Source organism: Mytilus edulis, chromosome 1 (genome assembly GCF_963676685.1).
Source record: "Mytilus edulis chromosome 1, xbMytEdul2.2, whole genome shotgun sequence".
Taxonomy (NCBI): Eukaryota; Metazoa; Mollusca; class Bivalvia; order Mytilida; family Mytilidae; genus Mytilus; species Mytilus edulis.
The window spans coordinates 65,532,055-65,604,143 of record NC_092344.1 but is presented as its reverse complement, the minus strand read 5'-3'; the positions used below and the strand labels follow the sequence as shown (position 1 = coordinate 65,604,143).

The 72,089-nt window shown below is 32.3% G+C and overlaps 3 protein-coding genes across 4 annotated transcripts in view; all 3 read left to right on the top strand.

Moving 5' to 3' along the window:
- Positions 1–38,005: 38,005 nt before the first annotated feature.
- On the top strand, positions 38,006–43,163 carry LOC139487238 (tubulin alpha-8 chain-like). The gene is made up of 6 exons (XM_071272153.1): positions 38,006–38,167; positions 39,649–39,801; positions 40,213–40,516; positions 41,123–41,383; positions 41,847–41,987; positions 42,702–43,163. Exons 2-6 carry the CDS (start codon positions 39,733–39,735, stop codon positions 42,812–42,814), a joined length of 888 nt encoding a protein of 295 aa, XP_071128254.1. The 5' UTR covers positions 38,006–38,167; positions 39,649–39,732; the 3' UTR covers positions 42,815–43,163.
- Positions 43,164–46,090: 2,927 nt separating this feature from the next.
- Positions 46,091–62,539, top strand: LOC139487211 (tubulin alpha-3 chain-like). 2 transcript variants are annotated; one of them, XM_071272152.1, is made up of 8 exons: positions 46,091–46,275; positions 53,138–53,363; positions 53,821–53,969; positions 55,401–55,553; positions 56,134–56,437; positions 57,045–57,305; positions 57,628–57,768; positions 60,564–62,539. In XM_071272152.1, exons 1-8 carry the CDS (start codon positions 46,273–46,275, stop codon positions 60,686–60,688), a joined length of 1,362 nt encoding a protein of 453 aa, XP_071128253.1. In that variant the 5' UTR covers positions 46,091–46,272; the 3' UTR covers positions 60,689–62,539. The 2 variants fall into 2 exon arrangements, with proteins under 2 accessions (XP_071128253.1, XP_071128252.1); XM_071272151.1 differs by lacking the exon at positions 46,091–46,275 and adding an exon at positions 52,915–52,993.
- Positions 62,540–71,269: 8,730 nt separating this feature from the next.
- LOC139487144 (uncharacterized) overlaps positions 71,270–72,089 on the top strand; it is a gene marked incomplete at its 3' end in the record, with an annotated part of 1,003 nt that continues 183 nt past the window's right edge. Inside the window, 1 exon segment of the mRNA XM_071272127.1 lies at positions 71,270–72,089. This exon segment is cut by the window's right edge and continues 183 nt beyond it. Coding sequence (XP_071128228.1) covers positions 71,448–72,089 — 642 coding nt within the window.

Sequence of the window (72,089 nt, the reverse complement as noted above, 5' to 3'; positions counted from 1 at the left end):
ATTTTTCTCAGGAACTACATTGCAAGGATTTCTGAAATTTGGTTTCAGTGTTAATATAAGTCAGCTTTACCGTGTGATGTGTTTTCAGATTCATCACTCAACAACTCTCTATTTATGGAACACCTGTATCATTTTGCACATGATAGCTAAGTTGAACACTTTCATTACATTTTTCTCAGGAATTACAATACAAGGATTTCTGAAATTTGGTTTCATGGTTTATATATAAAGTCAGTTATACCATGTGATGCGTTTTAAGATTCATCACTCAACAACTTCCTATTTATCGAAATATTTTGGGAGTTATCATCAGTGAGCAGTTGCTCCCAATTTCACTTGGTTTCTCTTCTGAAAATGGGGTAAAGTAATTCGTAAATGAGTGAGTCATACAATTTCGCTCATCTATAAAGTCCGGAAAATTTGTTTAAAATCTTATGATTTTGGACAATTAAGGTTTTTCACATACCAAACGCAACTCCTTCAAGGCTCTAGAACAGAAATTCGATTACTACAGGTCTTCTTCCTACAGGCAGTATAACCATTTTTGGAGTCTGTTTTGATTGTGTGGGATGTAGAATGAAATTCAAAACAGTGTGGCTGTGGCCATTGGTTGACACATTAATTCATCCATTGACTGGGACAATTTAGGTGAACGTTTGGATGTAACGACCACTGCTCACTATGTACTTTTTAAAGACACTTAAACTATGGGGTAACCAACGGTTCTCAACACCTTAATAAAGTAATTCGAAAAATTAATCAGAAATAACACGATGTTTTGATTTATATCAATTATATAAATCAAAACATAAAGGTTATTCCTGATTAATTTTTCGAATTATTTTATAATTAAAGGCGTTAAGAAACCTTTGGTGACCCCACAGTTTAAATGTCTATCGTAGGTACGTCGTAAACAGTGGTCGTTACAGACAAACGTTCACCTAAATTGTCCGAGTCAATGGATGAATTTAATGTGTCAATCAATGGCCACAGCCACACTGTTTTGAATTTCATTCTAAAAGTATACAGCCCACGGCTGGGTAGAATGGGGACGTTAAAGAGATTACCAAGCTCTTTGCACACTAAGAACCTTTGCAACACCCTTTTAGTGGTCAGAAGATGGCATTTTGCAATGCAAATATTTCCGTCCCTATCCAATATACCCTCATTTATAAGAGGCAGTCCAAATTTCCCAAACCTTCATCACTGACGGCCTCTATTACAGTATCTACCAATGGTAAGTATTGTTAATTTGTTCTCATCCTGAACATGCATGCACTATTTGTCATTAGATATTAAACAACCAACAATCTATCGATTCAATTGCAAAAGTAACCTGCTGTTAATGTTAACATCATTTGTTAAACTGCACCATATGCACATTTAAGCAATATATGTCCCTTTAGTACTGATCAAGGCCAAATTGTTGGAGTCACTTGACTTAAAACAAGCATGCAACACGCAATCAATCGAACTGTTGGTTTGATAAACTCTAACGAAGGTTGGTGGCTTAAATGAAATTTAAGACAACAGTACCTTATCGATGTTAAACAGGCGTTTTGTGACTGAGTAACCTTTGTTGCTTTACTACTGTATCACTAGCCTGTTAGACACTGAACATGCCAGTTTCGTTTGACCCGTCATTATTGACTAAGATTGCCAGTTATCTCCTTGAAGGTCGATGGTTCTCTTGCTACCTTTGCAAACAAGGCAGTGTCTGCGCGTACCCGCATGTGGGTACGAATAGTCAAATTGCCGTTCTAGGCTGCGCGTACCCACATCTGGTTTTATAATAAAATGCCGTCGGATCGGGAATGAAACGTGAAATATATACGGAATTTGTTGCAATTAGTGAATAAATTGATTAAAACTACTCAGAATTTTCATAAATATACACATATATATTTCATACAATTGTATATAAGAATTTATAGAAGCCGCAGAGAAAAGAAAGAAGAACCGGGAGCACAAAAATTAAAGAAGATTTAAAGTACAACAGAATAAATTTTTCCTGCATTCATGGTGGGAAGCAATTCCAAACAAATTCGACAAGAAAAAGGCCTAATAATACAAGGTATTTGTTTTAAATTGTAGTTTTTAATCGAATTTGCCACGCTTTTCATTTAAGTTTTTTTATAATGTCGATTACTTATAGTTTTTGTATTGTAAATCGTTTGTGATATTAAGGATATGTCTAATTTCAGTACTTTCCAAATGGAATGTCCTTTCCACATTAAACTTGGCGTAACTAAAGATGGACAAAACCTTAATTAGTTACATGAATCTTTTATAATTGGTTTACATTGATATCATTACTTGCTTCTTTAATTTTTATAAACTCAAGCTTAAATTTTAGAATTTTTATATATTTTAAAATTTCAGTTTCTGTTTTACATTTTACTAAAAGATTATTTTAAAATATCATATGGGTATTTTTTTAAATTATTAAAATTTTATTCTTAAAATTTTCATTTAAATTTTATAATAGTATTAATTTCTATCATGTTTTCTTTTACAGGGAATGTACAGTTTCATTTTCCATCATTGTGCATTTAATTTTTGCAATGTTTATTATGTATCATTATTTAATAAATACAATTTGAAAATATTATTTTTCATACTCTTCACTCGTTCTACACGAAATCCCTATATTATCGATAATTTCCGTATATATTTCACGTTTCATTCCCGATCCGAAGGCATTTTAATAGAAAATCGGATGTGGGTACGCGCAGCCAAGACTGGCAATATGACTATTCGTACCCGCATGCGGGTACGCGCAGACACTGCCTGCAAACAATGACTGGCCGACGCAAAAAAGCCAAGTGTGCATGAAATCCAGCAATCAGCCAATCAACGTTTAATTACTTTAACCTATTAAGTATTAACACTAGTAAATACCAATTGAACTGAAGCTGTCATTTTGATCTGAACAGATCTTAAAAGACTGAACAATACATTCTCAAGTTATACATGTATTGCATTTTTCAGTTACAGTTCAGACTTTTCCATTGTGATAAATTCAGTGCTGTTCAGACAATACACATGCACTCAATTGAGCTATGTTAAGTTATGTTCAATCTATTCATTGACTGTCATTTACCTGTACCCAAACACTAAATTTTCTGAAAATGTTATAATCAGTGAAGGGTTCAACGCAACCAAAATGTTAGACTTTTCAAAACTTTTTAAGATCAAAATGGCCGTTTAAGACAAAAGTAACCGAGACAGCGTAACCATCTTTTGCTATTCATAAATCAACTACCATGCGATTCCGTATTAAGTGAAATGTATTAATTGGGAATAGGACTCTATTGATATTTACAGATTGGTATCTAAAGATTTATGACCATGAAGGCATGTCTCTAGTAAGATAAGATACAAAATCATCGTTATAGTCAACTCCTGTTATTGCAGTTCATATATAATATCTGAATTTAACAAAATTCTTGTCTTTGAAAAGGAACTGTGCATTTCGTTTCAAATGAACACACACACACAAGTCGTTCAATAGGATTGTAAAATTAGTTCTCTTTGGTATATCGTCTTTAAATATTTTGTCTATCGAAATGTCCTGCATTTTAATATCATTTGCGTTTGGGTTTTTTTAATCACTGTTTTTTTTTTCACTAAGTAAGATCTGTCATGTCCTATTACGGGAATATGTATTGTCGAGTCCATTTTTTTTAAATAGAAATAACAGTGTTTATGAGAAGTTTTACTCGATCGTTCTAGTGAGCTGGGAGACAAACAAATATATTCTTAAAACACAACATAAAAAAATGAAGACCGATCAACTCACCAAAACAGGTAATGACTTCAGTTGTGTCAGAAGGTTAAGCACATCCTGCTCCACATATGGTACCCGATGTATTGATCATGTCAGTTTCACTCTAGATTAATATCTAATTTTGTGAACAGCAACCCTCTATCAAGGAAATGCAAACCGTGGAATGTCAGATCATCTAGGAGATATACTCCGTACGACGATGCTGCTGGAATGTTGGTACATAGAAATAGAATGTGCACAATTTGGAAACAGACATCAACTCAAAATTCGATAATAATGTTGTGATATTATTGTATCTTCCGCGACATTATATACATGCGTAGTCATCGACAATAACAAATTCGCGAAAGTAAGTACAAACGAAAAAAGTACATATACTGAAAGCAAGAATTTGTTAAGTGGCGTACAATGTATCTAATTCATTTTGTCGCTGGTTGATTGTCAGTAACCACATTACATATTCTATCTTCTATAAATTAGAATGATTGAATCAACCAACCAATAAATTCTACTGTATCATATGCTTTGCCGTTTATTAATTCCTTGTTTTACAAACGGCAGTTATTGAAAGGCATATTTAAATAGCATACTTACAGCTAAAATGCATTTAAATGATTCAAATTCAGAAAGCGTTTCGGAACAAAGACTCGATTGTATCGAACTATTAAAATTGAAATACTAAGACATGTGACAGCTCTTCTATAAAAGTATTCAAAGCAAACCTTTGATCAACCTGCTTGCTATGTTTGTTTGGATGTTTTTAAACAAAAAGTAGGTAATATATTTCAGTCTGTTTACTATATTTTGGAATTTGATTGGACATTAAACATTAACTTTATTGCAGTTATTTTTATTGTCCAATCAAATTCCAGTATATATAAAACAGATTGAAACTCCGCCTAACTATTGTTTGCAAACATTAAGCAAGTTGATCAAAGGTTTGCTTTGCATGCTTTAATAGAAGAGCTGTAGACAGAATCGTACTTTTGTTTCAATTAAAAAATAAACGATTAACTTTTATCTTTTTAAAATTGATAGTCTGGAGCTAATTGTGAACTTCGTACTATTTTGTAATTAATACGCAAGTTACAATTTTGAAACTTCCAATATGAATTTTACTTTTGGTGATGGCTTAAATTAGTTCTAATATATCTTGTCCACACAATTTCCAATGATAACAGCTAGGTTGATGCATTTGTTTACAGTTTTTTCTAACGAGATTCATGACTGAGTAACATGGATATGTCTCTGGCTTTTTTTATTATATTGCATGGTGATCCTGACATACACAAACCTTTTTAACTTTGTATCTTGTTCTTTTTATAATGAAATTAGTTATACAAATTTTGATAATATAAGAAAAGCAGCTAATCTTCATGTTTCTTATGAAGTCCAGATCAACAAACCCAAGCTACTCATACCAACGGGTTTTTTTTTTAACGAAAATTACACATAAGTGAATGAAAAAGAAATATAAAACAAGTAATGTTTCCATGATGTAAACATTATTATACGTGGTTTCAATGTGATAACATTTTACCATAAATAAAAGCAACAGCAGTATATACCGCTGTTAAAAGGTCATAAATCGATAGAGAAAAAACTAATCCGGATTACAAACTAAAGCTGAGAGAAACACATGAACTATATAAGAAGAAAACAACGTGATAAGCCCGTATTTGCACTTATTTTACATGTTTTAAATATATTCTATTTTTAAATCATTCAAAATGGCGGAACCTTTAATTAACTGTGGACAACACACAAATGAAATCCTAAATCTCTTTTGCTGTAAATGTGAAGAAGTTATATGTGTACATTGTATGATCGATAGTCATCAAAAGCATGAAATGAAACATTTATTAGACGCCAGGAGAGTGATTCAAGGACAACTAAATAGAATTCTTACTACGGAACATGAACATATCATAGGTAAAATCAAAGAAGTTAAAGACTTTGTTTCAAAAGAATTGTTCGATTCTGACACCGATGAAAAGCAAATATGTAACCGGATTGAACAATTGGCCGAAAGAGAAAAAAACAAAATTGAAAGTCATACTAAAGATTTAATAGACAATCTGCAGACAAAATATGCGACGTATATACAAACAGTTCAAGCTATCGTTGAAACTGTTACCGAAACTGAAACTAGAATTTCAAATTTAAGAAAATCAGGGAATGACATAGATAATATTGAATGGACAGAGCAAGTTGAACTGTATTCAAATATTAAAAAATCTATCAGTAGTTTAAGTACAACGTTGAAAATTAAAAATGGTATGAAACCTAGGTTTGTTCCTACAAACGACATTAATGATGGAGAAATTATTATTGGATTTATAGAAATTGGGGAAAAGATTGAAACTTCGAACGAAGTGTCCAAATTTATCCCACAAGCAATATACAGCGATCTGAATAACCCTATTAAACAAACGAAAACCAATGACACTCGTGAAGAATCGTCCTCAGATGAGTATCGGAATGATTATCCAGTAACCATTGAACTGAACTCCTCTGTAAAGAAACCTATCAGTAAAATTATTCCAATTTCTGATGAAGATGCATGGATAATTTGTGAAAACAAACTATGTAAACTAAAAAACTGCAAAGTAGAAGATACTTTATATACAGAGAGGGTTGACGATATGACCATTTTGGGAGATGGAAGCATATTGCTATTGCAAAGAAAGACAATCTATATTAAAAGACTAGTTGGTAAAAGAATATTAAATTTTGCACACCCAGGCTCCATCATTCCACAATGTATTCATGTTACACCTGATGATAATGTGATTGTGTTGCTAGATTATAATGGAAACGTCGGTGTAAATGAACTATTTCGAAAAAGAGAAGTTATACAGCTAGATAATCATGGCGTTGTACAAAATAGGTTTTCATTTCAATACGATAAACATGCCATAGCTATTGCAATAATTGTAAAAAATAACACTGAATTATATATTCTTTTCCGTGATACTTATTATACTCCACAGAGAGGAATTATTGCTAGAATAGACTTAAAAACAAAGACTTTTTATCCAGATAAAGTATTTACTGGGGCCATCGGCATGACTGCCTCTATACAATTTATTTGCCATGGGCTATGTTTTGAACCCAGTGGTAAGATTCTTGTTTCTGATCAAAATCATCATTCGGTTTTACTAATTGACAATATGAAATATGTAAAAAGTGTTTACTTTGCTGACCACGGATTGGATTCACCAGGTGCGCTCGCGTTTTTTAAAGGTGTCCTGTGGATTGTGGATGGAACCAAAATACATAAGTTTAGGTACAAATGACGAATAAATATTTATGTATGATCATGTATACAATATCATATTATATTATACTTATATGACTTTACGTATATATATTTTAATATCAATCCCAAAAAGGCTTTTATTAAAAACATTCAGATTTCATATGTATAGGGAACTGTAGTTTCTATTGTAATTCATGTTACTCCTTTTGCTTTTTCTGTAAATACAATAATATATAGCTATTAGATTTGTGGTTCAAATGCCGGTGAAAAATACCATTTAATCCTTGGAAATATTATAAAGTACTAGTCCATACTGACAAATACCGGTCATATTAACTTCTGATAGAGCATTACTATAATGAACATTCCCTGTCTAGTAAATTACTGGGTAAATCTATAAATGTGATGAAGGGACATTTATGAAAATACAATAATCAAATAAAGGATGTATTTTTTGGAACTATGGTCATTGACGATCGACTATGTTTTGCATAACATCAATATTTATTTACGGTTGATTTTTATATTTGATTTAGTTTTGAAAAGATAAAAAAAAAATGGACTTTTCGATAAAAATCAATGCTAAATATAGTATATAATTTAATACGCCAGATGCGCGTTTCGTCTACATAAGACTCGTCAGTGACGCTCAGATCAAAAAAGATATAAAGCCAAACAAGTACAGAATTTAAGAGCATTGAGGATCCAAAAATTCCAAAAAGTTGTGCCAAATACGGCTAAGGTAATCTATTCCTGGGATAAGAAAATCCTTAGTTTTTCGAAAAATTCAAAGTTTTGTAACAGGAAATTTATTAAAATGACCATATAGATGATATTCATGTCAATACCGAAGTGCCAACTACTGGGCTGGTGATACCCTCGGGGACGAAACGTACACCAGCAGTGGCATCGATCCAGTGGTGTAAATAGTTATCAAAGGTACCAGGATTATAATTTATTACGCCAGACGCGCGTTTCGTCTACATAAGACTCATCAGTGACGCGCTCAGATCAAAAAAAGTTATAAAGCCAAACAAATACAAAGTTGAAGAGCATTGAGGACCCAAAATTCCAAAAAGGTGTGCCAAATACGACTAAGGTAAACTATTCCTGGGATAAAGAAAATAATATGAAAGTGACCAAACCAATATAAGACCTTTTAAATCTTCTCTTCTCCTAAATAAATTGAAAAGATTTATTAAAAAAAACCGAGCTATTTAATGTATTGGTCATTCAGACTTTCGAGTTCCTACATTAAGTTGATTTTAATGATGCTGTTGTATATTACTGAATTTAATCAATGTAATTTTCCCTGTAATGTCAACATTTATTACGGGGCAGTTATTAACATGAAGTTTTTGACATCTCTTAGCATATACTAGGCAATGCTCTGATAGTCTAGTTACCTGTGCTGTTCTATTTACTTGTAAAATTCACAGCTTTACAGAAAACTTGATTTATACATGTTGAAATAATTTATTACGGATATTGCACTAAACAAATTTTTGGATTGATATAGCAATTTTACATATACCTACAGTATGCAATATCTTTACCACTAAGAACTAAATTATAAGTCATTATTGATGTAACTATTTACAAAACAAACTACCAATATCATTCAATTTTTATAAACGGAATCATGCAAAAAGAAATCAAATAAAGAAAATTTGCTGCATTACCATTGTTCGACTTCTGAATCAGTAGTTAAGCCTGTAAAACAAATCATGAAAATTTCAATAGACCAGTATTTGCCAGCATTTACCACTTATGGTGTATTGATCAGTCAATAAACATGGTAAATACCACTGGCAAATACCGAAGGTGGTATATACCGTCCGACCTTGGTTGTGTTGCATAATAACAATCAACTGAAATTGTCAGCTTAATTTTATTAAAACGACCATGCGAGAAAGCTGTTGTCATCACTCAATCACAGAAGACAGAATCATTACTAACAGTACAATAATCATCAAGACAATATTTTAACACATATAGATTCAATTCAACAGAAATTTCTCAGTCAAGATTAAAGTTCGTCAAAATTATATACTCATTACGCCACATATATTTGAAGCGAGACGAATGAAGCCATTATAGGGATAAATCACTCTCAGATTGATCTCTTGAAAACCGATGAATTAATCCACATAGCATCATTACGATTCTTACATGACAGTTGCATTTTTAAAGACAAATGTATCTACTACCTATTAGAAATATTTTAATGTACGTTTAGGGCTTTTGTCAAATTAAAAGTATTGTTTGATTAGTTAGAAATGTGTTTCACTTGAATACACATAATGAAGTTATTTTTTTTTCTCCTCAAATGTATATGAAAAAGACAAAACATTGGTATCAACATTGACAACCGTACCTTACCAGATTTCAATTATCTTCAAATTCAAACAAAAAACAAGGTTGACCTCAGATTCTCTATATATGTAATACACAAATAAGGATTAACAAAAATAGCAATACCATTAAGCCTGACAAAATCAAAAGCTCTAATATCTGAACCAGTGGAAGGGAACACAACTACCATATTCATAACTTTATATATGCATTTGCTAGAACAATAATGAAACCTGATTTTAAAACAAGCTTACTCTCCCTGTTGTTTGACAGTTGTTTATAGTTTTGTTATGTTGACATAATGGGTAAACGAGACAATTGCAATCCAGCTGCTTTAACTGTGTAAACATCAAAATTGATATTTTAGTCTTAGTTTATGATTTGTATATCAGTATTCTTAGACCTTAAACTAGATGTCCGTAACTTCACGGATATTCGATATCTGTACTCAGTGTACTCATTCTGTGGAGTAAAGCACCTTTAAACTATTTTTTTTAATTTGCCTTGTACTGTTTAACCACTGTACAAGGTAAGAGGAGAATTTGCTCCTTCGAACATATTTAAACATGCCCCATTCTACCTGTGCCTGTCCCTAGTCATTAGCCTATAGTTAAATGGTCGTTTTTTCTTGTCTCTCATACGTTTTTTTCGTAAATGGTTCTGTTATAAATTAGGCCGCTAGTATTCTTTTTTCCTGTGGGGGCTTTTTGATGCCGACTGTACGGTTTGGGGGTTTATAATAGTTCATGACCGTACGGTTACAAATTATTGATTACATCCACTACTAGTATATTTGAAATTTTTAGGGATAGTTGTCTCATTTGCAATCATATCACATTATATAATAGAAACAGCAGATTCAAAGATGAAAACAACATACAAATTATTTGAAAAAGACAACAACAAAAAAAAGTTTTATTGTAGTGGATAGAACATACAGCTTCATATAACCTTTATCAACAATATGAATCCATCAGCCGAACCAGTGTGGAAAGGTTTTTCATAATTACAACAATAACATTTACACAAGACTGGATACTTACGTATGGCAATTCACTTGTACCGATAAGCCATTCAAGGTGACATGTAACATAAAACGCTATTTTCTCTGTATCCCGCATGTATGTTAATTAGTTGTCTTGAGGTGCAAATGCCCTTAAAAAGTATTTCAGATCAAAGTGACATTTTGAAATCAAATCACAAAGGTATCCATATATGTAAAAGCTTTAATTTTATAAGTTTTGAGAAATTACAAACATTCGGATCAAATATGTCTGATAATGTCAAGCATTAGAGTGGTCTCCGGGAAATGTATTTGATCAACATTAAAAATTGATCTAAAGCAAATATTCTTCATTAAGCTTGGGAGGTTTTGTAAACAAAATCTGTTAGAGCGTAAAAAACAAATCGTGTGCACATAAACATTAAACGTTGATAAATAACTAAATAAAAATGGGTACTTGTGAACTTATATTTTTTATTCAAGACACATTTAGCAAACATACGACATTTTAATTGTTTCTTATTGATCTTTCTATCTTCTTGATAACATGTGAAAGTATTTTTATTTGCCTTAATTAATATTACTTTTACTGTTTAGTCTGGGTTTTTGTTTTTGGTGATATTCATTCTACGTGACTCAGTACTTAATATACATTCCGTCCTTGTGTAATTGTGCTATGGTAAAAAATATGTATTATTGTCTTTCATTTTTCCTAATGTGCTTTGTCTATGTGCCTAATTGTGTTTCTTTGTTACATATGACGTGGCTCTGTACTTATACATCCCGTTATTGTGGTATTATGCTATGGTCAATCTATTTTTCGACATTTTTACTTATTCTGTCTGTTTTTTATGTTCACAAATTGTTGTCAATATAATGGAATTTTATGCAACTGTCATACAAGTGAGAGGTTTTGCGAGCTATAAAACCAGGTCTAAATGCATGTACCATGTCAGGAATATAACAGTTGTTATCCATTCTTGTGATGTGTATGAGCTTTTGATTTTGCCATTTGATTAGGGACTATGTGTTTTGAGAGTTCCTTGGAGCTAAGTATGTTTGAGATTTTACTTAGAAAGAAATAACATGAAATGCAAAGGAGCAGGTCCGGTAAGGGCCGATTTTGGCCTCAAATTTCAAGTTCATCTAACGAAAGGTTTTAGACACTTTTTAAACACTTAAGTGTCTATTACAATTGATTCGATTAGTTTATGTGAAAGATTTTAACTGATTTAGTCATTAAAAACGCTCCGATTCAAACTTTTATATGAAAAATCTATCAAATATGCCAAAAAAAGTCACTTTTCAGATGTTTTTTTGTCAAAAATGAAAATGGCCGCATCCGTGTTCATCCTCAACCTTTATATATATTATGTATCATCATTAAATACATGTACATTTCAATATCATGAATGAACACGAATGCGGTCACTTTCATTTAAGACGGACACCGTCTAAAATTTAACTAAAATGCTAAAATTGTGAAGATTTCAGTAATTTAGCATGACTAAATGATGCAAGTACCCGATATGTGTGCATTGTATTGTCAAAAACCGCCCATATTTATGTAGCAGAAGCATTCTTCTTTCCAATTAATAGATTAAAGATGACATTTTCACAATTTTGTAAAACTGCTATATTTTGGGGTCAAAAAGGGGTCTTACTGAACCTACTCCTTTCTTTACCATGTTGACGACCAGACCACAGAAGAATTCAGCAGTAAGGATAAATTCAAGTAGTGATGTATAATAAATAAATGGGATTCACAGATAAACTGTTTATGTAACAATGTTCGCAACACTCACTTGTGTAACAAGCTTTATTAAGCTGTGTGGTTTGAATTTAGATCAGTCGCAAAAATATGCTTTATCTGTACAATAAACAGTTCATGTAAAGATAAACAAGTTTGAACAGTATCTCCTGTTCTATATACACACTTTAACATATTCAGTGAATTTGCTATTTTCCTTGCAAATGTAACTGTATCAATTGGCAACTTCAACTTGCTTTTGAAAATGATGTTCAAGAGACCTGTATTCTGTACACCAAAATCAGATGTCAGATGCTTTTTTTTTATCATAGTGTATTATCAAAGAGACCAAACATCGCTCGAAACTTAATATTATAGTTCGAGGTGTACTACTGTAGAGTCCAATTTTCGTGGATTTCGTAGGTACAGTTGAACAACGAATTAAATGTTCAACGAATGTCAAATTTTTTGGAAGCTTGTATGCAGACTTCGGCAAACCCACGAAATTTGATATCCATGAACATGTAAGTTTATCTTAATGCAAGAACATTGATACCCACGAAAATAAGAAAATAAATGAATCCACAGTATCAGCATTCAAGAGCTGAGAACAAGAAAATTTCTCTGTGGTCTAGTATCATGATTATTCTTCTAATTGCTAAAGTTAACAAATATCATGTGATTCTTTATTAAACATATCTTTTCTGAGATTCATCAAGGTCAAAGTCAGAAAAAAACAATTCCATGTATATTTTTTTTTAATTGTAAATTAGTACTTCATCATTTAAAAATGAACATTGAAAAGTGTAAAAAAAGTATATGTCACCGAATTCCTGTTTGAGAAATAATCATATGAATGTAAACTAAATGCATCAAAATAGACGACAGTATAATTCGTGGACTTTGCCATTTATTTTACGTTGTCATAAAGCTCATTTTATAACGCAACAGTAAGAACCGATTGTTTCATGGCTCTATTCAAATGAAGATGCATTGCAGCATCGTGAAGTTCTTCTGTATTGTTATTTTTGAAATGCGTACCTGAATGTCTGTCTCTATAAATATTGGCGAATGAGACATTTAGTTTCCGGTAAGTTGTCAATTTTTACAAATTGGATAAGACTGGACTTTATAAAATGAGGCTTTTGTCATTAAAATACATTCATGATCTAAAACTAGAATAAATGCTTTATTATAAGTTTTAAGTTTTAGGTTTAAGGGAAATAATTATAATTTCTATTATTCCGGTTTTGACAACAATATTAAAGGAACCACATAGTTTGATCTATTATAAATAAATAAAGAGAAAACAAAATGCCCATTAGAACAAAATCTCTTAATATTTGGAACAATGTTCATTCAGATATTCATGGAATAAAATAAAAATAATGATTGTGTTATCATCTGAAAAAATGTATTCCTTATTTTCCATTGCTGACCATTAGACATACATGCATCCTTAATGCCCAATATTTCGATATGGAAAGTGAATAAGGTTTAACCGAGTCCTCTATAACTAATGTATTTCTTAGTATACTAGAAAATAGGTTTAAAAAAATCTTTATGTGCTTTTAATTTTCGTTTTTTTTTTCTTTTCTTTATAGAGTCTGATCTCAATGAAATATATCAAATAGATTTTTTTTTTATTATTCACTGCTTTTTAAGAGATTGATCACTTAGTCATTTTGGAAAACCACACGGTTATTTCTATACCTCCTTGGGTTAATATCGTACATAAATTGTTTGCATTATCAATGTTTTCTCAATTGTTTACAATTGAAAACCGTGAACCATCTAATTCGTTTAACCACGTTGTATTGATATAACATTGATAGTCGATATTTCTTATGTTTATTTCTTTAAATAAGTCACGGACAGGAAACATGATTTTATGAAACTTTGGAATTCATAAATTTCATTTTTGAAAATAAACAACTCTAACATTACAACTTGTTATGAAACTAAAATAATAGCTCCCCTAAAGTTTACATTCAATTGATGTGACGCTTTTAAAGTTCTTACTGGCAATCAATTCAGAAGAGCGCGTCGGTCACATTTAATTTATGAAGTGTTATTTTCATTATACAGTAGAGAATAAGCATCTAATAATATATTGTTAACTGCAAGAAAAGTCACATATGGATTTTAAGGACTGCAATTGGGTTGAATACAGGCAAACCAAAAGGGACGTTCTAACAACTAACAGTTAGAATCGAACTCGGGTCATCTAGACCATATAAAAAAGAAGATGTGGTATGATTGCCAATGAGACAACTATCCACAAAAGACCAAAATGACACAGACATTAACAACTATAGGTCACCGTACGGCCTTCAACTATGAGCAAAGCCCATAATGCATAGTCAGCTATAATTATTATATTTATTGCAAAAATGTCTACTTCATAAAGATATGTTCTCTAGGCTGAAAGCAAATGTCAAATCTATTTTCGACTTATGAGCTTGAATGTCCCTTTGGTATGTTTCGCCTTTTTTCTTTCTTAATAAAAGCCAAATGATCAAGAGATCGTTAGCCATCTATTGATATGGACAGTTTGCAAAACGTTTATTCATTTTGCTTTGTGATACCCTCTTATCCGAAATATGAAAATACCATGTCTTATCCCATTGATATTGGGGTATATGATGCAGGGGTGATAAAGAAAAATTGAATTAACTATTAAACATAAATAAAAAAAAGGTCAATATTCATTGTAAAAAGTAATTCTTGTTACTAACTTAATATGCTAATGTCATAATTGCGAGGAAATTGGTCAGTGTGTTCAATAATGCTATACCAAATAGTAAAATAACGAAAAAACCAAACTCCTAAGAAATTCCAAACGAATTGTCCCTAATAAAATTTCAAACTCAACTGCCCAAACACATCATATAAATAGAAAAACAACTTTCATATTCCTGACTTGGTACAGGCAATTCCTTAAAAAGACAATGGTGAACTAAACCTCGTTCAAGAGCAATCTAAACCTCTCACTTGTATGACAGTCGCATAAGATTTCAGTATATTGACAGCAATGTGTGAACAAAACAAACATACGTTATAGGTGAAATGTTAAAAATAGGGGTACAGCAGTCAATTTTGTGTATTACTCTTAATCAATATAAAACAGATAAGTATGTCAACAAACAAAGGGGGAAATCGTCAGACACTGTTTCGTCACCTATTGGCAAAATTGGACTTAAACACAATCAGCAGTATCAGATCATCCCAATTTTTGGTGTGTTTCGTGATAAATGTATTAATTTTCTACTTTCACTTCTTACCCTGTTACATAAAAAAAGAATACACAATGTAATGCAGCTCCTCGCGTGTTCGTGTACCCTAATATCATTGAATATAAAAGTTTTTTGGTGAAATCTAACATGCAGGGTTTCCCCTGGGTCAATTATTTTTTTCGCCACCTCTTTCGCCAAAACAATATATTTTTCGCCACTCAATTATTTTTTTCGCCAAGTAACATAAATATATTTTTCCTGTTGTACTAAGAAGTAATTTTTACAACAAAACAAAAGCTTTTATCACATGAAATTGATCCCTCATTTCATGTGTAGTCTTTACATTGAAGGGTAACTCTCATTCGAGGGGTTGTTCCCAGCCTTTTGGATAGATTTTTTCATAACGACAGTTTTCTTTTCTTGACCATCGTAAATGAAAAAGTTGAGACGTACAACTATGCTTGAAACACGTGCATGTGTCACTCTTCAAACGACTTTATTAAAGTCAAAGGATAAAAGAATTAAAGTTTTAAATCGGAGATTTTTCTTGCTTTTGAACAATTTTCGTCACAACAACAGCTTTCTTTTCAAAACTATCTTTAAAGGGAGAGATGTCAAAAGTTTGCTTCAAACACGTGCGTCGCAAAGATTTAAATAAATTCTGTATGTGACATTTATAGTGGAAGCCATTTAACCATATCATTTTGTGAAACAATTCAATCAACACCTTTATTAATTAGTCCTTTGTTGTCGATAGCTATAAAATGCAATCAGCTGATTATTGATTTTCTGTCTAAGGTCAAGGTGAATTCCGAGTATTGTCTGATCGGGTCAAGTCCGAGAAACTCGAAAAAAAGTAAATAAACAAGATGGAGGAAAATAAATCGGTTTATATATTTCTTTCGCCAAATTCTTTCGCAAATGACGAATTTTTATCGCCACAATTATTATTTTTTCGCAAATTGCGAAAATGGCGACCGCCAGCGGAAACCCTGCTAACATGTTATTCCACATTCAAAGGTACAATTTATTATTATCATCATTTTAAACGTTTCATACAATTCTATGGTTGCTGATCTCTCTTGTAATTACGGACGAAATTTAATTTGACATTCGTAGACCATATCTCTATGACTTTTATGTTCTGTGTTAATGATTGGGGTCATGGATGAACGCCGATCGAATATTCTGAACGTCTTATTTTTGTAATTTACGATCTCTGACATCAAAATGAATTTCATGTGACGTCATAGAAACCCCTTTTGAGCTTTTTTCATAAAACATGAATAGTCGGATTTTTTTTAACAATTCGTACATCCAAACATGATTTTTTTTATTTGAAGATATGTCCCTTAGTTAGATTGTATTGTGAACTTTTTGATTCCGTTGAGTTCCTCTAAATCATCTCAAAATGTTTTCTTGGAAATGAAAAAATGCATTTTTAAATTGCTACACCAGAAGCGATTTGTGTTTATTTTTATCTGGAACCACCCGAATACTCGAGGGCAAATATATTTAGAAATGGCAATCTTCTTTTTCTCAATACACAACTATTGAAAATATTCCAAATTTGGAAATCGTCAGTTTTATCTTGCAGAATATATATTTTAAGGGTTGTGCTCTGTGTTCCTTAAAACGCTCAGTCACTATTTTGTTCTTGAGTCATACACCATAGATATTATTGATAAAATGTAATTATACCAAAACCCCATACACAGCAACTTCTTAACGCAGTTCAAAAGATTCTAATATATAATTATATTCAAATATTTTATTAATTCAAATCAAATATTTAATTAAAAACAGAAAAGAAATATGTTGATTTTATTCATGTCATATTGTTTACATTGTAGCTTGGATATTGAAATAGTTAAACGATTAAAACAATGTCAAGCAACATCGAATCTACGTCTAGTAGTATAAAGCTTGATTGGCTAAAACAAACACCCACAGATGAGTCTGAGACTGATGGATATACTGTACACAGATGAGTCTGAGACTGATGGATATACTATCCAAGTACAGAAGGAAAGAAACTAAGCCATTTACTATCAAGCAAATTGATGATCCATCAGAACATTCTGTTTTCCTTGATTGCCTAAAATCAGATACTGATTACGAAATAAAGGTGTTTTTGTCTGAAGATGGCAATCACACACTGTTCTTTGAAGAGAAAGTAAGGACAGACATATCCGTTCACTAATGTTATTATCCAAAAAGAAGGCAAAACATGGCGAATTTCTAGACATTTACCAAATGGAACCAGAGAGTATACAAAATCTAGCCCAGCATGTAAGACGCTGTGATAATGAGTAATTTTTTTTTTAAATATCCAAATTTGCTTAATGTTACAGTGTCTAAAAGATTTTTTAACAGGTGTTACTGTTATAATAGTATACATAGTACACTAACTTCTATAATGCGTGTCATGTTCCTCTTATAACTTAAATAAAATCATACACCATGGGTTTTTAGGTATGATCACACCTTTTTTGTTCCCGAAAAAAAATCTTTAAAAATTTAATGTTCAAACTGCAATATGGTTATCTTTCTTTAGAAATGTCTCCTTTTGATTCAACGAAAATAGGGATCGGGTTCTTGTGACCTTAATTTTATAATAGAGTGACTTTGATTAAGTTGACATTGGGATGACTTCTAATTTCGCTACAACAAGTTTCGAGACTCGGCTGCCGTTAAATTGTTACTATTGTAAGATACATTTAATCGACATGTAAACGTAAATTACATCCCAGCTCCTTTGTTCTAACTGGGGTGATCTGAGCCGGATCACCCCTACCAGATCACCCCAGTTTAAGTTTCTTTGTTATGCATGCTTTCCTTTGTTCTGTAACATTTTGGCGGGAATGACAAATTCAGTATAAAACTTATAATTAATTATACGGAGAAGACTATCTATCAAAATTCACGTAGAAAAAATACAGTGTATATGGTGGGGTTCGAACTCAAGACCTTTAGCATATCAAGCCACGACACATACCACTACACCAGGACAACTGGATACGAACTATTAGAAATTTAACATACTTAAAGGAAGCAAGATATTTTTATAACTGGGGCGAGTTGGCAGACCTTTACTCAGTGGGGTTTTTAACCTTTTTCGTTCAATAAATGAGTTGTCAGACTGATTGTTCAATCTGATTTTACACTTTTTTAAAGTTGGGCGAGTCGGTTACAAGAGTGGGGCGATTTTTTCATAAAGTGGCGATATAGTGTGGGCCGATTGGCCAGTGGGGCGAGTTGACATTATTTGATATCTACTCATCGTGTTTGGGGGTCATAAAGGGTATACATCATATAGTAATATATAAAGTATATTATAATGGTTGTGTGGCGTTCTAAACTAGATTTTATGAATTGTAAATGGTTTTTCGTCTATTCTTAATCAGCTGGGATGTAAAATAGTTATCCCATTCGGACTTGGTGTGTCAGTGTAAGATCACCCTCTGGCCTCCGGCCATCGGGATGATCTTACACTGACACACCGCGTCCTTATGGGATAACTATTAAAGATTATCACTTATTTCCTGATGTAAAGTAGTTTAAATTTGATGCAAACCCCAATAAACAAGTTATCAATTTAAAAATATTTCACAATTTAAATCATGATAATCAATTTTAAAAATTTTTAAAAAATCAGCTTGACCTGCTCAGTAAGCTAACATTAATGTAAATGTTCCGGACCATATGAGTTTTTGGACCATACGCGTATGGTCATGGCCATATGGGTATATACTCATATGGTCTGACCATACGCGTATGGTCAGGGTAATTAACATTCTGTTACAGCTTACTTTTAATATTCCTAAACTCTTCATATGGTTTGACTGTTCATTAAAAAGAAGGTAATTTTATTATTATATTATGATAAAAAGATGAGCTAAATAAAAATTAGAAGTTTCACAAAGTTTATTTTAATTACTTGTCAAAACTATAATAAACACATTTTATACCGATGGTCATTACCGATGACCATTGCCGATTTGTTATTACGGATGAATGGCAATATATCAAAATATCAAATAAATAATTAAATTCCAAAAATTTCTTAATGAACTGTTACACAAGAAAGTCACATAGTTTATTTCAAATGTCTTGTGAATATAGTGTATTGCAGTAATTTTGCGATATTTAAGATCTAGTAAAAGCTTCTTAAAAACACCGTAGAGATCAGAATGGCCTAAGACCTCGGTATCACTGTACGCAGCTGCTGAAAGGAGAGCTTTTGACTCGCAAACAAAAGGTGTAACTGAAAAGGATCGTGCACAACCAAGACTCGAAAATGCAAAAAAGCCATGATACCGTGTGGTAGTAAATGTCACCCCAAGCCTACATTGTTGCAAGAATGTAACTAGCGATGAAAACTAACTATGACATCAATATTTGATTTTTACGTCATTTTTTAATTATAAAATTAACAAACTGTCATGTAACCATCATTGTTTATTTAGATAAAGTTTTTGTGTTATTGAAACGTTTATGTAATTTGAAAAAAATACTTAAATGGTCTAAATACTCATATGGTTCGGTCCGTTAATAACCAAACGAGTATTATACTCATATGGTCCGACCATACGCGTACGGCGGACCATACGCGTATGGTTGGACCATATGAGTATACGCATATGGTCATGACCGTACGCGTATGGTCCAAATACTCATATGGTCCGGAATATAAATACATAATTCTCCAAGGTATTGCTTATATGTTTTGCACTAGGATAATGAATTGTAGTGTGCATTTCGAAATGTCATAGGTTGTCTCTGTAGTATTAGGTCTTACAACTAGGATGACCGCCAGGACTAAAGATAAAACAAAGAGTAATAAAATTAACGGTATCAAATTTTCTTGCACCAGATGCGCATTTCGAGTAAAATGCAAGTAGTTGTCTGTTGCATCTTATAGATATAGATTAAATGAGATTTTTACAAATGCAAGCCATTTTTTGCCTTTCTCTTTGAAATATTTTTAGACATCTGTTAAGTCTCATATGACTGAAACCAAAACTAGTCTTCTTATAGAATGATGATTAAGCGTTTTTGTCTTTTAATTTGAAAAGAACTACAGACAAAAAAGTATAGTTGACCATGAAAACAATATTAGCAAAATTACTGAAATAATTGAACCCATCAATATCTTTTTCTGAAATAAAGATAATTTAACAAACTTAACGTCGTTATGTATGCCAATTTCTACACTTAAAGGGCACTAGCTACGAGATATGTAAAATCTAAAATACGATTGTCTTTGTTCAATCATTAATGAAAGTGAAATAGTACATAATAAGTCGCTTTTAGCAGCCAGTATGATTCAATTATGTCAAAATAAGTTAAGAAACACCAGGGATAAATTATTCACTTATTCCCTAATTTCGGGTATGTTCAATATACAAAAGAAGATGTGGTATGATTGCCAATGAGACAATTCTTCACAAGAGACCAAAATGACACAGAAATTCACAACTATAGGTCACCGTACAGCCTTCAACAATGAGAAAAGCCCATACCGCATAGACAGCTATAAAAGGCTACGAAATGACAATGTAAAACAATGCAAACGAGAAAACTAATGGCCTTAATTATATAAAAAAAAAATAACGAAAAACAAATATGTAACACATAAACAAACGACAACCATTGAATTACAGTCTCCTGACTTTGGACAGGCACATACATACATATTGTGGCGGGGTTAAACATGTTAGCGAGAAATTTGTCAAGTTTACTTTATAACGTCCATTTTACATGTTGTGAACACTAAAGTAAAAAAGATTTTGTTTACAAATATAGATAGCGAATGAGGAATGCATTTGATACCATCTACTTATAGGTGTTATATCAAGCAAATGTTAAAAGAAAATTAACCAAATACAATTTTTAAATTATCTAAATTCTTTTACAAAAAGCCCAACCTAAAACAATATTATATAATAAGAATTGATCTATAAGTCAAAGACAAACTTACTATTTTGTTTATGTATGTGAAAAGTGTTTTTTTTTATTTAGCATCATATCATAGTAATAATATGCATATGAATAAAACGGGAAACACATGTTTTTCAACGGTTGGCCGTTTAATTTTGAGTTACCTGGATAAGTTTTGATTCCAAAAAATAAACGGTAGTAATGACAATACCCATGAAAAAAAATGATATTGTTTTTGATAACTAAAAATATCCAAATAGTCAAATTGAAGTCAAGTATATATCGTGCAATCTCAATTTCGTTCTAAGCACCTGTTTTTTAGATGGGAGTTGGCAATATGATATATATAACTTTGAAAACAGATATCTTAAAAAAGCATTAATATTTTGGTTGCTTTATTCTATTTTTATAAAAACATCTTATATTGTCTATCCTTGAAATAAATTATGTCGAACGTCGTTTTGGTACCATTAATTTTGGATTACTTAGTTTCAGGTTATGATGACTATGAACATAAAGAGAAAACCATAATGCTTTTAGGAGCTACAGGTTCTGGGAAGAGCACCCGTATAGATGTAATGTTTAATTACATTGCAGGAGTTTCATCAGTTGATGATTATCGCTTCCAGCTTGTCAACTTAACAGAAAAAGAGGAAGACAAATCAGGAAGACAGGTTAAATATTTTATGCATAGCAAACGCAATACACATTTTATTTGTAGTATGGGATAAATGTTAGGTAATGAACAATAGCAATGTTATTTCTCAACTGATTAAGGAAACAAAATTAATCTGTGTTATTTCTTTTAATACCTATACCTATGAACATTAATTCAAAATCACAATTGATATATTTTTTTCACATATCTGATATCAATTGGTTATACAGAATATGAATGCAAATGTATTTTCTCTGCCATTAATTATCGATAAATTTTGTAAGGCTGACATTTTGATAATCTTTTCTGCGTGGTGATCAAATAAATTCGGAAATAAAGCATACTCAATTTAAATTTATTTCAGAGCAATGCTAAAATCAGTTATGTTCGTTGTCCTACTGAATTCACAGTTTCTTAAAATCCTTAAAATGTTCCAGTATATCGGAATTCTCATTGACACAAGAATGTTTAACATTTATTTAACATTCCTATTGATAAATATAACGAATTTTAAGACCATTTTTTATTCAGGTTTAAAACTCTCATGGAAAATATTTGAACGACAGCTTATGTACAGTTCTGTTCATTTAACACATATGAAAATAGTATCATTAAATGATAAACCTGTTGTCAGTTTTCCATTTCAAGCATTCATTCTGAAACAAATTTTATTCTAAAATAATTTTATGTATTTTAAAAGAGTCGTCACTGTCAAGTTGGAATGTTTCAAATATTTTCTATTGACAGTGCTATGCGAAAGTAAAAGTAATACGTTTGAAGATCTTCGAATGATTTACTTTCCCCAGGAACGTTCAAACTCAAAAATTTCCAAACCAAGGATTGTTTAATGAATTAGCAGACGTATTACATAGTTATCAAAGGTAGCAGGATTATAATTTAATACGCCAGACGCGCATTTTGTCTACATAAAACTCATTAGTGACGCTCAGATCAAAATAGTTGTAAAGCCAAACAAGTACAAAGTTGAAGAGCATTGAGGACCCAAAATTCCAAAAAGTTGTGCCAAATACGGCTAAATTAATCTATTCCTGGGATAAGAAAATCCTTAGTTTTTCGAAAAATTCAAAGTTTTATAACAGGAAATTTAAAAAAAAATTACCACATAATTGATATTCATGTCAACACCGAAGTGCTGACTACTGGGCTGGTGATACCCTCGGGGACGAAACTAGATGTAAAAAAACAGTCTACAGTATTCTAAATTTAACAACGAATACTGTAAAAAATTATAAATCGTGAAAGTATCAAAGCACTCACAAATGAGCCATTGAAACCTATACTGTCCACCAGCATTTGTATATTCCGAGTGCTAAAAAAACATAACTTTATAAATTGTTTGCGTCCTGTGTTATCACGAACTTCGGAACTATTACTCTTTCAATTTAATTCGCTATTCTATTGAAATTATCATTACATGTGATTCGGTTCTGACTCTAAAGCGAAGTTCAATTTTTCAAAATATTCGTATTTTGAAGAAAATATATGATAATTGTATTAACTGAATATTATACGTAACGAACGTGGCAAAGATTAATTTAAAGGTAAAAATAGTAATAGTTAAGATTTTAATGTTCAACATTGATGGTCATCATCACAATTTCGAATCCAAGTTATCAACATTCAATGTCATAACCCTCGAATTTGTAACTCTATATTCGGTTTGAAATTTTTAAAGTTGAAATTGAATTTTAAATCGAAGGTCAAACATCGAAATGAAATCATTGTAAACTTTGTTTCTTATTTTAAATCACAACTTATAAAAGTGTAATCCATCTTCATATTTTTGTTTCTCTTTTTACATCTTTGAGGTTCTGTAACATAATATTTGACTTGCTAATACGAATGAGTTAGGTTTTTGTGTGGCATAGTTGCCACCGAAGTTTTTTTATACTGACATCCAAAATTGTGACATAACTTGTAAAACATGCATGGGAAATGTATTATGTTGAAGAGTTGAAATAATATATTCTTCATTTATTCTTACATAAAGTCAGGTCATAAAAATGTTATCTCATTGAACAACTTTATTCTGGTGGTTATGCTTGAAATGTAAATAAAAGAAAATGTCTATTATTTTATTTTCCTTGTTTTAGGATGAAAGTCAGACAAATGGTATAACATGTTACCGAATTCCATGGAAGGATGGTTCTTCTATAAAGTGTAAGCTATGTGTTGTTGATTCTCCGGGTTTCGGAGATAGTCGAGGAATCGCATTCGACAAAACTATACCCGAAAAGGTTAAAAGTATTTTTCAAATGGCAATTCAAAGTGTTGATGCTGTTTGTTTGGTTGTACCTGTATTATGCACTCGATTGAACGACCAACAGAAATACGTGTTTTCGAGTACTGTCATCCAAGAAAACCACGAAAATTGGTACCCCACGAATAAAAGTAGTTTCACAGTATTTTGGAACTGTTTGCAAAAGATATTCTGGCAACATTTTTTTTCTTCTGACCTATGATGACTGAGCAGCTGGTGAACCTGTTGCACTTGGGGCACTTCGAAAAGCAGATATTCCTTTCAAGGAAGATATGTGCTTCAGATTTAATAACGCAAATGTTTTCAAAAAAGATTCTGGTGATGTATGGAGAGCAAGAAATAATAGTTTCAGCAGATTTATTTACAAACTTTTGGTTATACCCAGCAATTCTATGTCTAGCACAAAAGAAGTCTTAGATTCAAGAGAATTCCTTGAAATTCAGCTAGCAAACATTCAGAAAACAAAAGGTAACCAAGTCACAGATGTTATGAATATCGAAGACGTCAAAAAATTCATTGAACAAAATTAAAAAGGACATTGAAAACAATAAATAGTTCACAAAATCAGTAGGTGTTAAAGTACCAACTACTGTCTCACGCAGCTTTACGTCTCTCAATTGTACGAACTGCAAAGAAACATGCCATGAAAATTGTTCGGCATTAAATGGTTGGTTCATATGGACATGTGCAGTTATATTTAAAAGAGAATGTTGTTCATGTCGGAGAAGATGCGGGGTTAACTCACATGCACTTCAGAACTTTACACACGAAACCAAAACAGTAACTAAAACCGAGACACTAGAAGATCTAAAGAGAAGGTACGGTGTAGCCAAGGAAGGCGCAGAAGGCCAAAAAGATATAATGGATAAAAACAGAGCCAGTTTAAAGAAATCTTTGGAGGAGTTGAATGGCGTCATTAAACTTGTTGATCGAAAGATTATGAAACTACAAACTGTAGCCCTTAAACCAATTTCAAAAGCATGGAGGAGTACTTAGATAATGTAGTCGCCAAAGTAAAAAATGCCCCTGTGGACGAAACCACCAACACACGCGTTAAAATACTACATGAAGTCAAACAATCTGTGTTTTCAAAGGCAAAATTAACTGACCTGATAAAAGATATTTCATAAATACCTTTTAACATAAACATTTTAAAAGATGTCAGATAACGCACAGAGTTTAGCTTCTAACTAGGGGAAAACACATTTTAAGGACAATGACTTGCTTTGAGTTTTGTTTTTATTTACTTAACCCGGTGTGCTGAGTGTCTTTTTTCTTCTTTTTTTTCCCTGAATGTACTTTCAAGTAATTACTTTTGAACAAAAATTATTATAAAGATCAAGATGGAAAATCAGTCATTTTTACTGGATGTATTTGGTTTTTTCTAGTGTAATAATATTTGCATTGTAAGCATACAAATTCTGAATTTCTTCACTTTTTCAGTCACGTCTTAAACCTCTTCATGGTTCTTGGATATAAATAAAGATATCAAAAATAACGAATTTCAAATCTTCAAAATGGAAAGTCCCGTAATAAATGCCACAGTCAAAGCTCAAACACATCAAACGAATGGAAAACAATTGTCTTATACCTGACGCTTGGTACATGCATTTCCTTATGTAGAAAATTGTGGATTAATTCTGGTTTTATAGCTATCTAAAGTTCTTAACCTATAGTTTTCAAAACAAATATTGTAACACAATAAACAAATGCAAAACAAAGCGATACTGAGGTCTTGTTTGTACTTTTCGTTAACCTTAATCTCAAGCTTCATTACCCTTTAAAGCATCGTTTGATGATTTGAAACTATTGCGTAAAAAGGAAATGCATGATTATTATTAAAAAGAAAAGATATTATGGATTAGATACATTGAAAAATAGCAGAGATGCCATAGTAAAATTTAGAAAATATGATGTCAAAGAAAAACCAAAAATGTTTAATAGTAAAAAAGAACAACGAGGAAAAGACAACCAGTATTCTACATCCCACATAATTGAAAACTAAAGTATGAGTTAAACGAACACCGTAACAAATGGGGGTTATCGCAGGTCCTTTAAACGGGAAAGTGGCTGATGTTCTACTATTTGCACTAGTCGTGTTGCATGTTTACATGGTAAGTATAAATTGGATGATAAATCTCACCTGGTGATGTAACAATCGATGATAAAGAACTATATAGTGTCTACGACATTTGTAACAGTTGCGATAATTGTCAACTGATTGTGAATGGCGTCTCTCAAGTTTATAAATAAAATTTTTTATTCCTATAATTTCTTTTAAAAAACATTATTTTATACCGTTAATACAAATCATGGTGGTGGTGGATTCAATTTAAAACGACAAAAAACCGACATGTGACTTTAAAATAAAATTGTTGTTGCATTTATGTCATTGAAAAAAAATCATAATGTCATGCATATTTGTATAGCATTGTGTTCATAGTTTACTTATTTTTTCTTCAACCAGTTCCAAGTCCATTAAAGTGTTACATACATCTATTACAAACAATTAAAGATCTGCCAACAATGTCAACTTTTCTCCATTAAGGAAAATAGATATACACTCAGAATACAACGAAACAATACAAAACGACCAAAACAAGTCAAGTTATCAAACGAAGAATCAAACAAATCATTAAGATATTACATTTGAAAACCTCTGACGTGGTTCGTGACTTTGGTCAGGCACATACACATGAGGTTTAATTAACGTTTACATCCCAGCTCCTTTGTTCTAACAGGGATGATCTGAGCCGGATCACCCCTACCAGATCACCCTAGTTTGAGTTTCTTTGTTATGCATGCTTACCTTTGTTCTGTAACATTTTGGCGGGAATGTCAAATCCACTATAAAACTTATAATTAAATATACAATTGTACAGAAAAGATGTATCTATCAAAATTCACGTAGAAAAAATCCAGTGTTTATGCTGGGATTCGAACTCAAGACCTTTAGCATATCAAACCAAGACACAACCACTACACCAGGACGACTTGATACGAACATTCAGTAATTTAACATACTTAAAGGAAGCAAGATGTTTTTTTATAAGTGGGACGAGTTGGCAGACCTTTATTCAGTGGGGTTTAAACCCTTTTCGATGATAAGTGAGTTGTCAGTGATTGTTCAGTTTGATTTTACACTTTTTCAAAAGTGGGGTGAGACGGTAAACAAGAGTGGGACGATTTTTTTTCATAAAGTGGCGATATAGGTTGGGCCGATTGGTCAGTGGGGCGAGTTGACATTGTTTGATATCTACTCATCGTGTTCGGGGGTCAAAAAGGGTATAAATCATATAGTAATGTATAAAGTATATTATAATGGTTGTGTGGCGTTTTAAACTAGATCTTATCAATTGTAAAAAATGGTTTTTCGTCTAATCTAAAACAGCTGGGATGTAAAATAGTTATCCCAATCAGACTTGGTGTGTCAGTGTTAGATAACCCTCTGGCCTCCGGCCATCGGGGTGATCTTACACTGACACACCACGTCATCGTTGGATAACTATTAATGAGCCATTAAAAAACAATCTCCCTGGTCTTAATCTCGAGTAGTGTACTAGGAAAACATGAATGTAACGAATAAAAAAACTGTACAAGAAAAAACTTTTAGAAACAAAACAAAAACACTTTAAACGCGTCTCTGGCGTATTAAATTATAATCCTGGTACCTTTGATAACTATTTACACCACTGGGTCGATGGAACTGCTGGTGGAAGTTTATGGTATCACCAGCCCAGTAGTCAGCACTTATGTGTTGACATGAATATCAATTATATGGTCATTTTTATAAATTTCCTGTTTACTAAACTTTGAATTTTACAAAATACTAAGGATTTTCTTATCCCAGGAATAGATTACCTTAGCAATGTTTGGCACAACTTTTTTGAAATATTGGTCCTCAATGCTTTTCAACTTTGTACTTTTTTGGCTTTATAACTTTTTTGATCTGAGCGTCACTGATGAGTCTTCTGTAGACGAAACACGCGTCTCTGGCGTAGTAAATTATAATCCTGGTACCTTTGATAACTATTTACAGCACTTGTTCGATGCCACTGCTGGTGGACGTTTCGTCCCCGAGGCTATCACCAGCCCAGTAGTCAGCACTTCGGTGTTCCCATGAATATCAATTATATGGTCATTTTTATAAATTTACTGTTTTTTAAACTTTGAATTTTACAAAAAAAACTAAGGATTTTCTTATCCCAGGAATAGATTACATTAGCCGTATTTGGCACAACATTTTGGAATTTTGGGTCCTCAATGCTCTTCAACTTTGTACTTGTTTGGCTTTACAACTTTTTTTTATCTGAGCGTCACTGATGTGTCTTATGTAAACGAAACGCGCGTCTCTGACGTATTAAATTATAATCCTGGTAATTTTGATAACTATTAACTACGCAATAGTAAATCGTAAATAAGATTTTTCGTAGTACCTAAAACCAGCGCAAAGGATTTCAATCTACTAATATATTTGCCTAATTTGTATTATTTGACCCCTTCACATTCTGAAACTAAACTAAATATTCTGTATGTATGTGCCTGTCCCAAGTCAGCAGCCTGTGATTCAGTTGTTGTCGTTTGTTTATGTGTTATATAATTGTTTTTCGTTCATTTTTTGTACATAAATTAGGCCGTTAGTTTTCACGTTTGAATTATTTTACATTGTCATTTCGGGGTCTTTTCTCAGCTAACTATGTGGTATGGGCTTTGTTCATTGTTGAAGGCCTTACTAACATCTGTGTCTTTTGGTCTCTTGTGGAGAGTTGTCTTATTGGCAATCATATCACTTCTTCAGTTTTTATATTTACCTAGAAAATGATCTACTAGGATTTTGAAAAAGAGTAAGCAAAAATTGCTTTACTGTGTATGTAAAATTAACACATCATAATACCAGGATTTAAATTTTGTTTTTGCGCCAGACGCGCGTTTCGTCTACAAAAGACTCATTAGTGACACTAGAATCTAAAAAGATTAAAAAGACCAAATTAAGTACGAAATTGAAGAGCATTGAGGACTAAACATTCCTAAAAGTTTTGCCAAATACAGCTAAGGTAATATATTTCTGAGGTAGAAAAGCATCTAAACAACTTGTTTTCCTGAGGAGGTGGTACATATTTCATTGATAATAGATGTATATATGTACTCAAGTTTAACGCTACAGAGTTTAAGGCATTCTGTCGTCAACAATTTCTCTATGATAGATAAGGCAAAGACGTGTATTAAACATTATTGACTCGAACTAACGAACCGTTTCCCATTTTGTCATACATGTGCCTTTTAAAGCTGATCAAACGGTAAGGGTGTAGCACATTGTTGCAGGTCTCACATTATTTTGACTTTGTTAGATAGTTGTCTCATTGACAATCATTTCTTATCTACTTATTTTATATCAAAAGTGCCACTGGATTTAATAAAAGATGAGAAAGTAACAAAGGTTTATCCACTTTACTTTAACGAAACCAACTAAAGCATCACTGAATACCTTCTTGATCTTGTTATCTACGCTTTAGGCCATCTGTCCAAAATAGGGAGAGACTATCTGTAACAACATATATTTTTATTAACTCTTAGATGAGAAATCAAGATGAAAATTATTATATAAATAATGAGATGTCTTATGAATGCTAATGAGACAACTATTAATTGACGACCAAAGCAGTGCTCAGAACTATAGGTATATGGCCTTAAATGATTATCCAACACTCACAATGTATAATAAGCTATAAAAGGTTTAACAAAATGTAAAACAAATCGAAAGGGAAAACCAACGACCTAACTTATACTATAACAACAAATGAAAACAAAACTGACATGGTAGACAGCACCAAACGAGAAACGTGAATTAAAGGCTCAAAACTTGGGCCAGGCACATATAGAATGAAGTGGAGTTATACAAATTTGTGGGTGCCCAACCCTAAAAAAAAACTATGATAGAGATTGAACATCACACAACTAGAACACAACCGGAAAGAGCTTGACTCAATAAATCTGCATGATGAAATAAAAAAGATATGATAAAACATAAACATAAAACGTAGAACCGAACCCGTGAATACAAGTACATCAAACACTAAAAATCAATCAGTACAGATTCATCGGATTAAGAGTGAAACGTCTTGCATGTAAATCAAGAAGATTTTCCAAAAGTAATTGCATATTCAAATTTTTAATTATTTTTTTTGACTGATTATGATATGTAATGAAATGGTTAAATTCCCTAGGAAAAAGATTGAAATTAAATCAAGAGTTCTGGTTATAGATAACTGATATTATGTATTTTGTTACTTTGCAACCGTTCTCGAGTTTGTAATAAAATTGAGAATGGAAATGGGGTATGTGTCAAAGAGACAACAACCCGACCAAGAGCAGACAACAGCCGAATGCCACTAACAGGTCTTCAATGCAGCGAGAAACTCCCGCACCCGGAGGGGCCCTTCAGCAGGCCCCTAAACAAATAGGTATACCAGTTCAGTGATCAAGGACGTCATACTAAACTCCGAATTATACACAAGAAACTAAATTTAAATCATACAAGACTAACAAAGGCCCAAGGCGATGACTTGGGACAGGCGCAAAACACATTTCATTAATCAGGGTAAGAAAATACATACGGTGCTGCAGTATGGGGAGATGGGAAATGGGGAATGTGTCAAAGAGACCATAGAGCAGACAACAGCAGAAGGTCACCAACAGTATCAACAGGTCAGATAAGTCATTATCGTGTATAAATGAAGTTTAAAACAAAGCAATCCGTTTATCATGGGAGTTGGTCGTTATACCCCAAACGTTGCAGTTAATGGAGATTCAGGATGGACACAACCGTTTATGAAACAATGGCGGGTAATCATAAACTACAGGAATCGGTCACGATATATGGATGAGAACAGACTAAATAAGAACATAAACAATTGGGCAGAGCAGAATTTCAGACGTCATCGAGTGTGCAAAAACTCAAACTTTAGAATTTATAGTCAATTCGAATCATGTGGAAAAGCGAACTTGTTTAATGACACTGATATCGATAAGCAGCAAGTTAACAATGTTATACATGTAAAACTTATGTCCGACTTTAAACAAAAATGGAATGAAGATATGCATAAGCACAATACTAGACGAAATGGACCAGGAGGTAACAAACTATCAACATATAGAACATTTAAACAAGATGTATATACAGAACTTTACCTAAATAAACTTATACCATCGCACAGAAGAGCTTACTCTCAGCTTCGCTGTGGTGTTGCCCCAATACGTGTGGATACAGGACGCTACGAGAGTCTTCCAATAGACCAAAGAACTTGTTTAGTTTGTGACGATAAAATTGAAACGGAGGAGCATGTATTGACTGAATGTAATGTCCGTTGTATGACGATCTTAGAGACGAACTGTATAAGATTTTTAACTTTGAAAACGAAAATTTTAGTCTATTGAAGAATTCATTGAAACTTATTTTAGCGAGTGATAATATTAATGTTATACAAAAATGTGCCAAAACCTGCAAGCTTATTTTAGACCGTAGAAGACGTTTTTTACCGAGAATTGATGTAAATATGTTTTATGATTTAACTTTTGCCTTATAATAGCTTTTTGAAAATTTGTAAATATTAGTTCCTTTTAATCCGTCTCTCATCATTTTTTTTAAGAATGGCATTAATAATTTTTAAAAGGTTTACTTTTATAATGTGAAATGTGTTTACTGTATTATTGATGGTGAGACGCTAATAAATTATTTTATTCATATCGGTTGAGAATAAAATTATCTTATTGGATAAAAAGGGGTCACATGACATTCATTATTCTTCAGTAATAAATTCCATCGGTCATTAACAAAACGAAACGAACCAGAAAACCGGTAGTTAACGGATTTTTACATGATAATGACCGGTGGGGCGTGGTTACCGTCTGTTAATGACCGTTGGATCGTGGTTTTTCTGTTTCGAGAGATGTCCCTTTATTAAAACATTTTCCTGTTTTCAATATTATATTTAAGTTCTTGAATTGTAAACCATATGTTTTGGTAAATTATAAAATTATATAGAACTTGACCGAGTATTCATATACTGAAAAAATGCATTAAAATGAATGGAAAAAAGTAAAATCACAACAATACTGAACTCAGAGGAAAATCAATTCGAAAAGTCCATAATCACATGGCAAAATCAAATAACAAAACGCATCAAAAACGAATGGACAAGAACTGTCATATTCCGGACTTGGTACAGGCATTTTCAAATGTAGAAAATGGTGGATTGAACCTGGTTTTATAGCTAGCTAAACCTCTCACTTGTATGACAGTCGTATCACATTCCATTATATTGTCACCGATGCTTGAACAAAACAAACAGACACAATAGTCAAAAATGTCAAAAATAGGGGTACAGCAGTCAACATTGTGTTATCATATTAATAAGTATAAAAACAACAAATGTAACGAAGAAGAACACATCAAATTAACATCCTCATTTTGATTATATTATACGATTTTATTTGTCTATGTAAAATGCACCCATCAAGGAAGGAGGGTTTTGAGTACTAGTGTGAAATTGCGCGTTTGAAATTCGCACAGGTAGACATGGAATAATTTTGTCGTTCAAAGTATGACGGGATGCATAAATATATAGTCACGCAAAATAGATATAACAAAAACTGACTAAACAGTATAAAGTAATAATAAATAAAATAATAGTGTGGTTCAAAGTATGACGGGATACACGAGTACAGAGTCACGTCTAATGTATATCACAAAAAAGTGGGTTAACAGTAAAAGTACTATTAATAAATAAAATAATTTTGTCATTCAAAGTATAACAAGATACATAGGTACAGAGTCACATCATAAAATAATTTTGTCGTTCAAAGTATGATGGGATACAAAAGCACAGAGTTAAGTCAAAAAGGATATCTAAAAAAACAGACTTAACAGTAAAAGTAATATTAATAAAAACAAATAAAAGAATAATATAACACGTTGTTAAGATGATAAACAACGTCAGTACGCACAATCTATACTTCAAGACTGGAAGTATTACTAAAACTGGTCTTCACCCTTTGTTTATGAAAACGTACAATTACTCGAGTTTGCTTTGGACATTTTGAATTTATGAGAATTTTTAAAAACAGGGTTCTTCAATGAAATAAACATAATAGTTCTTGAATAACTGGTCATTATCGTGATATATGGACTGCCCCGTATGACAGTTGTATTGACTGTGGCAGAGATAATGACCTCGCCTTCGGCTCAGTCATTATCACTATCTTAGTCAATACCACTGTCCTGTGGGCAGTCCATATATCACGACAATGACCAGTTATTCAGGTATAAAAAGCAAACAATATCAACACAATATACGTGTGACCGATAGTATCCTGAAACAAGATAAGACGGTCTTATATGCATGTATGAAAAATCCGTTTCCGTCAAAATATAATGATTCAATGGCGAGTTGATAGTTAAAAATAATCATGGTAACAGGATGACAAAATTAAAACTATATAATATATGAAAAATATAACTTGTTTGTGAAGTTGTATACACCATACTTTGAGAGAGATAACTCAAATCATCAAAGAAAATGGTAAGTAAATTCAAATATAATTTTAAAAATGAACATAATTATTAATTAGCTGTCTTTCTCTTTCTGAATTCCACATTCCAAACTAGTCTCCCTATCCAAATTTAAAAAAAAACAAATCAGAGCGTAATATGCAATACATGTACAAGGTATAAGATTAAATTCCGATTTTGTACAGTTTAAATCATATGTATTCCAATTTACCATCGAATTTGATGACTGTCAATAGCCTTTTTTTTTTTAAATTACAGTGAGTTGCTTATAGGTGTTACTGTAAAAGTTTACCTATAGCTCAACCTATTTTTAAAATTGACAATACAATAGGGACATTTAAATTGACCAGTTGGTATTGTTAGATTTAAATCTACCTTGATGCTACCTGTAAAAAAATTTATTCACCTAACCCAAAGTTTCAGCATGCTTTTTTCCTGAACTTTTTCTTACCTAGGATTATTCTATTGAGAGATTTTTATTTTACTGTCATTCAAAATATTAGGAGTTATCAAGCCAAACAAGAATGACTATATCATATATGTTATTTTCTTGCAGTTTCTTTAAAATTGCATGACCTAAAATGCACTACATTTCATCTTAATGTTTGAATAGCCACTACTAGCAGTGTTTAATACCCTAAATAATCCAGTCGTAATATTTCACTCACTTTATGAAACATCAAAATCATATTTGAATAAACAATTTCATTTATTTTTTTACACTGATATTTGACATCTCATCCAGAATTCCAAAGTTTTTAAATAATTCCCAATTTTATTCATTTTTCACTACTTCACTAGATTTTTTTCTAAATCCATAGTATAAATTCTGATTAACTTCCCATGATATACATCCTAATTTAACAGGTGCAGAATCTATACATAATTCAGAATCTTATAATTTTTTTTTATCATTTCCATTACTATATATTCCAAATAGTTATCCTCACTTTACAAATATTTTGTAATATTTTATTTATATTTTTACTATATATCACTTGATTTTTCTATATCCACAGTAAACATTTTATTTCATTTCCTATTATAAATTTCCAAATCAAACAATATTTGATCCAGAATTTTATAATGACTATTTCCAATTTCACATTCACTTACAGTAAAACATTTCTCCACGTTAGGAATATTTTAGAATATTTTACTTTCATTTTTCACTTTATCACTAGATTAGACTATATCCACTGCATTAATTCAACATTTTATTTCATTTCCAAGATCCCATTTAAATGGTAAATCATCTTAAGTTTGTAATAGATCCCAAATTAATAATGAATGTTTTTAAAATCACATTTAAAGCCACAGAAACATGTTGGATGAACTCACACTATATCTCCTACTTGAATTCCAATTTTGAAATTTTTTAATCTTTAACATAACTAAATCCCATCGTATGAAAATTTGAATTTCCTTGAGCAAACACAGCATTTTATGCACAAAAGTCCCACTAATATTATAATAGATTTCAAAGAAAAACACAGCAAGGTATACTCCAAACTTATTTTCGAATTTTACATGTACAACATCATATGTAAGCCCCACAAAACAGTTTGAATGAATTATTTCCTCCTTGATGTCCTTCATGACAATAAAATCTTGAAAAAAACACATCACATTTTAAGAAGCAAAATTGCTATAAAAAATCTAAGAAGTGAATTCAAATAAAATAAATCCAATATTGTATGCACAATGACACCAAAAGATTTCAAACATTGCAAATAATAATCCAAAATGAGAATCTTGAAGGGACATGTGAAGAAATGAACAACATATCCATCTGAAAATTTAAACTGTAAACACCTGAACAGCCATTTCTTGTTTCACTGGCAGCTGGACAATACTATATATAAGGGTTAGAATTTTCATGAAGCATTTAGTGTGTAAAAACAGTTCAATTTTCAAACATAGTAATACATATTTAATTTAATCTTTTACTGATTTAGAATTTTAGGTAAAAAATAGATAAATTATATATATCAGGGATTAAAACAATGAAAACCAAAACTATTTTCTTCCCTATCAATTTTTTAATAGAATAATCCTAGGTAAGAAAAAGTTCAGGAAAAAAGCATGCTGAAACTTTGGGTTAGGTGAATAAAAATCTTTACAGGTAGCATCAAGGTAGATTTAAATCTAACAATACCAACTGGTCAATTTAAATGTCCCTATTGTGTTGTCAATTTTAAAAACAGGTTGAGCTATAGGTAAACTTTTACAGTAACACCTATAAGCAACTCACTGTAAATACAATATTTTACTTGGAAAAAAGATAACAGATGAAAACTTTTAGTTGTTTTATAAAGTAATTATACTACCGAAAATATATATTAAAGACTACAACACATTTCTGAAGGTATCAAAGGAAATGGTAAGGATATATGCAAATATAATATATTTTGGCCCTCTTATGGGTGTAATTTGTGCTCTAATAAATAAAATAAATATATTATATTAATTTAATATTTTTTTCATGATTGATCTCGTTTTTATTTACGTATTTCATGGTAATCATTTACTATAGTTTTAAAATGTTGTATGATTGCAATCAGACCACAAGTTTAAATGAAACGGGTATATGCAATTATTAACAGTTTGAACTTCAGCAATGAAAAAAACCCATACCATATAGTCAAATATAGAAGGACCCGACATTAAAAAAGAATTAACTCAATTGAGGAAACTAAGGCCATAAAAAGATTATGTTTGTTTTTCCTAACCCTACCTACCCCAGGAATGGCTTCCTACTCAAAATATTTTATTGTCCTGATGAATTTTTTTTTTTCAACCAGTTAAGCATGCATGATAACCATGAATACTTAACAACATTTGACTTTTAAATTTCTTTTTGTTAAAAAAAAAAAGAAAATGCCTACCTACTTTCCCACAATTTCGCGCGTCTGGCGTACTAAATTATAATCCTGGTACTTTTGATAACTATTTCAACCTTTAGGAAGGGTTTGGACAAAGCAAAATATTTTTAAGTACGGCCTGACTGCATAATTTATAAACAAAACTTGGATAAGAAATACTAATATCATAATTATCAATATAATTTTATTTTTATCAGAATAATGATATTTAATTATTTAAATGACAGAGTTTGCCGGACTTGTCACGTGATACGAAAGAAACATTTTACGCTATTCATTGGCTCAGCAGGAGACAACTTTATCACCACTTGTACAGTATACATTTAATAATTGAAGGTCATCTTTTTCCAGAGAGAATGCATATCAATCCAGGTTGGCCAAGCAGGCGTCCAGATTGGCAATGCATGCTGGGAACTATATTGTTTAGAACACAACATCAAACCTGACGGAACTCTGCAGGACGGAAATACAAACTCAGACGATTCACTCAACACATTTTTCAACGAAACCAGACATGGCAAACATGTACCAAGAGCTATATATGTTGACCTTGAACCTAGTGTTGTAGGCATGTATATTTGTCAAAGTCTGTGATGTATTTGCCCAAAGGAATTTGTTAAATAAGTACAAAAATATGTGAAAAAGTAACGAAATCCAATAGTATCTCATTTAGGTAAAACGCCACTTGCATTTTGTGCAAAAACATTAACTTTTTAAAGTGTTAATTACTTGAAACATTTCATTTACAATCATACCACATCTTCTTTTTTTATAAGTTGGAAATTGTTTATTGGAAAAACAGTACCCCAAATTAATTTCCTATAGTTGTTTACAGTGATGATTAAGATGAATTAAAAGAGATATATTGCACCCCAATTAGATAGCAACACAAAAACGACCAAAAGATATCAAGAGGAAAATTAAAATTAACAGTTTTCTTTTCTATACATCAAGCTCCGAGTCAAAACAGTTTGAAAGGCTATTCAATCCGTACCAAAATCTCCAAATAACCATAACATCAACAACAAACCATCAAGACAGTGCAAATTGCTACACAAGAAACCCACTTCAATACTAGAACACTGTTATGTTTAAAAGTACATGATGAACAAAGCCCTATTTTCCCTTATTCTTCGTTAGATGTCCAACTAAATACCAACTAAATACTTTAAATGTAATTCATTAACAAGGCGGAAACACTCTTGTATAGGATGAAATTGGTGCGCATTGTGCTCAATTTTAGAGTTTCAAAATTTAAGAAAAATGTGTTCCTTGATTCTATTATAGATGAAGTACGAACGGGAAAATACAAGAATCTTTTCCATCCGGAACAACTAATCACTGGCAATGAAGACGCTGCTAACAATTTTGCAAGGGGTCACTATACCGTCGGAAGAGCCATTTCTGATGATGTATTAGATCAAATACGACGTGTGGTAAGTAATCAAGGAACATTACTGTGACAAAGAAATATATGTTAGATATCCGGAAGAATTCATAGAAGAGATTTCTTAATAAAGAAGAAGTTTACATGAATATACACGTGCTGATTTAATATAAGGCATCAATACTTATATTCCAAGAGAGAAAAAGACTTTTATTTAATATATTTTACGAACGGATTGGTAGATAAAATAACATTTCGACGGGTTTGAACAAAATATGTTCTACTATAATTCGTTACAAGTGTTCCGGAAGTCATTTTTAGAAGCGGGTTATTTTATATATAATTTTTAATATATATCCAAATAAATTGTTTACTCTTAAGAATTCGGAAGATTAAATATTGCATTTAAAATACGAACGAAAAGAGACATCTAAATAAAACAGAGAACTGAAATCGCAACCAAAGCAGGTTGCATTCATGCATCATTATTGACTGTAAAGAGGCGTCGTACGACTGTTTCCCTGACCTTCTTTCTTATATATATATTGTCTTTGTCATATAAAGATGAGAAGATCTTGTATTATTGGGGGAAAATACGTTGAATTTGATGACTATAAGTCCCTCTACGGCCATTTATGTTGTAGACCTGGAGATATAAATGTAGTCTAATTAGTTGAGTTAGGGAAGATCTTCTTTGACTCAATTGGTTAGAGCGCTGCCTTTGGATCTCGAGATTGAGGGTTCGAATCCCGCTGGTACCATCCATGGATTTTCACATCATTGACCCTGGTTGCAGCGCCGCCCAGTGATGTGATTTCCGAGTATTATCACTTAATACTAATATCAGTAATACATTGCAATGCTCCTAATTGTACTAACTCACCAAATATACTCTGATACTCTCTGGTTAAGTCTTAGTACTTGCGTTCTTAATCCCGCCAATACGCCAACTCTCGTTACCTGGTAACTATCCGAGATCTTATCCTGAGTTAGGTAGTTATCAATGGATCATCCCGGGACCCGGACTACGCGGTATATCTAACTACCGTTCTGTCTAAAGAGTGAGTTTACTTCCTATTTGAATATTCACTATAGATGACCATGACATATCTAGGTGGAACTGGCCAGAGGATTTCCGAGTAGATGTCTCGGTGTTGTACAGGTAGTGGACCTGTGAGTTGCTCGGATGGATGGTACGCAGCCCGAAAAAAAAAAGAAAAAGGGGAAGAGTGTTGTAGACCTGGAGATATAAAGGTAGTCTAACTAATTGAGTTAGGGAAGATCTTCTTTGGCTCAATTGGTTAGAGCGCTGCCTTTGGATCCCGAGATTGAGGGTTCGAATCCCGCTGGTACCATCCATGGATTTTCACATCATTAACAACGTATAAACACATACAGCATAGTAAGGTACAAAGGATCCGACATGCAAAACACATGTTAAATAATTCTAAGGAGGAAACTAACGAATATATTTATGTAGAAACGTATATTTATTCATATAAACAGCTAACTTGCATTATTCTGTATTAGGCTGACACGTGTAACGGATTGCAAGGTTTCTTGGTCTTTCACAGTTTGGGAGGAGGAACCGGAAGTGGTTTCACATCCCGGTTAATGGAACACTTGTATCTTGAGTATGGAAGGAAATCAAAACTGCAGTTTGCTGTATATCCATCTCCTAAGGTAATGTGTTTTGCTATTGTGAATGTATTATACGAATTACTTTACACCCTAGCGTTCAAACGAAGGAGATTAAAAGAAAGAAACTAAAAGAAATAGTGCTTAAGGTCTTTAATACCAAACACATATCAAGTCATTTAGTCTAGTAGCTCAAATTCGCTAGTCCGGGAATTTGTAAGGAAATTCAATAACTGGGGTATTTTTTTTTTGGCATTTCTGATTTACTTGTCTAAACGAACACTTTGGACCTCAAAGTTGGGTTCAATTTAGCGAAGAAAAAATATTATATATCATATAAGTTTATTAAGATTCTCAATTAATGTTTTGATGTCTTGTCTTAACATTTTGACTTTGCAATAGTTCGCAATTTTTAGATGAATATCACGTTTGTTAAATAAAAGTTTTGTTTTACAGACTTCAACAGCTGTTGTAGAACCATACAATGCCATTTTAGCCACTCATGCAACAATGGATCATGCCGATTGCACTTTCTTGGTTGATAACGAGGCCTTATTTGACATATGCAAAAGAAATCTTGATATAGCTAGACCGTCCTACATTAACCTAAATAGACTGATTGGTCAAGTTGTCTCATCTATAACTTCTTCGTTGCGTTTTGATGGCGTTCTCAATGTTGACATGAATGAATTTCAGACCAATTTAGTGCCTTATCCACGTATTCACTTTCCATTAGTTAACTATGCACCAATCAAATCAGGTAACTAGATTTACAGTACTTTCTACATATTTTTTGTCAGGTTAGCAATTAAGTTGCTAACAGTCAACATTATCCTGATGTCTGCAAACTGTACATGAATACAAGCATCACTTGGCAATTGTCGGAGAACCTTTTTGCCCTTATATTGTCTTTTTTATTTTGATCACAATATTTGCTCAGGAACATTTATAATAATGTTAGATACACTGTTCTCAGTTTGGATTGAGGTTTTTTACTAAGTTATACCACACCGGATTTCCGACCGTGTGGTGATCCGAAACTCAAGGAGCAATTACACGACATCGCAAACGGTGGGTAAGCAATGCCAAACTCTGGATACGTACATTAGACTCCGTCGGAATCGGGTCCAGATTTTACTTACCCAACGTGTGTGGTCTCTAAGTTTTTAATAGCTGTTCGGAATTCGGATCTTATTGTGTTTTTTTATTGCAAAAACTTGAGAAGCATATTCAAAAAAAGTTCTCGGAAAGATGTACTACATGCCAAACCGATGAACCTGTTTTCTTTCCGATAGGACTTGTTTTGGATTTTTCACTGTAATCCATAATGTCTAAGGTTAATAACTTTTGTTTAATTTTGTTACAGCCGAAAAGGCATATCACGAAGCTATGTCCGTAGCAGAGATAACAAACGCCTGCTTTGAGCCAACCAATCAAATGGTTAAATGTGATCCACGTAATGGAAAATATATGGCATGCTGTATGATGTATCGTGGTGACGTTGTTCCCAAAGATGTCAACGACGCCATTGCTAAAATAAAGACAAAACGAAAAATTCAGTTTGTAGACTGGTGCCCGACTGGTTTCAAAGTAGGAATCAACTTTCAGAAACCTACCACTGTGCCAGGTATAAATAAAGTTGGTTTGTTATGTTTGTTTCTTTGTTTTGTTTGGGGTTGGGAGGGAGCGCAACATCTCAATATTCATCTTTAAATCTGCCTGATTTGATTTTGATAATTAAATATATATATAAGCCGTAGACAAAGGTATTAAAATTTCACTAAAAATAAAAAGATAAGTTCATAAGACCTTGTTTATTTTTACTCTTTCTGTAGTTTGCTACCAGTATGTTAAATAAATCAGTTTGATAGAACTGTAGGAACTCATTCATTATATACAATTTACAATGATTAATTTCAATAAAAATGTATACATTCATAAACAAACAATCATGTTGAATATCTAATCTTCAAAGTTATGATAAATTAATGTAAACGATACGAAAAGTATATAGTTCCTGCCGAGAAACTTAACATTTCTTAGTTTCCTAATGTTTACGAACGAATTCCATTTTTGCACTTATTTTGTAGGCGGGGATTTAGGTCAGACACAAAGAGCTGTCTGTATGTTGAGCAACACAACAGCTATAGCGGATGCATGGTCGCGATTGGGCCACAAGTTTGACCTGATGTATGCCAAGAGAGCTTTTGTACATTGGTATGTTGGGGAAGGTAAGATTGTTTCTCAATGTAACACTGAATACAGTTGTCTAGTAATGTCATTTACCGTTTACCTAGATTTAAGGGGTAGGGTCACTATGTTTTTGCCAATGAATTAACCATTTGACATTTGGTTCTTGGCTAATAAGATTAGTGTCCTTTTTTTCTACTATAATAATGTGATTGAAAAGTTTCAAATGATGAACCTTGTATATACTGACAATCCCCATTTCCATTCTCAATTTTATTTTAAGACATACCATGCATGAGGTTTGACATTATGGAAACTGGATTTGCAAAACATGTTATTTTGTTATATTTCCTATCCGTACATTCTGGTTGGTTTTTCCTTTTGATCACTCACTGAAAAAATCGATTGCATTTATATAAAGTGGCATCGTGGATCTGTAGATTTTATATTGTCCTCCAAAAATCAGTAGTTTTATCAGTTTCATTATTTTGCATTCATTTTAAAGACAACATTTATTTTTGCCCGTACTTTTTAATCTCTTCCATGAAGTAAAGTTGTAAAGAGTTATTGTTTTGATAACTTAATGATTTGTTCAGTCGAAAGAACTGACCATAACGAACTGAGTTCGATTGCGGGATTTATGAATACTCATTCGAAAATACGCATTTGTCAGGTTAAGGGTAACATTAATCTAATCATATCATACAATATCCTATTAAACTATAATATTAAAATTTACTAAATGGCTTTTAAAGGAATGGAAGAAGGTGAATTTTCTGAAGCAAGAGAAAACGTGGCTGCTTTGGAGAAAGACTATAAAGAAGTCGGGATGGAGTATAATGAAGAAGAGGAACAGGACGAATACTAGAAAAAAAATATCTCGCAAAAAAATTATACCATGCATTCCCTAGCTATTATCAGGACATACGATATCAATATTAGTGACAAATCTGTCTATCCTCAACAATGAAGTAATTAATCATTGGCACAATTTTCGCGGGAGTTATTATACTTATAAGTATATATATATTTGATTGATTGATTGATTGGATGGTTGATTGGTGTTTAACGCCATTTTTAACACTATTCTGCTATTTCATGGCGGTCAGATTTTATTGGTGGAGGAAGTGGAAGTGCCCAGAGAGAACCACCGACAGTCTTAGTGAATTAAGATTGGAACCGATCGCACCTGCCACGTGCCGGATTTAACTCCCAAACTCATACAGGAATGTACTCACTTAAACAGTAACATTTTTATTAAACTTTTTTGTATCTATAAACGACCTATCTATACTATTAAAATACAGGTTGACAGATATGAAACGAGAAACGTTTAGTTTTTAGATAGACTTCTGTTTTGAGCTTCTAGTTATATCTTAATACTGTTTGCCTCACAGTTCTATTTGGGGTCATCATCGTTGTCTGCATTTAAGTCATGTTGATATCATTAACAAAATGGTACATAGTTGGAAAATATGAAATGTATGAAGTCGCTACGAAATCGGAGAAACGCTCTGCGAGCTAGACTGAACTTGTTACTATGTTAACCGATATTGAACTTATGGTTAGTAAAATTTTTAATCAGTTCATGATCGTTATAGCTAGAGTTAAATGAGTGCCAATAACAGACCTCAGTTAACTATAGTGAACTACTTCTGGGAACATTACCTGAATGGACAAGAACCTGCCTCTTTGTTTATTTTTCTTGTGGTTTCCCTTGTTGTTACTACAACTGCAATCTTACAATATATGGTTCAGGCCTGAAGTTTTGACGATTAAAGCTGATTATTTGTGTTTGATGCCACTTTTAGAATTCTTGGCTTTATCGCGGCGACAAGTGTTTATTGTTTGATAAAACTTGGTTGTTTGGAGACGAACACCGTCCTTCGACAGTAAAACATGCAATCCTAGTCGATCAAGATCTGAGTCGAACGCACCTGTCATGTTTAAAACGTTAGTGTTTACGCACTACCGATTGCTGTACACGAGACCAAAGACCACTCGGTTCTTGATCTGCAAGGCGTTTCCTAACCATGATAGAACATTTTCCGAAAAGGAAAGATCAGTTATATTGTTTTTTTTATATTTTGCATCGCTTTCAGAATATTTCTTATATTTTTGATCATTTTTATAAATAAATTACTGTGTTTCCCTCTGAAGGAGCTTACGAGAGGCTTTACCCAGAAATCTTCCTTTTCCTTGGATACATATGACAAATGTTTCGATATCCGTATGCATATGTATTTCTCGTGCCAACGATTTCAATAAAAAGTACGAATATCTTATGATAAGGGAGACTACTGTAAATTTATATTTTGAAGATTTGATTATTTGAATTTTTGCTGGCGATACCTTTGAATCTTGTCTTAATAGTCGATTAGTTGTGGTTTTTAGTTCTTTTATAGCCGTAGCATATGGTGCCAATTTGACGTAATAAAATTAATTCAACAATGTTTATATTTTTAAGAACGTTCAATATCTCAAATCAAATTATAATACTTTCAGTCAACATTCCCTAAATTTTTACCATTTATCCAGTATTAAAGTTAAAAATAATCACGTGTACCCCTTCCACATACAAGAGCTTTTGAAAATACAAAACAAAAAGAGTTATAATACTGATATCTAAAAATATCCAGTCAAAAATAACATGTTCGCATTGCAATTATAGAGCTTCATCATTTTGGAAACGACTCATTGGTCTAATGATAGCAAACTCGCCTCAAGTGTTGTTGGTTGGTTCGATCCCCGGCTGAGTCAACCCGTTGGCTTGGAACATGTATATGCAGCTTCCCCGATTAGCACACGATACAATGTCGGACTTTATGTCGGAATAATGTGCCCGGGTATAGAGTAACAAGTATTCATGCCGACTGTTACCTTGCAAACTAGCCCGTTCAAATTACGGATTATAATTTTAGTTTTGTACAAAAGTAGAGTTCATATTACTATCACAGTTAGAAACATGTTTTCGTCCTGATTTACATGTAATATTTGCCACTGGACGTTATCATCATAATCATCTTTTTGGATATATGAGTCCTAGCTAAATAGGTATTTCAGATTTTTTTTACAAATATATGCATGCATCCTTCATTCTGATACAAAAATGATCGATTTCTTAGTTTGCTAAGAATACTGGGTTAAGAAAGAGAAAAGCATTTGAATTATTGCCATAATGCAAGTCAAATGGGATAGAAGTAGATCAGCTAAAAACTTTTATGTTTCACTGCAATACAGAGATGGGCATATATACCAGTTTTTTTCAGTTGTTATAGAATAATAAAACAAGGAACATTTCAATAAACAAATATGCATTTTATATTAAACTAAGGTAGCCTTGATTGCCATCTGCACCAATATTATCATATTAATGTAAATTTAAAAGAAATGGTTCGGAACATGAAACGATTTTAAGAAACTTTATAGAAGTGTTATTTCAACATAAGAAATATATGTGGCATGTTAAGTTCTGTTCTTTCTTCCATCCTATCATCTGATTTTAAGAATTGTCTTAAAAGCATTCTGTGTACAATTCTCTTCATGTCGCAACCAAATCACGGACACACGGGTATTTTTTGTATGTTTTGTTTGCTGTCATATAAATGTGAACCTAACATTTCCTTTTACCGATGACCCACTTACTATATATCATATAAAAATCAAATGACAGGTGCAATATATAAGGGCACTAGTAGTCTTGTGTCTTAAACCGCCCACCCTACCACAAACAGATCCAAATGACCCCAAAACTTTTGTTTGTTTTTCAAAAGAAGATAATAGAGTTGATTTTTTTTTAAATATTTGTCAGTATTTCAGTTTTTGCTGAAAACATTTGTTTTAAAGATACCTGACTGTATATAGTGGTTGATTCGGGAACAAATCGAATGCCACTCTCCCCATTTGATTGAAACATATATATATTTTTTCAACAATAAACCTTCCATTTTTTTCCTTCGGTTTTATATAATCACGCACCCCCTTTCAAAAATACAGGATCCACCCTGATATAATATATTGCCGTGGACCGTGGAAGTATTATTACAGAAAAGATTATTTCCTATCATATCAATTGCACATCCTGATCAGAGTATTGCATATTGATTATGCATCGTGACTAACGTTCAGAAAATATCAGTTTTACACTCAAACTTTTACTCGTCTGCAAATCATCATGATTCAGCTTTGATGACATCATCACTAGTATTGTAAAAACGGAGATCCTAGACAAAGGTGCGTTAGTTGTATGTGGTTCTTCACTCGCCTCGGCTACAACGTACTGCTAATCTAAAAGAGGAGAAACAGAAAAATATCAGACAAAGAAAAATGGTAAGGGAACATATTTTCTCGTAATTAACATGATTTTCAAATAATTTTAATCAATTACTTGATATTCGAGTTACACGTTTATTTTTTATATTATGAACATAAAACACGGTCCGGTACTATAAACTTGATAAGCATGAATTTTGTTTATTCCATCACCATTTTATAATTAGATAACCTTGATCCATTTAGAATAGTTCCCCCTCTTTTCTAGTTCTGCTACTTTTCTTACAACTCTTTAGCCCAAAACAAACAATCCTGATAAAGTTTACATATAGCTGTATATATATATATAAAGAATGAAAAAGAAAATTAAAAAGTAATCGTTTCCCAAATCTAGATCTCTAATTAAAAGATAAATAACAATTATTATTACATGAAAACGGATCTATATAGGACCCCCCCCCCCTTTTTTTTCTATCCATCCAACTGCATTTTTTCAGTAATTGTTCGATTACGAATTTTCTTTCGTTTCTTATATTTCGTCAACGTGTTTTCTGTCCATAAGAAAACCCAACTCTGTCAATGTATACAAATAGCTATATATCAAGAATGTAAAAAAAAAAATGAATATTAATCCTAAATACTCAAGCGATATCTCTTAGTTCAGATTCAATTAATACAGCACAAGATAAATAACTATCATTGCATGGTATTGGACAACTGATCCCCCCTTTTTACTGTCCTTTCCCGTTAATAACAACTCTTCAACGTGTTTCTGGTCAGTCAGAAATTAACAACCCTACTTATGTAAGCAAAAATATCTTTAAAAGAAAATTGAACCGTCATCCTTTACTTACTAAAAATCGACATCTCTAAATTCAAACTCGGTTAGGGACAACATCAAAAGATCAATGTAAGATAAAAAAAACTTAATTCAAATAGTTTGGGGGTGGGGGGGTTGAACTGCTGCAAGATTTGGTTATCCGACATTGATTTTTACATTTATCCATATGGGTCAATCAATTTTTTCCAAATTAAGTTAAGAAGGGGGTGGGGGGGGGGGGGGCTAGTGAAACAACTATGTGAATTAAGTTTTTTATCCTTCATTGAACTTTTGATGTCATCCCTTAGTTTTGCAAACGATTTCTACTAGAATTCCTTGAAATAACAAACTAATCTTAATTACGAATTACAGAAACAAATTTTATATGTATTAGATGAAACACCTGAAAATTGCCTACATCTAAACTTGCAAGAATTTTCTTTGTGGTGATATATCTTCAGAGTAACATCTGATTGCAATAATTATGTTAAGATGTAGTGAACAAACATCTGTTCTGCTGAAAAGATAATATAGTAAGTTTTACTTTCTACAGATAAGAGGTGTCAATTTTAATTTGTACTTAGTATGTCTCTTTAAGTGTATGCTAGAGAAAGGATCAGTAGAATGTTTTAACAGTTAGACAATTTTGAACCTAGCATGAGTCTATGATAAGACAATATATATGAACTACATGAGTTCATAATGAGACATTTTACAAACTACATGGCCGAGTTCACTTAAACCTCTCGAGTTAACTTTACCTACTCGGGTTTCAATAATCCGAGTTTACTTGAACCACTCGAGTTGACCCCTCGTATTCTGGTTCCAACACTCACCGAGCCAGGGAAATCCTTGAATGACGTCAAACCAATGAGATTATTTCCTTTTTTTATGCGTGGTCAGGGCCTCACCCTAGAGTTACTTAGAGTTGTTCCGAAAAGCAACTCTAGTGCGTTCAGGTGATACCCTTGAAACTCTGAAGTCGATTCTAGAGTTTCAAGTGAACTCGGCCTATGAGTTCATAAACAGACAATCTACCAACTTCATGAGCTCATAGTGACACAATTTCTGAACTACAATGTACATGAGCCCATAATAAAGCAGTTTTGTGATACCATAATGTCAATGTATGTCACAATCTAGGAACTTCATGAGCCCAATAATGACACAATCTTGGAACTTCGTGAGCCCAATAATGACACAATCTTGGAACTTCGTTAGCCCAATAATGACACAATCTAGGAACTTCATAAGCCGAATAATGACAAAATCTAGGAACTTCTAGAGCTCATTATGACACAATAAAGGAAAGCCATGAGACCATTTTAAAACAATCTTGTTCCTTCATGAGTTCATTATGACACAAACAAGGAAATTCTTTAGACCATTATGACACAATCTAGGTACTTCAGGAATCCATGATTACTCAATCTAGGAACTTCATGGGCTCATACTGACACAATCTTGGAACTTTCTGGGACCATACATGCACAATCTATGAACTTAATCATTATGAGACCATAATGAGTCTTTTGACACAATAAAAGAACTTTATAGACCTCATCATGACACAACCTAGAAACTTCACGAGCCCATAATGACACAATATAGGAATGCCATGAGACTATACTAACACAATCTTGGAACTTTCTGAGACCATAATGACACAATCTAGGAACGTCATGAGACTATACTTACACAACCTAGAAACTTCATGGGCCAATCATGACATAATATAGGAACGGCATGAGACTATACTAACACAATCTTGTAACTTTCTGAGACCATAATGACACAATCTAGGAATCACAGGATCCAAAAATGAGACAATACAGGATTTACATGAGTCCAATGACAATGACACAATCTAGGAACCTCATGAGCCCATAATGACACAATCTGGGATCCTCGTGAGCCAATTATGACACTATACAGGAACTATACCGTACGAAATATCAATTACATCAAAAGTTCAGAAAAATAATTCCGATTTTTCACTGGTAACACGTGCCTGCCCTTTACGAAGCTTTTCTGATTGATCCTGATTAATTGCTTTTTGCTTAACGTTCAATGGCAAATATTTCATGCATATTTAGGACGCGAACAAATAATTATAAATATAATGAAAACAGCGGTTTATTGATTTCACGCATCTTCTCCCAAAGGTACGTTGAAAGTCTAACTGTGTTTTTCGTACAATAACTGGTAATTTGTTATAATTACAAGCCAGACTTAAAGCTTTTTAGAAAGCTAAATATTGTAAAACGTCTGCAATAATAGTACATTAATCAATTTTGGTATCTTGTAATTGTGTATTCGGTAACAACACATCAATTGATTTAGCAGTGAGAGTGTAATACACAAGGACAAAAAGAAGGTGGAAGAAAAATAATGTGTTATCAAACAATGTCTGTAAAAATGATTAATTTTTGCAGCGTAAAATGGGTTTATAAATATTTCCTGAAATCTTGTAAACTTTTATAAATCGCTTAACTTCTGCTGAAAGATCTGTAACAGATTGAAATTGCATGATTTCCCACTTATATGATATAATTTGACAGTATTTTTTAAATTTTATGTACTATGTTACAGAAAAATAAAGGTATGCAAATTCTAATTTTAAAATCTTGTTGAGGTCAAATCGAGATCAAAATTATTGTTTTGAAGTACACTTCAAGCAAACAAAAATAAGGTTTTGCTCTTTTTCGCGCTAATAATTCGTGATTAGCAGTCATTTTCGCTGACATCAATGCCATTCGGGACAATACAAATTATTAAACACTTCTACAAAACTGAAACACTTTAGCCTTATTTCAACTGAACTGTGCCCTCGAGCTTAAGCCTCAGTAAATTTAACCGAATAAAGCGTGAGAAAGTGGGAATCGCATCATCTTAATGTTCTTTACAATAGATCGAAATCTCATTAGCTGTACTTTATCTTCGTTTAAAAGCACTTGCAGAATATATATCATACATTAACTACATAGGCAAGAAACACTCGGGGGAGAAATGCACATCTACTGCACCGCTAATTCCTCGCAGATTCGCTCGCAGAAACACTTATACTAAAACAAATATATATCAAACATTTTTACACATTTGGGTTTACTGTAGTTTTCTTCAACTTTCATCACTAATTTCGACTAATATCCGAGTAATTACATTGATGTCAAGAATTCTATAATATATTTAGCACATTGTATCATTCGCGTTAATCGTTTAATCTACTTGCCAGTTTCAAATCATTTTCTGAATTGTGTAATAGGTAAAAGCAGACAGCCTTGATGGTGGTATTGCATAATTTTTGTAATATTCAATATAGTGAGGTAAAATTGACTTGATATTGTGTTGTAAACTGAAAGGTACTAGTATACGTGTTATATATACCCACAAGGCCGTTAGCCCGATGTGATATAACTTATTTTCATCTTCATATTATGATAATTGCAAAATGATTACAGCAGTTTGAAATCTTATTTTAGGATAAAGTGATAAATCATTTTCAGACTTCTTTAGGGAATTAAGTTTGTTATATATCTGTTGCGGAAAGCACGCGTCTGTTGTCTTTTTTTAAATTGCGTGGGATCAAACTTCCGAAACTACCAGCCGATCAGCAAGACAAGAAGCATAACAAAGAAGACTGTCAAAATTCATATATGTACAAAATAGCAAGACAAAAAGCACACTGCAAAAAGAAAATCACAGGCTAATCATACATATATATATACCAAAAATTTTGACGGCATTTTAAGCCTCACAATTTTTGTTTGATTGTAAACCACACATCCGTGAGGAGTGTTTTTATTTAAACTAAAACAAGGATTTAGGACATTTCAGCAACTTTAATAGGTATATGTGTTTAATTAAAAGCCATATAGTCTTCTCTTCTTTTTTTTTAGACTTTTCACAATCTAAAAATACTTAAAATTTGATAACGATACCTTATTTTTTAAATTTTATTCAAATTAACAAGTAAACTGTATGAATCATCCAATCAATAAAGAAAATTTCAGAAATGTCAGAATCAGTTTCTCTTATTCTCTGCAAACTATCAGTTTTGATTTATTTGTTTGGAGCAGCAACCATGTTTCTGATCTGACGTGTATAAAATTTATGTATTTTATAAAACCTGGCAAGACATTCACTTTCGTTGTTATAAAATATCAATTAAAGGAAGACGAGACTGGCACATCTTTGTTTTACAAGTTTCTCTTATTATATATAACCGTTACGTTGATAAGCAAAAATTAGTATGTATAAGTGACTTTAGAACAAACACTTGAGGCATGGATCCACTTTGTTTAATTTTCATATAACGTGTAATTAAAATTTCCTTGGTATATTGCAACTTTGTCACTTATTAAATGTGTTCTTGTTTTACCATGAAAAAAAGAATAGATAAGCAGCACGTATACATTGATTGTCATTTTGGTCAGGAGTTACTTTGACCAACGTCAATATATATAAGGTAGCAACCATTTAACTTTTTTAAAAAAAAGGGGAGGGTAGGTGTATTGGTTCTCTTTTTTTCACAGTCGGAAATTTTTATTTAGTTTCTCAACGCTATCAAACAATTTTCTTATCTCAATATTTAACACTATAAGGTGTGGGGGAATTATTTTGATGACATGTACACTGTGCAACTGTACCAACAGAAAACATACAAATGAAAAAGATCAAACAAAATTCATATGAAATATAATATTTATAGTGTAAGTAAAAGTCATTGAAAGATAATATTTGTCTGTTTCTTCCAAGATCATGATAGACAACAGCAATAGGTATATATTAAATAGAAAAGATAAGAATTCACAATGGATCTATTCCTGTCCCAGATGATGTCTGAGAAACAACTGTACCTGTATTATAATATTCACATTTTACGGCATGTGCATGTGCGAAATAATTGCATTTATTATAGGAAAAAATCTTAAGTAAACTCTCTATAAACATACAAAGGAAATTAACGTCTGTAATAACATTTATACAGGAGATTCACACATTAACGCATCAGATCATTTTACTGCATTAAACTACGTTTGAAAACACCATTGAAACAACGTAAAAACAGATAGATTTGTCATGGCAACTCGTTCTCACAATTAGATTCAACTTAACGCCCTATTTCATGTGTCAACAGAATAGTGTTACATCTCATTATGGAACTTTCAAAAATATAGCAAAGTATTTATTCTAAACTATGGAGTTTTGCTATGTGGTTTTTAAAAACATCTTGATTCCTTCAAAATGCACGCATTTCATGCAGATTGTCAGGAAGATTATCCCGAATGAGAAAACTCATCTGCATAGTTGAGGCATATGCTCTTTATTTCAGGAGTCCCACATTAAATCATGTTATTTGCACTCTGCATGGTTTAAGAAAGTCAATATCAAATTGACATGTATTTTTGAACAACTCTTTTTTATCATCATCCTAAATATACAAAGGAATTATAATTGCTATAGTTCTGTTAGTCATACTGCATCGCCATCAAGTATATTATGATGATCAAAAACCTGCCTTTAAGTAAACATTGCTAATCGCTTCCTTTTGATATGCATTTTTTATATCGATAGCACAAAACACTTAATTACAAGAGCCATAATTTTACGTTGTAACTATAATTATTGTAATGTTATGGTATTTATGACTTGCTTAATGCATTATCATGAAATAATCCGAAGAGCCTTTCAAGAGCTGTGAAATGTATGTTCCACGCGCCAGGCACGTTCTGTCGACTGCTGGGTTAGACAGGAGATCATTTTCAATAAAGTGACAACGAATGCCAGATGATTTGTTTCGAAATAAAGTTAACAGACAGATGTTTTGGTTGCGTAATAATTTTTTTTTTCCTCAAGCATAAATTTCCTATCCGTACGGTAATTGCGAATATCGCTGCACTCAAATTTTGCTATGGTTTCGACATGACGTCTAAACGTGAATTCCAAATTACGGTGAAAATTTATTTTTGTAAGATCGTAACCATAGTACCTACAAAGTATTCTCCTGTAAGGAGATAAAAAAAAAGAAGGAATAAACCGGTTTTAATATTTGCAATCTTAACAATAGAAATCTTAACATTGTCTTTCTTTTTTCAGAGAGAATGCATATCAATCCATGTTGGTCAAGCAGGCGTTCAGATTGGCAATGCATGCTGGGAACTGTATTGTTTAGAACACAACATCCAGCCTAATGGAACCATGCAAGATGAAAAGGCAATTATGTCGAGCGGTGACGAGTCATACAACACATTTTTCAACGAAACCAGCCATGGCAAACATGTACCAAGAGCTATATATGTTGACCTTGAACCGAGTGTTGTAGGTATGTATAATGTCTAAAGGCTTGTATTATTTTTATAGTGTGAAGTTGGGGCAAGTCTTTTTTTGCAGATAATTCTGATATTTATATATCATCACATGAATCTAGAAAGACTTCGTTAATGTTTTACTCGCTCAGCATTTAATATATTGTTTTAACGTTGGATGAAAGATCTTACATGGTGGTCTTCTTTAAAATCCCCAAAATCCAACAATGACAAAACTGGATAAAAAATATAGTATCTTTTCTCTGAAGAAATATTAGATATTTAATAGATATAAAGCTTTTTAACTTCCATATATATTGCTTTGAAATGTTATCTTTATCACTTGGTTTTACTATCTTCTTCTTTTTTTGCTTTGTTAATAATAATTATGGTGAAGAAAACAAAGGTGCGTTTTACAATTAACTCAGACATGCACAGTTCATTAAAAATATGTATTCTTGGATCCAATTGTAGATGAAGTGCGTACCGGATCATACAGAGAACTTTTCCATCCAGAACAACTAATTAGTGGCAAAGAAGATGCTGCTAACAACTATGCTAGGGGACACTATACCGTCGGCAAAGAAATTGTTGATTTGGTGCTAGATAAAATACGAAAAATGGTAAGTAGCGAGATAACCAGAAATATATGTTTGAGTATACATGTATGTCTGGGTATATTCATATGAGGCAACAAAACACTCATTGTAAATATAAAACATACACCCATGTCTTATTTGTTCAACTCAATTGTTAAGGTCCGTGAAAGAGAAGATCTAACTTGGAAGTCCGTGTTAGACATTTAAAATTTAACTTCAACAGTACATTGAATATTTGATTGATTGTTTGCCAAACGTCAAAAATAAGAAGTAAATTAAACAATTGGGTTCTGCAATGTGGATCGTCTTGACAATCGTCTTAAGGTCAAGCAACAATAAATGGGCTTATTGCACGTTGGCAATCTTCTTTTTTTTTTATATTAATTACAGATTTTGCTTAAATGGAGTATGCAACCTTGGCTCTTTGAACTTTAACTGAAAATACAAAAAATAATGTGTTTATATCTTTTATTATCTAAAATATTACGGATGATTGCATTCCTTCAAAATAGGATATTTACCTACTTTGAAAGAATTCAATCAGTAATACTTCAGATGATAAAAGAGATAAAGGCATATATTTTTTTTCTCGATTTTCAGTAACAGTTCAATGAGCCAGAGTTGTATGTCAATTTTTATCAAAATCAGGACGTAGCCTAGTTACTACAACTTAAATATGCAGAATATATTGGCCACTGGACGTTACTCAAAGAACAAACAATTATCAATTTGACAATGATTTATGTCTTTCCAATTGCGAAATTATTCTTTCAAGGTTGGAAACTTAGAAATGTTAAAGATTAGACAGAAAAAAAGAAAAAAAAGCTAATTCATTATATAAAATTTTCTCTCAACATATGTTTAACTTAATGGTTGATTAATGACACTATCTTGAAAAGAGAAGTACGATATTTCTGAAGCAACTAAATAGAAAGAAATTAGTTCTTGTTTTGATTTTAATGTCTTATCATAATACCGATGCCTCTATGGAAGAATCTTTGATAATTTAGTCGTGTTTTCTTTATTATTTGATTTGCAAAAACCTGCAAATGTTGCTAATATATGATAGCTGCATTACATAATGTGAAAGAATATCAAGAAAAGATATAAAAATAATTTGTAGTACAAAATGATGAATTATATTGTAAATCTTTAAGTAGAAAACTTGAGAAAGTTTATGAGATACCATAGAAACAGACAGCTTAACGTCTTTTGTGGAACATTAAAAAAAATTAATTCAAATACTAAATGAAACGCAAAAAGTCATGTTGGCTCCGATCCTTAAAGTTTCTTTAGCAGTCTTTACACATAATGTAATTTTAATGTTCTTTCGAATAAAATTATGGGTTTTTGGCGTTTTATTTTAATACTTTTCAAATCATGTTAGAACCAAAAAAACTAAAACCATTTACATGTATATATGTTTTAAGAGTGCATTTACGTTTTTCTTTTTAGGCTGACATGTGTACTGGTTTACAAGGTTTCTTAGTCTTTCACAGTTTCGGTGGCGGTACGGGAAGTGGTTTCTCCTCCTTGTTGATGGAACGTCTGTCTGTTGATTATGGGAAGAAATCTAAGCTGGAGTTTGCTGTATATCCAGCTCCACAGGTAATATTCAGTTGTTATTGTCAACACTAATAAGAAAACTCAGCAGAATTTACTTGGTAAAGAAGTAAAGTCATTAACAGTACCGATTTTACAGCAACAGAAGCGCATTTCGAAATTAATGTTTAAACTTATCCGATATTGTAAGTAAATACTAGAGTGACATGTACATTAACTAGATAGACTAGTAAATGGACAATTTTAAGTTAGATATCATCTGTTCCTAGATCTACGGAAGCGTATTAGGGCTATCAAGTTTTAGTTATTTTTCAAATTGTCGACTTTAATCTTCGAATTGTCAACATTAATCTTAGAATTATCAACTTTAATTTGGGAGTTATGAACTTTAATCTTGGAATTTCCAACTTCACTTAATCAAAATTATCGCGTTTGGATGCATGAAACGTGTTTGATTCTTGTTGACTGTTCATTATGCTCTTGAACAGTTTTTTTTTAAGAGACTTTGTGTAGGTATATTTGTAGATCTGACTATTATGTATAGTGCATTTGTAATCGGTGATGATCGTTTAAATTTACCAGAAAGTAAGTTAATAACACATGTATTTCTTTATTTTACTTGCAGATTTCAACAGCCGTTGTAGAACCGTATAACGCCATTTTGACCACTCATACAACATTGGAACATTCCGATTGCGCATTCATGGTTGATAACGAGGCTATATATGATATATGCCGAAGAAATCTTGATATAGAACGTCCGTCCTATACCAACCTCAACCGACTCATTGGACAAATTGTCTCTTCAATTACTGCATCTTTACGTTTTGATGGTGCTCTTAATGTTGACTTGACTGAATTTCAAACCAATTTAGTGCCTTATCCACGTATCCATTTCCCTTTGGTTACCTATGCACCAATCATATCAGGTAATTCTTCATGAAATAAGTCATCATAAATCTTTTGCATGAATTGTTTTCTAAAGTGCAGTATAAACCATTTGTCTGTTGTTGATGTAAACCTTTAATCTAAATTTAAAAAGAGAATATAATCTTGAACAAATAAAACTAAAAAATCTCTTTAGGTAAGCAAACATTCTTCAAAAAAAGCTATATATATAAAAGACATATCATAGGTTAAACTTTTATTTTATATCTCCAGTTCTATTGCCAAGTTTACCGTGAGAGACAGCAAAATGCCACATATTTAGATTTAAGATCAATAAACAATGTATTCCATCGCTAAAAACTTCATGAGAGGTTCACTGCCTTGAGTTTCAATTTTAATACGTTGATTGATGGTTTTCTCTAACTCGAGAAGAAGAAATCAACATGTAAGGTCTAGAAATAAATGTTATAGAGATTCCATTGAATTCTTTGTGCCTTCTTTGCGGTCCGCGTCTAAACTATGTCGATATCTATAAGAAATAAAGTTAATGTGTATTACTTTAATTGCACGGTGCATGAATTTCTCACTGCAGGATAATGTTATATATCAAATGAATATTAAGTTGTATTGTCAACTTATTTATTGCAGCTGAAAAAGCCTACCACGAAGCTATGTCGGTATCAGAGATAACTAATGCCTGTTTCGAGCCATGCAATCAAATGGTTAAATGTGATCCACGTCATGGAAAATATATGGCATGTTGTATGTTATATCGTGGTGACGTTGTACCAAAAGACGTTAATGCCGCCATTGCCACAATTAAAACCAAACGATCAATTCAGTTTGTAGACTGGTGCCCGACTGGTTTTAAAGTAGGAATCAACTATCAGCCACCTACCACTGTGCCAGGTAATATAAAGAATATTTGCTAAAATAATTACACTATAATGGTATTTATAAACTATACAAATTAACCTATTGAGCTGAACCTCCTCATTTTATAGTTCAACAAAATCTTCAAACTAGATTTGTAACATTTGTTTCTTTTTGATATTCTGATTTTACCACAAATAAAAATTAATTTCAAGAGTCTGGTGTGCTATGAGTTGCCATTATTTACTATTCTAACAACTAAACATTATTCGTTTCCTTAAAGTATTATCCTTAACGTAATTATGAATATTCAAAGATTTTGGCAAAATGTATTTTTGTAAGACTTTTTTCCTTGTAGGTGGAGATTTAGCTCAGGTACAAAGAGCAGTCTGTATGTTAAGCAACACTACCGCCATAGCCGAGGCGTGGGCGAGATTAGATCACAAGTTTGACCTGATGTATGCTAAGAGAGCTTTTGTCCATTGGTATGTTGGTGAAGGTATGTACAATTCTAAAATATTAATTGTAATGAAAATAGTAAGTCATAAGTTGTTTTTTTTTTCAAACAACACTTTGAATGTAATTTTACCAACGAATTTAATCTTTTTTTACATTTTGTGATCCAGAAATATTAAATTATTTGGTAAAATTTAATAAGACTAAAACAATTCGGATGTGTTGTTGAAGAAATATAGATGATTAAACTCACCAAGAATACGTTTTACCTACTAATTCGTATCGCATACAAATACGAAAGTTCGATAAAGAGTTGATCTGTTTGTTTATCATTAATTTCAACTGAAAGTCTGTCATACCGATGACTTTGAAGTCACGTATACATAACTTGCCTTTGTCAATCTTTTTCAAAACTAAGTTGCAATTATATTCAGGAAAGATAGTAATTAGTTTTATCGCTATTTTACGAACTTTTCCTTTGCTCTTGCTGACTGATAATTTTCTTTCTCAGCGAAGTCGAGTGATATGAAAAATTATCGCTAGAAACTAGGGGAACATGTGCCGATGTTAATGACATAAACATGAAATTAACAACGTCATCATAGGTAAAATATCGATAAACAGATTATCATTGGTCATCTCAACTCGATTGCTTTTCTCACTTTCGCCGTCACGGCTCAAGCGAGAGAAAATTAATCTCGTTGAGATAACCAACGGTAATTTATAAATAACGACCAGGAGAAAATATTACATTCCTATGTACCTGCCGATATGCTGATAATATTTTCAGATAATTACTGTAGCCCGACAACTGCGTTACCCAACCTAGGTACAAATGCAGACATGCCGTCATGCAGAAAACCATTGCTAAAATAAGGAGTCCGTTTTGTTAGCATGGGAAATTTTGGAACCTAATATCCAATGCTTCGTGAAGGAAGAAAAATATACACTAAGCACATTAATTTAAAATCCTTGCAAAAACTCATAGAGTGCTACGTAGATGGTCTGTTACATAGACAATAATATTGCATTGACTTGACATATCAACGATATAAGGATGAGGCTTAGAAACGGGGAAATGCGAGGCTGTGCCGAGCATTTTCCCCGTTTCGGGCCGAATCCTTATATCGTTGATATGTCAAGTCAATGCACTATTATTGTCTTTATACTGCAATCTAAAAAACATTTTCAATTGTTGTTTATTGTGTTAATGTTATTTATTTGATTTAAATATTGGGAAAAATCCCCCTTTAAAAAGGCCTCATATCACACAGACGGAGAAATATAAAACACGATGAAATGTACATCATTACCGCAATCAATGATGAACGAATTAGTTGCAGACCAAAATATCAACAATAAGCATAAAACATAATGATTTATAGGTTGCAAACAAAAAAAATATTAATAAGGGAAATATGTTTTCCCAAAAATTGCAAAAGAAACAAGTTTGAGTCGTTAAACGCATCGTTGTTTACATTGGAAACAAGAACAGGTTGAAGAGGTCGTATGAATAATTAAATATAATTTCGACAATTTCTATTTAAATATTCATGAGGAAAAGTGATATCAGGTCAGTGAATGTATATGGCATAGAAATATACAGTCAACGCATTTTGACTGCTCAAATAGAACGAGTGCAGTATAAAAGAAAAAAAATATCCAACGTTCCCTCATTTTGCAGTGGCAATTAGTATTTCCAGCTATTCATCTTGGTCGATCTACTTCTTAAATCAGAGCTACTGTGCATTGTAAATTTGTATCTGTCTTGAATATGCCAGAAATATATGCCACTGGACGTCAAGCAAGCAAGATCTAGCATACACAGTTGATCGCGATAACCAATAACTTCAAAAATTCTTGATGTTCCGTAATATAACGTTTTTATAAAGATGAAGAGTATAATATCTTATCAACAATTACTTCAATTGAATTGGCTGAATGAGCGTACTTTATTAATTAAATTTCGAATCAGTAATTAATATGAACAAAATAAGCTATTTTGATATTATGTGTGCTTTTAGTATTCTTATTAATTCCATTCTGATACAAAACATCAATCTTGTATTAATGTAAGAAAGGTTTTGTCAATTTATTACATGGAGTAAAATTGAGAATGGAAAATTAAAAATAATACAAGACTAACAAAGGCCAGAGGCTCCTGACTTGGGACAGGCGCGAAAATGCGGCGGGGTTAAACATGTGTGTGAGATCTCAACCCTCCCTCTGTACCTCTATAGATATTTTATAAAAAAAAGATTTTTTTTATTTGTCGTGCGAATTTCATATTTCAAATCTGACTTATCGCCCTTTGACAGGTAAAGTATCAACAACCCTTCAGTAATATCAAACATCTTCCGCTAACTTAGGATATCCACATGTAATGACAAGATTAAAACGATTCATTGTTACTTTATAAGTTTATAAATTATGTCATTGTACAAAAAATAACATGCAGCTCGATATTTAGCATATTTTTTTTTATGTAGCTTCTTTATTTGGGCCATTGTTTGGTATCAACACTAAGTCTTGAAAATATTTCGTTTTTGGCATCCTAATCTTTCGATATCATGCGTACCCGATGAAAATTTTTTGAACAAGTATTGCCGACTGGTGGGCATTAACATTAATACAATGCGTTATAAAGAATCAGTTGGTTGACTTGGCACAAACGTCCGTCTGTCTGTGCCTCGTAAAACCGATTTCTTATATACCCTTGACGGACATTACTGAAACTCTACACAGTCCCGAACAGAAAAATACCGACGGAAAATTAATATTCATAGATAATAAAAATCATAATTAATACTAAATCATGAATTAAATCAACTTTTGAAGGAATGGAGGAAGGTGAATTCTCTGAAGCAAGAGAAGACATGGCAGCTTTGGAGAAAGATTATGAAGAAGTTGGTGTCGAGTCCACCGACGAAGGGGACGAAGCGGAAGAAACAGAAGAATATTAATTTATTAGATTGAATAATTTCATAACATGGGAATTACATGGGAACAAAATGTTACAAAGAAAAATGTGCTATTTTTATGTCTTCCTATTATTTAATCAAGTTTTGATATGCATTCAAAATGTAATATTTATAAACTTTTATTTTAAGTGTGCCTTTATTGTAAATATTGAATTGTGCCAAATTCTTTAATATGTTTACTTTCTGCATATATAATTTACTTATTAATTTATTCTTTAAATCTAAAGTAACGTTTATGCCTTACTTGATATGACAATAGAATAACTAAATGTAAAATGAACAATTCTACTGTATATGGAAGCATAGATGATGTTTAAATCTTCTTTTTTCAAAATACTTGCACATTCATAAATGTTGGTAGACGCCACAAAAATAGAATTAGGAATTCAAGGTCCTATAGTACAATGCTATTTCTACTAGATATTGGTATTTTATTACAGTACAATCCAATAAACTGCAGAGCTTAACTTTACTTTGGGGCTAAAATAACAATAAACACAAACGCCCTTTCTTACATAGTAAAAGTTACCTACTCCAAAATATATTGTGTCGACTGTCATCACAAAGAAAATTTGTAAAATTTTACATTTGAACTATCGATAATGAATAAATAATCCAGTCTACAGGGCAAAGTGGTAGAATCATTAATTTTTGTCTAATTATTTAATGGTAAAATGCCAACTACAATGTTCCCGAACAGATATTATGGTTAAAATGCTTGCACATGCGACATATCTAATCATCGTAAGGTTTATCTAAAGTTAACAAGCTTGTCAGGATATCGGTTTTATTAATAACTTTATCAGAAATTAAATTTTTTTTTAAATTTTAATGTAATGATAATGATAATTAATCTTAAAGTTATTTCAAATTTGACAGATAAATTATCACTAAAGTTAATCTTAATTTTGACACCCATATATGTTACAAACTTCTATTAGGATCATTTGATTTTTTTAAAAGGTCTTTTAAGAAGAAAAACATAAGATAGAAAACTGATGTTGTTGACCACACAGCGCCATCTATACTTGACAAACAAGGGAATAGCATTGTTTGTCTGTTTGGTTCATATCAAGAATCCGTCCAATTTACTGTACTAGTGCGGCCCTCTCATCTATAAATCTTATATTTATTCTGCTTTCCTATATAGTTATTAACCTTCATATCAAAACCAGTTATTAGTCTGAACCAACGCCGGCTTTAGATACGTTGTGAGAATATGATAAGATCTGAATGTACTTCTGTAAGAAAAAATACGGGCTAATTGATATGCGTCCGTGTTTGACTATTTTTTAACCCTAGAAGAAATTTTTTAACCCTAGAAGAAATTGTACAAATATAAAAAAAAAAAACTGCTTACTATCGAATTAGTGTAAAAAATGATTGTTTTACTCACTCAAGGTTGTAAGGTTGTTTGCTTCCCAAAAGGGGCGGATAATGGAAAAGAAGTGAGAGAGAGGGGCTTACGGTTGTTCTATTTAGACTTGTGCATTCTAATTCTAAGTAAGTTGATAACAATGTTTCTATGGACTATTTTATCAAAGTTAACCTTATATGGTAGTGTAATTTTATGTGTGAATGTGCTTTTATAAATAGATTGTGTACATGGTTGACCAAACATAATTGACAATTTGTAGAATAATAATTTATTTTCTATTTATTTATTTCTTGAGTTATGATAAATATTTATAATTCATCTCAAACATAGTATATATATACCACTAGAGTGTGTGTATTAGTCTCATTTGAAAATGACTAACATTTCACAACATTTTGAGTTGAGAGAACATGTTTGCATTTGTATTCTTAATGGATTAAAATATTAAAAGTACACATCTTTATTGATATTCCATTTTCTAAATTGAAAAAGAAAACATGATGGATTAAAGCTTACTGCTGACTTGCTTGGGTCATGGGAAAACCTATACTTATTTAGTACGAAGGTGGGTCGAGGTCATTTCTATAAACAATTTTTACATACTTGTTTTTGACATCGCTCTTAGTTTAGTGATTAAGAACATTTATATAACAGGATTAACGATTATAGCATATACATAAAACAGTTTAAAACTATTTGAAATCAAATTGATATGCATATGGTCACTCTTCATGTTCTTTGAGCTCTTTTGGATAGTTGTTTCATTTACAATCATACCACATCTCCTTATCTATAATATATCATGATGTATATGGTCCAGAAAATTCAAAGTATAATCTTGAATTATGAATTGACTGCGTGTGTGGTAAATAAACTAATGACTGAATGGTCCTAAGCAGCACATGTTACACGACAAATAAACTCATGTTTTATGGTAATATTCTTCACAAAGCACAACAATGTCGGCATACAACTCAAAAGCTAACATAACCTTTAAGCAGACTTATTAAAAAGGGATATAGGTACGATACTGTTGTCAGGTTATTAAAGATTGCATATTTTGGCTATTTTATGATGGTATAATACTAAACCCCTAACGGGAGGGATTGTACTTGATATTCATATGATGAAGACATAATCTTTCAATCAGTTTAATTAAGGTCTGGAGCTGGCATGTTAGTAACTGCTGGTAGTACTTTGTTCATTAATGTATTATTATCATTTGTTTTGGTTTCTTTTGTTACCTTTTCATATATCGAACTCAGACTTTTTACTGTGCGAATTGTTGTGCGTTTGTTTTTTTCTACATTGGCTAGAGGTATAGGGGAGAGTTGAGATATAAAAAAAAACAAGTTTAACCCCGCCGCAATGTTGCGCCTGTGCCAAGTCAGGAGCCTCTGGCCATTGTTACTCTTGTATGATTTTAACTTTTAGTTTCTTGTGTATATTTCGGAGTTTAGTATGACGTCCATTATCACGGAACTAGTACATTGTTACGTATACAATTTGTTTAGGGGCCAGCTGAAGGACTCCTCCGGGTGCGGGAGTTTCTCGCTGCATTGAAGACCCATTGTTTTTGTTTTCTCTTTGGTCGGGTTGTTGTCTTTTTGACACATTCCCCATTTTCAATCTCAATTTTATCATCAAAGATACTGGGATTGAAATTTTGTACTTGCGTCAGACGCGCGTTTCGTCTACAAAAGACTCATCAGTGACGCGAAAAAAAGTCCGATAACTTTTCTACTTATGTTATTTATATATACATATATGGCTATATACATGTACTGCACCGACATACTGAGTCGGATTTTGAATGCGTTTATATATTTTATACCGAAATGCCGCATACTGAGCAGGAAATACCCCTTCAAAAGTCTTCAGTTTGACTCGGCCAGTGTTTCACCCAAGACAATTTAAAACTGTACATGTCCTGTAAGGAGAGCACGAGAGCCAGACACGGATCCAACCATTTTGAAAGGGGGATTTAATTGTCAATCCACGAAACAGCATAAAACGTTTACATAATATAGAACAAAAATCGATAAGGTGGGGAGGGTTCCAACCCCTGGAACAATCCCCATGGATGTGCCAATGAAACCAAGGAGTTGTTTATATGAAAGACAGCTACATAAACATGACACTGACACTATCATTTGTTTTATGAAACAAGAAGTTCCGAGTCAACAATAATCAACAAACATTACAAAACGAATTTGGAATATGTTATCTATGAGAACATTGATCAGAGGTTACAATATGAAACAAGAAGTTCCGAGTCAACAATAATTAACAAACATTACAAAACGAATTTGGAATATGTTATCTATGAGAACATTGATCAGAGGTTACAATATGAAACAAGAAGTTCCGAGTCAACAATAATCAACAAACATTACAAAATGAATTTGGAATATGTTATCTATGAGAACATTGATCAGAGGTTACAATATGAAAAAAGAAGTTCCTAGTCAACAATAATCAACAAACATTACAAAACGAATTTGGAATATGTTAACTATGAGAACATTGATCAGAGGTTACAATAACAATAACATTCACTTAGGGCATAGTTCGGTTTAATGTCTGTCTATCTGTCTGTCTGTCTGTCTGTCTGTCTGTCTGTCTGTCTGTCTGTCTGTCTGTCTGTCTGTCTGTCTGTCTGTCTTCTGTCTGTCTGTCTGTCTGTCTGTCTGTCTGTCTGTCTGTCTGTCTGTCTGTCTGTCTGTCTGTCTGTCTGTCTGTCTGTCTGTCTGTCTGTCTGTCTGTCTGTCTGTCTGTCTGTCTGTCTGTCTGTCTGTCTGTCAGTCTGTCTGTCTGTCTGTCTGTCTGTCTGTCTGTCTGTCTGTCTGTCTGTCTGTCTGTCTGTCTGTCTGTCTGTCTGTCTGTCTGTCTGTCTGTCTGTCTGTCTGTCGTTTTATTGAATGAAAATCATGCATATTCTACTTATTTTATTATCGTAAAACTCCAATTAGTATAAAGAAAAACTGTTGAAACATCTAAATAGTCCAAGATCTCGCCGCCTCGTTTGAGAGCAACTACTCAAGAACTAATCGCCACCATAATCTTTATCTTGAATGCGTACTATTGACGAATACCATATTTGCTTTCCGAATATTTTTTTGTAATTCAGTTCGTTCTTTTTTTTGTTACACGCATGTGTGTTGTCGGCAGATTTCATAAGCTAAAAAATATACATCTGACACAGTGTTTGTATATCGTTACATGTAGTTGTTTTTCATAAAAGGCCAGTGCTACCAAATATGAATAAATACAGATTTTACTGTATAATTTTCAAATGATGCCTTAATAATCTATATTTTTCTTATTTAAGATATAAGCATTAAATATCAATATTTCTATTTGATATACACTTAATTTTTGGAACAAATATAGAGAAATAATTGATAGAAAATGTGCATGTCACGGTGAATATTGCTTAACTTTTTCTGCATTTCTGTGATATAATATAAACTACGAACATAAAAGAATATCGAATTAATACATGATATATTACATGGAATCAGAAAATATCATACAGTATGATAAAAAAAAAAGGTATATCGTCATTCATCTATTGAGAAATATCAACGTACAAAAAAGACTAACTGCTTAATTAGTTGATACGAAGTCTATTGTCAATATTGAATAATTGTGCATTATATGATAAGGTGACTAGGGTCAAACCTAGTTGATACTCCAAACATTTATTCAATAGTGACAATTAAGGTAAATAATAATTATTTATTGATAAAGAAAGACACGATAAGATAATCGATATTCCATTGAATCGGAATTGATTTTTTGGAGGAAAAGTTTTTCGTATTGACGTATAATACATGAGAATAATGGCTTTTGAAATTTTATGTACGAGAATAGACTTAAAGTAAGTTCATTCTTAATGAAAACAAGGATTTGTATAGTGTACAAATCCTCGATGAAAATCATACAAAAAAGTACGACAGAGCAGAAAGTCAACTATACCTGAACCGTTGAATAAACTATAAAATATTGTTGAAATATCATCCATGTTTTTATAAATACCTCTTCGATCGATCCATCCATCGAGGGAGAGAGAGAAAAGGGAAAAGGGGGGGGGGGGGAGAGGGTACAACTTAAGTTTGAGCAGTTGTTCTGGGTCTATTACAATGTCTTGTCAGGGTTAAGAAATATATTGACCTATCATAATGAAAAAGAACTGGAGGTGAATCAAAGTTTGGTTCATGATAACAAAAAATTCTCCACACTCACATAAACAAATCGTAAATTACTGCTCTACACATATCATTCACAGTAAGGTCTTTATCACGCAGCTAAAAAAAAAAACCCACCTGTATCAGTAGAACCACAACCAATATTTTATTAATAGCGCTGCATCTGTGCAATGAAGTACACCGATGTTCAACTTTCGAAGCAAATTCGTCATCTCAGTTTAACATTGCCGAGTTTATGACCTTTGGTACTTGTATGAAGAAAGATTTTGTATCTTTCTAGATAAATATTGCCAGCACGGCTTCGAGTGGAATTCCATCTTTGGGAACGATTCACAATGCGGAGTACTAGCTCTTTATTCACACACAAGTCGGCAGTTCAATACAGTATAAAACATAAACAAATTGGTAAAGTCCAAATTCATTTAATAAAGTCCAAATATAAAGTATCAGTGTTACAATTTAGTTAATTTAAACCAAAAACAATGTATATGAGTGCGATGGAAAATCCGAACGAAGTTCGTGTGCTCTCGTTGGCATATCCAAACGGAGTCCCTGAATATAAATTTATCTATCTTTAAATACCAAATAGCGTTGCTAACAACAAAGTTTGTATTGGTCATTTCGTCAACAGAACAGAACAGAACAGAACATATTTTATTTCCAATTAAGGGCCCACAAGGGGCATACAGAGCATACATGAATAAGGAAAAAGAATATTAATTTGATAGATACATAGATACAAACATTATTTTACATACAGTAACAATACAATTACTAACTCATATTCACTTTAATAAATTTACCAACAGCATTAAGGACCTGATTGTCTTCACAGTTTAATAAATAAATAAATTTATGCTGATTATCCAGTATAGAAAAATTTGGAATTCTTTGGCAAACAAAGTCAAAGAGAGCATCTCTATCTGATTTAAAATTTTCACAGTTAGTTAAAAAAATGGATTTCATCTTCAACACAGCCAGAGGAGCATTTTTTGCAAATTCTTTCATTTCGTGGAATATTTGAAAAACGTCCAACTTCAATTTGAAGCTTATGAGCAGAAATACGTAATTTGCATATAGATCTTCTTAAATCAAAGTCCTTAATTAAAGAAAGATAATTTTCATAACCAAAATTCTGCTTAAATTTCACATAATTAAACAGTTTTCCATCAGAAGCTTTATTTTGGCTAGCATACCAATTGCTAATATATTTAGTGTGAATTAATTTGCTAGATATGTTCAAAAATTTATATTGTCCGAAATGTTTTACTTCTTGTTTAATTTCAAAAACTTCTAATACTTTCTTAGCAAATGAGTACCAAGAAGTTATGTTAGATTTGTGAAGCTCTTGGCTGCATTTATAAGCATCTTTCAATAGACTGAATTCAGTTGTAAGATTTTCAAATCTATACCAGTATTTTTCAATTGACTTTACAATATCATAATGTAAGGGGAAACGCCCCAGTTCTGATAATACAGCAAAATTGACACTCCTTTTGTGTACACCAAGTATAAACTTAGAAAATTTAAGATGGAGATTCTCACACTTAAGATTTTTAAAAATACTTTCAAGATTAAATAAGGAAGACTGTAATTTATTACAAGAAACATTATAACCTCCCCATACCTCTGAATTATATAACAGAATGGGTTTAAGGGTATGATCAAAAATATGAACACAAGATTTTATTCCAGGAGAAAGATTGATAAAATCCTTTCTAAGTTTATAGTAGGCCTTAAGAGCCTTATTATAAAGTTCAGTTTTAGCTAGATGAAAACTTCCAGATGCAGTAAAGTGAACACCCAAATATTTGTAATGAGCGACACAGTCAATCAAGTTATTCTGCAGTCGAAAATTCGCCTGAATTTTCCTTCCAGCCTTATTAAAAATTATGACTTTAGTCTTTTTAATATTAACTTTGAGGCACCAGTCAGCACAATATTTTTCTAGCTGATCAAGTCTACTTTGAAGCCCTGTGGCTGATGTTGACATAATCACAATATCATCTGCATACATCAAACAATTTAATTTCTCGGAGTGCAGGGAAACTGCATCCAGGCAGGAGTCAAGATAAGATGGGAAGTCATTTATAAAAATTTTAAATAATGAAGGACTCAAGTTGTCTCCTTGTCTTACACCTAATTTAATGCTAAAAGGGTCAGTGAGAGAAGCTCCAACTCTTACACATGCTTGACTATTGTTATACATATCGGATATAATATTATAAAATAAAGTACCAACTTTCATATTAATAACAGAAATTAGATAACAGATTGGTTACGTTTATCAAAGAGAATTACGATAAGTGATCAATCTATGATCGGTGAATTAAATTATGTGTGTATCTGATATGACCGAAAAAAGTTGCATAACGAACTTGTAAGATGTTTGCATTAGCTTGAAGAGACATGTATTGTCGAAATGCGCATCTGGTGCAAGAAAATTGGTACCGTTAATTTTATTAAAAGGTTATTGACAAATATAAATTAATAATCTTACATGTTTCAGATGTAAACAAATATTTCGGACATGTAAATTCATAGCTAATTTTGAGATCATTATTAGTATTGAACAAATTAAATATATGCCTGCTGCATACGATATGTACACAATAGTAGTCAATATAATTAGAAAGTTTGAAATATAAAATTTAGTACCAAAGTAATGTGTGACAACTAGTAATGTGTGACACTTGCTTGGAAGTTGACTGGTGCGAGTTAAATATATCAGCAAAACACAGGCTCCTACAGGACATGAAATCTAACAAATACCAGTACTATGATATGTTTGCCTTCTATTTCAATATGATATTAAGATAGTAAAAATACTTTAAAAAAAATGCCATACAGATAGGACAAACCATTCGGTTGTACATATCAACAGTCTATTAAAATAAACAAAAATCCGAAAGAAGGCAAAAAATATATAATACACAAATTGTGTAAGTTATAAAATACAAAATGTACGCCACAACTTAAATTATGGCATTAAGCATGCATATCAATCTTGTATTCTAACATATTTTCAATACCGTAAGCGGACTTCCGGGTAGAATAAAGTTCTATTTGAAGTGAATCTTAAGAAGTCGAAAATATTTGTTGGCATGCATAACAAACATGTGGAACATTTTCCATTCATCCTACAGCCTGATACACAAACTTGAAACGAATGGAAAAGAACCATGAAATACTAAAAGTAAACCATGCTTATCTAGATGATTATTATCTGGAAGTTTAATAATATGGTCACATTGCCAGTCAATTTATGACATAATTTGTCATATTTCTTTGTCTTTTACATATATAATAGTTTATTAATTGATAGTATAATACCGTAGTTGTTTTATTTAATGCACTGATATGGTAATTGACTTCTAGTAAGAATTCCTAGTGGCGGAATTCAGAGGGAGCGTAGAGGGCGTACGCCCCCCCTTTTTTTGCTGGAACTTTTTTTTTTGTAAAATGATAAATAATCAGCCTAGACTTCGTGAATTTTGCCGTGTATTTAATTTTTATGCGACAATTTTTCACTTATAAAGATTTTTTTCGCTCGTATTCACATAACAGTAACACATTGCTTAGGCTAAGGATGACAATCCCATATCTGACCGGAAGGTCTGTTCCGCCGAACTGATTTACTGAATATTTTTTTTAAGGTCCGACTGTAACCGGCCTGCTGGGTGTGGCCTGTATGACTCCATGTGTCGACCGCGTTATTCACAACTTCATTTCCGTTTCCGATTCATTCGTAGCCTTTGGTTGATTTGAACCCCTCGCTTCCCTTGTTGGGTGAAACATTTCAACCAAACATTTCAATGGATAAACATTTCTTGTTTGTTTTTCTTCGTGTCGGTCGTATTGTAAATTTCATTGAATAGCCGTATATCTTGTTCACAACAAGAAATATGTAAGGTCATGCTAATTAACCATACAACAAACGGAAATTTTCCATGTCCATTTTATATTTATACATAGCTTTGGATCCATTCAATCATTTTATAATAGACAATCACTTTAAATATAGAGAATACGGTACCAAAAATGTCCAGCCCCTACATTTCAACTAAAATGCATTTTACACCATTTGGCCAAAAAAAAAGAAGTCCCAAAAAAATTTGTTACTCCCCCCCCCCCCCCCCCCCTTTCCAAAATCCTGGAACCTCCCCCTGAACTTCCCGTGCTATGAGTTGTCAATCTCATTTCTGCTCGCTGCCGTAAACCGATGTCCGTTAGCCTTCTGTATGATATCCCTTTTGTTTCATGTTTTGAACCTTTCCAAACGAATCATACTCCAATATAACTATTCTTTCCAAATTTCTAAACCCAAAAATTTAACCTTAGATTAGATTAGAGTAATCATACTTTAAATCTTTATTGAGTCAGGCAGGATATGATGACGAATTTTTAGATAACATGACCAAATTTATAAAACCATTTTGCAACATTGAAAAAAATAAGTGACTGTTAAACAAAGTTTGCTTCCGGTTAGTAAATCCGCTTTTTCTGACAAGTTTAAAAGTTCCGAACTTCCATTCCATTTTTTCCCCATTCAAACACAATCAAAAATTAAATGAAAAATGTGTATAATATGTGTTTAATTATATTTTTATACGCTTAAAGATGTTGATTTTGAAGGAATAACCAAAACAAATGCGGTACCTTTAACTGAAGATTTATGTCTTTATAAATTTATTTGGACTTAGGATAAAAATTCGATGAAAGGATAATTTATATTTTGTATTTATCAATATTTTTGTTTATTTGTTTTGATTGTGTTGCTAAGTGTAAAAATCACCTTCCCAGAAGATATACGATAGTATGGAATCGACTACATGTATAAATGTACTAATAAGATCATTTATCCAAGTATTTCATCTTATCAATGATTGTGAAACTCCAACACCAACCTATGGGATTTCCCCAGTAGATTTAAAAGGCTCTTTGAATATATAAATACAGTAATACTTATATATAGATCATATACAGTTCTACAGTTGATCAATATAGTTACCGATTTAAAACCCTTCGTTAGTATTGATTGGTGAGTTGGAATCAAGTTAAGACAAGACTCCATTATTAAATTGTTACCTGTGAAACGAACGTAATAAAATATAGGACATTATAAACTGCTCAAAAACCAAATGTCTTTGGAATGGAAAATGGGCGAAACATTATGACCCTAGATAGCGACACAAATATTTCCCCTAAAGGGGGATGTGTTTCTCAGATAGACAATTGTGATTCCAAAATGGAGGAGGATATTGTTGGAGTAAACGGTAAGAAACGTAAACTTGTCGTTCATTTTGATCTCAGGAATACAGTTCTAGTTTCCGATTCAGTTACAAATGTTACTATGGAACAAGCGCTGAACAGTTTCTTGACGGGTGTAGTTTGGGGTAGAGATCTAGAAAATGGCGCTTGGCGATGGCATTCATATATTCCGTCTCTTACTCCTCCGGCTGAGGGTACAACTACATTTTATAAATATTTAGAAAGAAAATTGGTTAAAACTCCTAAAGACAGAACATTGTTGCGAATAGCAACAGGCGATTTCGCTCACAGCGATATTGGTAAGGGATTTTTACCGTATTTCGATTCACACATTGACAAAATGAAATGGAAACATTCGGAAGTTCCACAATCTGGAAAATTAACAATGTCCGGATCAGACGGCAAACATTATCATTATATACTTCCTTCTGTATATAAAGCAATACACCAACTTCATGAGGACGACCGGGATTTTGCAATTGTGTTTAGAACATATGGCTTAGATACTGCAAACGTCATATCA

Bases quoted from the DNA above. Each gene is read 5' to 3' on its own strand.
- LOC139487211 (XM_071272151.1), top strand. From the start codon at position 52,964: ATGACGTCTAAACGTGAATTCCAAATTACG. The intron at 52,994-53,137 runs GTGAAAATTTAT...TTCTTTTTTCAG, and splicing joins AACGTGAATTCCAAATTACG to AGAGAATGCATATCAATCCA. The intron at 53,970-55,400 runs GTAAGTAGCGAG...TTTTCTTTTTAG, and splicing joins TAGATAAAATACGAAAAATG to GCTGACATGTGTACTGGTTT.
- LOC139487238 (XM_071272153.1), top strand. From the start codon at position 39,733: ATGGAACACTTGTATCTTGAGTATGGAAGGAAATCAAAACTGCAGTTT. The intron at 39,802-40,212 runs GTAATGTGTTTT...TTTGTTTTACAG, and splicing joins CTGTATATCCATCTCCTAAG to ACTTCAACAGCTGTTGTAGA. The intron at 40,517-41,122 runs GTAACTAGATTT...ATTTTGTTACAG, and splicing joins CTATGCACCAATCAAATCAG to CCGAAAAGGCATATCACGAA.